At 39.3% G+C, this 72,089-nt stretch overlaps 2 protein-coding genes across 3 annotated transcripts; both read right to left on the reverse strand.

The window, feature by feature from the left end:
• Positions 1-16,746: 16,746 nt before the first annotated feature.
• LOC131233574 (ATP phosphoribosyltransferase 2, chloroplastic-like) lies at positions 16,747-35,315 on the reverse strand. 2 transcript variants are annotated; one of them, XR_009165283.1, is made up of 11 exons: positions 35,051-35,315; positions 34,549-34,662; positions 28,328-28,393; positions 28,113-28,220; positions 27,897-27,980; positions 25,815-25,916; positions 25,551-25,664; positions 25,100-25,180; positions 24,112-24,228; positions 23,225-23,403; positions 16,747-17,017 (listed from the first exon to the last, which is right to left on the reverse strand). XR_009165283.1 is itself a non-coding variant. In XM_058230343.1 (10 exons), the coding sequence occupies exons 3-10, from the start codon at positions 28,331-28,333 to the stop codon at positions 23,308-23,310; spliced, it is 708 nt and encodes a 235-aa protein (XP_058086326.1). In that variant the 5' UTR covers positions 28,334-28,393; positions 34,549-34,662; positions 35,051-35,315; the 3' UTR covers positions 23,087-23,307. The 2 variants fall into 2 exon arrangements, 1 of the variants encoding a protein (XP_058086326.1); XM_058230343.1 differs by lacking the exon at positions 16,747-17,017 and having other exon boundaries at positions 23,087-23,403.
• Positions 33,056-52,171, reverse strand: LOC131232326 (ATP phosphoribosyltransferase, chloroplastic-like). The gene is made up of 4 exons (XM_058228562.1): positions 51,853-52,171; positions 51,678-51,737; positions 34,549-34,662; positions 33,056-33,127 (listed from the first exon to the last, which is right to left on the reverse strand). Exons 1-4 carry the CDS (start codon positions 52,087-52,089, stop codon positions 33,056-33,058), a joined length of 483 nt encoding a protein of 160 aa, XP_058084545.1. The 5' UTR covers positions 52,090-52,171.
• Positions 52,172-72,089: the final 19,918 nt, after the last annotated feature.

Below are 72,089 nucleotides of genomic sequence, written 5' to 3' on the forward strand. Positions count from 1 at the left end.
TCGTGCCTCACACTTTGGATTGTGTACTCTCATACTCAAGTTATGGTCTATAACTCATACATGAACTGTATATAAATTCATTAATAATAAGATTATTAAGATGTACAATTATATATATTTTAGATTGTCATCACATTAATATTCACACACTTAACCATTTCACTCCATTTAATAATGCTTCATTCATAACATTCTCATTCATAAAATAAATTCTAAAAAAACAATCTAAGTCTATTCATTTGGAACTTTTTTTTAACTAAAATAATCAATCATTATCTAACAATGTTATAATAATAAACATTTTCAAAATTAATCGAGTTAGTAGTAGTTGGAATAAATGGAAATTGGAACTCCAAGAATAAATCTCAAAGTCAATTCAGTCATCTAATGTAGTGATGTATAGCGGGTCGCGGACAGTTTCATGGCTAAGATGGATCAGAAAAGGCCTGGTCGATGACAGAAGTGATCCGGACCATTGGACCTTAGATCGGGCGTATCTCATAATCCGAAATGAGTTATCGGGCGTAAAATATATGATTTTGGGGTAGAACGAGCTACTTTAGCCAACCAACCCTACTATACTGGGTTTTGCAAGCCGGATTTGTGAAATACCCCTGGATTGACGGTCGTTTCCCTGTTTTAATTTCATTTTTACTATAAATAGTAAGTTTTAGTTTGATTATAACTCTTCGTCCATCGGGCTTTAGGAGTTGCATCCAACGTGAAAAGAGCTTAGAATAATTAGGAGAACGGTTTGGTGAAGCCAAATAAGACACTTACTTTTTTTGGCCGAAAACCTTGCACACTAGTAAACATCACGACCGTCTATAAATAGTAAGTTTACTATTTATAGTAAGTCGTGAATTCTAGGAGTTTTAGTTGTAGTTTGCTTTTGATTTATCTCCCATTGTTTGTATCCCTATTTAAAGGGTTGTGAACTCGTTTATTGGAATTCATTAAATTAATTTTGAATTTATTAGAATTTATTTCTCTTTTTTGCTTTCTTTCCTCGTGGATTCGAGAAGTCTCTGTGAGGAGTCAAGAGAAGCTCCGTGGATTCGGAGTAGTTATCCTCTTGAGGAAGACGGTGATCAACCTCATCATGTTCATCCCTGCGTCAATTGGTATCAGAGCGAAGATTCCCCTTGGGCCGATGATAAACAATAAAGGTATGAATCAAAATCCTGTGAACGGTGATTCAGGGATTCGTTATCTTTCGAAAAGAATAGAAGCTTTCCACCGGGAGAGTTAGTTGACCATGCAAGGGTTACAGGTAACCTTCGATTGTCTTGCGGATGCACTACTTTCGCCCCGAGCCCTAGGCGGTGCTCCACCACCCGTGGTTATTGTACGACACAACCCCGATTTTTGTAGAGCACTACCAGTGGCAAACCATAGGGTTACACCAGATGATTTAAGTTCTGGCGACGAGGACCTTAATGAGAGTTTTGCCCGACGACCAATCCATGAAGGCGATCATCCGGATCGTGCTGAAAGAGACTATCAAGGTAAGGCTGAACTCCCTAGTTTTAATGGTTTATTATGTATAAAAGATTTTCTCGATTGGCTAGTTGAAGCGAAGAGATATTTTGATTATATGGACATGCTAGATCATAAAAGGGTAAAATTGGTAGTGTTTAAATTAAAATCTGGTGCTTGTGTATGGTGGGAACAATTACAACTCTCACGAGCCCACCAAAACAAGGCGCCCATCTCATCATGGCCACGGATGAGACGTCTTCTTCGATCACGATTTCTCCCCAGTGATTATGATTAGATATTATTCCAACAATACCAAAATTACCGATAAGGAAATCAAACCGTCACAGATTACATTGAATAATTCCAGCGGTTGGCTACATGAAACGATCTGTCAGAATCTGAGTCACAGAAGGTAGCACGATTTATAGGTGGGTTGCGACCGACAATTTAAGACCGAGTTCAGATGTACCCGGTTGGGATTGTGGATGAAGTGGTTCAATTGGCGGGTAGGGCAGAAACACAACTTGTAAGAGCTCCTGCTCATCCCTATCCTTCAACTCGACCCCCCATGACGGGTCCCACGCAGGATCCAATGCTGGCACGAGGAAAAGATCCAGTAGGAGAACGTCCTCAACCTCCTACAACTGCAAACTGTGATACGGGGAGCAGCTCATCCAGACCTAAACGTGCAGCACCCACAACAGCGGGCCCGAGTAGGATTTTAAATCCTTATGCTTGGTTAAGGTCGAACAATTGTTACCACTGTAGCCAACCAGGCCACTTATCAAACACTTGTCCTCAACGTCTCCCAACACACTTGGCTATAAACGAAGGGGGCACTGAAGATGAGGCCACAAAAGAAGACCATGGATTTGATGAACATGAACAAACCACTGAAGAAATAGTAGGTGGTGATGAAGTGACGGGAGAGGATCATGGAGAATCTCTAGTTGTGAGGCGATTACTATATACCCCACGAAAGGAATTACATCCACAGCGACACAATATATTTCGTACTCAGTGCATTGTCAATGGAAAGGTCAGTGATGTGATCATAGACAGTGGTAGTAGCGAGAACATCATCTCAAGAGTGATGTTGAACAAGTTGCAGCTACTGACGATGAAACATCCTTCCCCGTACTCAATTGGTTGGATAAAAAAGGTGAATGAGACCAAGGTAATTGAACAATGCACTATCTCATTTTCAATTGACAAAAATTATAATGATCAGAATTTTGTAACGTAGTCGACATGGAAGCTTGTCATATGTTACTCGGTCAATCCTGGCAGTCGGACCGTGATGCGACCCATCGGGGATGAGACAATGTCTAAATATTCGTAAAGGATAGTCGAAAAATAATCCTTACCCTTATGACACCAGAGAACCACCCCGAAGCTTCTAAAGTGGAGGGGAGTTTCCTATTAACCATTTGAGATTTCATGGAGGAATCCAAGAAAACCGGCGAGGTATATGTCGTAGTGGTGAAAGACGAGGAAGACGAACCCTCAAACATCCTTCCAAGTTTAAAACTGTTGCTAAACAAATTCAAAGAAGTCTGGCCTAAAGATTTACCTGATGGATTGCCCCCCATGAGGGACATCCAACATCACATAGACCTCATCCCTGGGGCTAGCCTGCCCAACCGCCCTCATTATCGGATGAGTCCGAAGGAGTGTGAAATACTTCAGGGGCAAGTGGAGGAATTGATCCGTAGGGGTCTCTTGAGAGAGAGCATGAGCCCATGTGCCGTACTAGCATTATTAACGCCAAAAAAAGATGGAAGTTGGTGCATGTGTGTCGACAGCCGGGCAATTAACAAAATGACCATCAAATATCGATTCCCAATACCACGGTTGGACGACATGCTCGATATACTAGAAGCGACTAAGGTGTTCTCTAAACTAGATCGAAGGAGCGAGTACCATCAGATTCGTATCCGACCTGGTGATGAGTGGAAAATGACATTCAAGACCAAAGAAGGGTTGTATGAGTGGCTGGTCATGCCCTTCGGCCTATCAAACGCACCAAGTACTTTTATGCGTTTGATGAATCAAGTTCTAAAACCGTTCATTTGTCGATTTGTGGTAGTATATTTTGATGACATATTATATATAACCAGAATGAGGCGGAGCACAGGAAACATCTCAGGCAGGTGCTGCAGGTCTTACAAATTAACAAGTTGTACCTCAATTTGAAGATGTGTAGTTTTTTAACTGACAACCTGTTGTTTCTAGGATTTGTTGTAAGGTCCACAGGCATCCATATGGACGATGAAAAAGTGCGAGCCATTAGGGAATGACCGATCCCGACAAACATTCATGAGATGAGGAGTTTTCACGGGTTGACGACTTTCTATCATCGATTTATGCAAGATTTTAGCACTATAGTCGCGCCTATAAAAGATTGCACGAAAAAAGGATTGTTTCAGTGGACCGATAAAGCTGACAAGAATTTTCATGAGATCAAGCATCGTTTGTCTACAACATCGGTCTTGGTACTTCCTAATTTCGACAAATTGTTTGAGGTTGAGTGTGACGCTTGATACGTCAGAATTAGAGTATTATCACAGGAAGGTAGGCCGGCAGCCTTCTATAGCGAGAAGCTCAGCGAAGCCCAAAAGAAGTGGTCGACTTATGAGCTTGAGTTGTACGTAGTTATTCAAGCGCTGCGACATTGGCGGCATCATCTAATTCAAAGAGAGTTTGTTCTATACACTGACCATCAAGCATTAAAGTTTATTAATAGTTAAACTAACGTGAATCGTGTGCATGCTAGATGGGTTACATTTCTATAGGAATTCACGTTCGTTCTAAAGCATAAGTCAAGGTAGCAGAACAAGGTGACTGATGTACTTAGCCGTCGTGCATCACTACTTGTTATGATGAGTAACGAGGTGGTCGGCTTCAACTGTCTCAAGGAGCTGTATGCCGAGGATGAAGACTTGCCAAGAAGGTCACCCCAGTGACCTTTATATACAGGACGATTTTCTCTTCAAAGGGAATCGATTATGCATCCCCTAATGTTCTCTGAGGGAGCAGCTTATTCAGGAGCTACATAGAGGTGACCTCGGTGGACATCTTGGGCGAGACAAGACGTGAGCTCTTGTGGAAAAGCGGTATTACTAGCCACAATTAGTACGTGATGTGGGAAAAGCTATACAACATTATCATGTTTGTCAGACCTCCAAGGAAAAATCTCAGAATACGGGCCTCTACACCCCGTTATCTATGCCTAACGGTCCTTGGGAGGATTTATCAATGGACTTCGTGTTTGGTCTCCCATGAACACAATGCGGTATGTATTCGATGGTCGTGGTGGTAGATCGTTTCTCTAAGATGACGCACTTTATCCCATGCAAGAAGACCCTCGATGCAACACACGTGGCGAATCTATTCTTCAAAGAGGTTGTACGGTTACACGAGGTCCCCAAGACCATTACTTCTAATCGTAACACAAAGTTCATTAGCCATTTTTGGCGAACTTTGTGGACTCAATTCGATACACGACTTGAATTCAGCAGTGCTTACCACCCATAGACTGATGGGCAGACCGAAGTTGTGAATTGCACGTTAGAAAACCTCCTTCGCTGTATTTCAGAAGAAAAATCAGAGCAGTGGGATTTAACCTTGTCTCAAGCAGAGTTTGCATTCAACAACATGGTGAACCGCTCGATAGAAAAATCACCGTTCCAAATTATCTACGGACGAGTGCCTCGCCACACACTTGACTTGGTCTCTCTGCCCAAGCACCTAGACACGAGCATTGCAGTAGAACATATGATAGACAAGATCATGGGCATCTATGCGGAAGTGCAGATCAAGCTGCATGCCTCAAACCCGAAGTACAAGGAACAAGCGAACAAGCACTGGCGACAAAAAGTGTTCGAGGTGGGCGATCGCGTTATTGTCCATCTGCGCAAAGAGAGATTTCTGACCGGGACTTATAACAAGTTGAAAAATAAGAAAATTGGACCTGTTCCAATCATTCGAAAGATCAATGACAACGCTTATGTTGTTGATCTTCCAGATGATATGGCGATCTCACGGACTTTCAACGTCGCGGACCTGACCGAGTGTCATGAACCAGAGTAGGATGAGAACTCGAGGATGAGTTCTTTTGAAGTGGAGGGGACTGATGTATAGCGGGTTGCAAACAGTTTCATGGCCAAGATGGATTAGAAAAGGCCCGGTCGACGACAGAAGTGATCTGGACCGTCAGACCTTAGATCGGGCGTATCTCACAATCCAGAATGAGTTATCGGGCATAAAATATATGATTTTGGGGTATAACGAGCTGCTTTAGCCAACCAACCCCGCTACGCCAGGTTGCGCAAGCCGGATATGCGAAATACCCATGGATCGACGGTCATTTTCCTATTTTAATTTCGTTTTTACTATAAATAGTAAGTTTTAGTTTGATTATAACTCTTCGTCCGTCGGGCTTTAGGAGTTGCGTCCAACGTGAAAAGAGCTTAGAATAATTAGGGGAACAGTTTGGTGAAGCCAAATAGGACACTTACTATTTTTTGTCGAAAACCTTGCGCACTAGTAGACATCACGACCGTCTATAAATAGTAAGTTTACTATTTATAGTAAGTCGTGAATTCTAGGAGTTTTAGTTGTAGTTTGCTTCTGATTTCTCTCCCATTGTTTGGTATCCCTATTTAAAGGGTTGTGAACTCATTTATTGGAATTCATTAAATTAATTTCAAATTTATTAGAATTTATTTCTATTTTCTGCTTTCTTTTCTCGTGGATTCGAGAAGTCTCTGTGAGGAGTCTAGAGAAGCTCCGTGGATTCGGAGTAGTTATCCTCTTGAGGAAGACGGTGATCGACCTTATCACATTCATCCCTGCGTCATGTAGCAAGCTCGTTTTCCGCCAAATACGACCAATGGTCTTAAGTTTCATCCACCAACCCGGCCTCATTTTTCGGCACTTAACTAAGTCATTCTACATTGTCCATCTTTATACGGTTGTTAATCCACAATGTTAGTTGACCAAGCTAGCGAGTGAACTCAGCATAGTTCATACATAGCATAATATAAGATAGCGTAACCAAAACATATGATGTATATGCAGCATGGGCATGGATGTGATGATGTCATGAGATGTATATCAAGTGGGATGGTCATCCACTTGCTTAATTGGATATCCATCAACCTGAATTTGTACCCATCAAATATTTACCTAGGTAGGCATGAGTAACTTGTACCTTATAAACATCCACCTAGGTAGGTATGAGTAATCTATACATCTACTCCATGAGTAAGCTTCCACTATCGTGGCTTCTAGCAATGAATATGTAGGACATAACTGATGTAGAGCGGGTCGCGGACAGTTTCATGGCCAAGATGGATCAGAAAAGGCCCGGTCGATGACAGAAGTGATTCGGACCGTCGGACCTTAGATCGGGCGTATCTCGCAATCCGGAATGAGTTACCTGACGTAAAATATATGATTTTGGGGTAGAACGAGCTACTTTAGCCAACCAACCCTGCTATGCCGGGTTGCGCAGCCCGAAATTATGAAAAATCCTTGGATCGACGGTCGTTTCCCTGCTTTAATTTCGTTTTTAACTATAAATAGTAAGTTTTAGTTTGATTATAACTCTTCATCTATCGGGCTTTAGGAGTTGGTCCAACGTGAAAAGAGCTTAGAATAATTAGGGGAACGGTTTGGTGAAGCCAAATAGGACACTTACTATTTTTGGCTGAAAACCTTGCGCACTAGTAGACATCACGATCGTCTATGAATAGTAAGTTTACTATTTATAGTAAGTCGCGGATTCTAAGAGTTATAGTTGTAGTTTGATTTTGATTTCTTTCCCATTGCTTGGTACCTCTATTTAAAGGGTTGTGAACTCATTTTTAGTCATCAATTAATCAATTTCGAATTTCTTAGAATTTATTTCTATTTTCTACTTTCTTTCCTTGTGGATTCGAGAAGTCTCTGTGAGGAGTCCAAAGAAGCTCCGTGGATTCGGAGTAGTTATCCTCATCACGTTCATCCCTGCATCAATAACCCTCTAAGAAGATCCCCCAAGAACTCAAAGCACGAGGTTTGCATGCACTCTCAAAGGATGCATGTAATGTATGCTCAATGTCTATGTTTCAATATATACAGTCAACCAGATACATCTCTCGTAAATTCACGATATCAATGATTTATATATGTGCATGTTTAGCATTCATCAAAATCTTCTAAGACAATATAAAGTAACGATAATGGTAATCCAATGTTTCAACGTTCATACAACAACCATATCAATCAGAACAATCTCAACCATCCAATCATCTATTTTAATCATGTAGATATAAGACACGTTAGGATTTACTGACCTATTCGAGGTAGGGTTGAGTCCTTCAATCGATCGAACACTTTGTAGAATTATATTTTGAATCCCTATTAAGATGATTTAGCATTCTCCTATTAAATCATATTATTCCAACAAGTGATGTCCACCTTTGAGTCAAGCAAGATGACCCAAGATAATTTCTTAAATTTAGTTTTTGACAAACACATGGACTATTGATCAATGTAGTCAATCCAGCGAGCCAGATAAGGGACTTCAATTGATCTTTCGATTGATCGACCATGGATCAATGAGAATTCGATTTTAATTCTTTAAGTCTCTTGACACTTTTGGTCACCTTCGATTGATTGAACCATGCTCGTCCATCGATCGAGCATGGTCAGATTAAATAAATTTATTCGATGGACTAATTTGGTTGTCCTTGATCAAATGAGTTCGATCAATTTGGATCACTCGAGGATCCCCTCAATTGATTGAACATCGAGTTCGATTAGTCGAACTAATTTACGAATTTTAATGTTTGGTCGCTGGACAAAAATCGACTTACTTCGATCGATTAATCGAAGTCGGATAGGTTCAGTTACATACTTTGATTTTCTAAAATTTTTAGAGTTTTTCTCATTCCTCCTTGGTTTTGATGGATTCCATTGATCATGGAAGCGGGTCCAACATATCCAATGGTTTTTCTCACAGACGAATTTGGAGAAATCAAAGGTTTGCTTAGATCCAAATATTTGGCATCTACAATTGATATTTGAAAAATATTTTCGACAAAAGTTCTTATAGATTATATAACTTCACTGATCACTGTGGGAATTCCTCAGTCAGATCACTTTAGAATTCGAGGTCCTAACATGATTCGACTTTAGGATCATTTGATTTAAATCTCCTAGGCTGATATGATCAGATTTCTCAAAGTCGAACTTCCTAATATGCAGAAATATTGTGAAATTTTAGGAGCTTTAATGCAAAAGCTTCTCCATAAATCAAAACAATTGACGTAGGGTTAAGCCGCCACATCCATTAGTTAGGTTTAGGATTTTTTAGATAGAAATTTATAAAAAAATAAGAATAAGAAGTTGAAAACTTACCAACGGAGGCTCTCATGTTACATTGTTTCTCTCTATTCCGATTGTTTTTAGGTTCAAGGTTTTCTGCAGGAATTTACTGCATATCTCCCCTTTAAATAGAGTGAGAGCCTTGATTCTAAAAGATTCCACTAAGGTTTTAGTGAATTTGGCATATATATATATATATAATTCCTACGGTGTGGAAAGTTAATTTGTCAACTCATCCCTCTACCGAGAGTGCTTTTATTAACTGGGCTAAGTGCTTTTATTAATAAAGAAAAATCAAATATTAATATGTTTTAGTCAAGATCTCAAGTGAGTCACGAAAATCAGGGCCGGGCTCTACCCAATCATTGGTAAAGTGTAATGATGTTAGTTTTCCACCACATTATTGTGATATTTAGTGATCTAAATAGGCCCTTAGAATAGGGGATCCAAACTTGTGCTAAAATTTGGGTTCAGGTCAATGGTTCTGGCCGGGCCGTCAGGAGATTGGGTTGGATTACATTGGAAAACTACAAATCAGGTTGGGTTTGTATTTTGTGCGTTAGGTATAGTCAGGGCGAGTACATAGGAAATCTCGAGTTGGAATTTAGGTTGGCTCAGGCTATGGGTTGAGTTCTCTTGAGATTAGGTCAAGCTTACAGAATCCTCAATGGTCAGACCTCAAGTTTTTTCTTAAAATAAAAATAATAAAAGAAAAAAGCCCGGCCAAACTTTCTAGCGTCCCAGCACGGTTGAATTAGTCAACGGTCTCCATCACATGGGGTCGATTTGGGTTGAAGTTTCAGCTCAATTCAACCCAACTTCAATAGGACCAAACTAATACCATGAAATTCCAATCCAAGGCGTCCATCCGAACCCAATAAGAGGTACTTTATTCTCAACCCAACCAACCCACCAGATCAGAGCCAACCCAGCTCAAATACATGTTATTATTTTCAACCCAAATCAAGGGAGTCTAGCTACTCATGGCTCCGTAGTAGACTCCGTGAGTTTCAATAGTGATGATATAGGATGTGGCATAGATACATTCCTAGTATAATTGGGTTAAAATAATGTAAACCGTAAATTGGTCATAACTTTTAATCCGGGTATTATTATGGAGTGCACAACCTATTAATCTTTATAGTAACAGGTCACCCGGGGTGAACTGACCCAGAAAATGAGTTGCGTCTATTCATTTTGCCATAAAATGCACGCTTTCAATTCAAAAATAAAATTTTAGAGAAAAATTACTATTTTGAGTAAATTTGATTTTTATATTATTCCTTTACTTTTAGAGTTTTAATTTAATTTAATTTTTTTATTTTAGAAATAACTTGTAATCATATCAGGTTCTTCTAGCAAAAGTTTATTTTAAATTTTTTTTTTTTGAAATTAATATTTAAAAGAATTTTAGTAAAATTAGGACTTTTATTAGAGTTAGAATTTTATTATTTTTGATAATTACGAATTTTGGTTAACTTTTTTCTTTATTACTGATGTAATTGAGACGCATACACATTAAATAATTATTGATTAATGAAATTTTAAAATTTATTTTTTAGTAGAATCAAGAAAACACCCTTATAAATTTAGGAATTCGGTGGTCTTTCTCGTTACGCTGGATGTTCTTCCCTATCAACTGAGGTCATAGATTTGAATGACCATATGCTATGTAAAAATAAATAAATTCGAATTCAATCCCGTTGACATTTTCGACCCCAACTTGGGTAAGGTCGATCGGGTTCCGGTATTTCACCCTGCCATTTCTTGATTCTCGGTCTATCTATCCACACGGCACCTTATATGGTCCTCTGATCTAAGGATGTGACACTTAGGCTTTTAGTTTATAGCAAGTGGGGACCTCACCATCGATGGAACATGACGAAAATGTCACCCATATTGGAAGATCCTAACCAGAAATCTTGGGTCTTATTGCAGTTAAATGTGGACCATTAATTTCTTCACCTTCACGCCACAGATCTAAGGTTTAGAATAATTCCGTTCTCAAGTTCTTTTAGGCATGGCCCATCCAAAGTGGAGATAGGCAAACCAACGGTGTGGATCACTGAAAAATGGTGCCCCACTTCTACAAATTTAAAACCAGAGTCTTCATTGCAAGTCCTCTGGCTAGAGATAATAAAATGCCTCCTGTCTGGTAACGCAGAAGGGAATCAGTGGATACTCCGCGGTGTATGATACTTGATACGCAGGCACTTAGAAAATTTATACATGACATTCATCAACTCAAATTAACCAATAAAATTGTGGAACTCATATTGCTTAAGTAATAGTCCCAATAATAGATTGGCTGAGTAATCGTAACCTCTGATTCATGGACACTTTTTTGTCGAAATAGGACCATTGGATGCTTTTCATCTTGATCTGTCCAATAAATGTTCACCAATTGGACGGTCAGATAATCAGATAAAGATAGTTTTTGATTCATGAAATTTGTAAACAGGACCCATGCTCAATTCTAATGACTATATAGCATATCAACCTCAGCATATCTGGAAAAAATTAGCACTGTAGGCTGTCCATATGATGCCTTTTCTTTTTCTACGCCCAAAAACTTCTGCTACTAAATGAGTTTTTTAGTGCAAGGAAATATGGCTGTGGACAAAAATATTGTTAATTTTTAAGGCAAAGTAGCTAGAAAAAGTAGGAGTAATTTTGTTTTCATAGGTTCGTTCATACCGGTAGAGATTTAGGTTGGTTTAGTAAGTTTTGCTGGGGTCGAGTAAGAAAAGGTAGGTGGTGTATGCTAAAAACGTACCCGCGTGGCAGGGATGAAAAATGCTTCGGTGTTCTCATAACACTACAAGTTACAGTGCTCCCAGTTGCATTGGAATACTTACAAAGTCCAATCCACTGTTCCATTTGATAGGCTACCACGAGAACATTACACCAATCCAGCGGATATTAACCATCTATTAATGGAATTTAAATGGATGGTCAAGATTGTAATCTTACGCCAAAAAGCCCTATTAACCATTTGATCCATTTATTTGTTAGGGCTCATTATGGATGGCTTATAATGGTAAAGAAAATCACTTTTATCAAGATTTGGAAAAGTTATGGCTATAGAAAATAAGGCGAAATCAAGGATGGATTGGATCATCCGATCATTGTGATTTTAGCATAGAAGTTCTTGAAATGTGTCTTGGACTTAACAGACGGTTCAGATCAACCGATTGGACTGTCCAAGTAAACCGATGCAGCTAGGAGAACTATAGCTTAAGGTGCTCCGAGAGCACTGGAATCGACCATTTTATCAAGAGATTTTCATTTTTTGCGGGACTCCCATGTCACTGCCGGACGCGCCTACCCCGGCCCGTCCCTAGCCATGAACGGGAAGATCTGTGAGCGGGCCCACCGTGATGTATCTGTTTATCCACGCCATCCATCGCTTGTCTCGGATCATTTTAAGTTACGTGCACAAATGAGGCAGATCCGACGCTCGAGTGGACCACACCACAGATGAATCTTGCATTTAATACTATTGAATTTAATGCAACCCAAGTTTATTATTTGGTGTGGTCAAATTGAGCGTTGGATCTGCCTCGTTTTTATGAAAATACCTTAAAATGATCTGAAAGAAGGGATGAACGTCGTGGATAAACAGATACATCACAGTGGACCTGCCCACAGAACTGCCCGTTCGTGGCCAGAGACTGTCGGGTAGGGCGCAATCCGCGTCCATCACTGCCGTGAACGGATTGGGTGAGACCCCGGCCTTACCTAAGACAGTGCGGCCCTTACCGTGGGGCCCACCTTGATATATGTATTCTGTATCTATTCCGTCCATCCGTTTTAAAAGATCATTTTAGGGCATTATCCAAAAATTAAGAAGATCCAATTAACAGGTGGACCACACCATAAGAAACAGTGGTGACTGACCATTAATGGGCCACAAAAGTTTTGAATCAAGCTGATATTTGTTTCTTCAATTCATCCAGGATTATTTGACCTTATCAACGGATTGGATGGAAAATAAACTCTACCAAAACATTGAAGTGCTCCCTAAGAATTTTTTAATGGTAGGGCGTTCAATCACCACTGTTTCCTATGATATGGTCAACCTAATAAATATGATTCATTTATTTGGGGATAATTTTATAAAATGATCTATAGAAACGGATGGACGGTGTGGATACAGAATACATAGGTCAATGTGGGCCGCACCGTCTTGGGTATGTCTGGGTCTCACCTAATCCGCTCCCGTGACAGTCCCGGTCTCAAACAGAGTGGCAATTTCGTAATTCCATAGACGCCAAGGGGCAGCCAATTCAACTTGAAAAATAAAAATCAGTGGTGGGAAATCCCTTCTCAAAAAATGAGTTTCAATAAACTAATATCGTTTACTCCTTTATGTGGTGATTAGAGGCCCGCATTGCACGGCCATTTAATATAATATACACTTTTATTCGGTGTATGTGCTTTAGGGACTTCTTTTTTGTTTTTTTATGACCCTCCAAGCACATACACCGAATAAAAGTGTATAGTTAATTATTCTAATGGTCACTTTAAAAAACATACAAAAGCAATGAAGCAACGTTCTCAACATCATGCCTTTTGAGAATATATATTTTACTGCCTTGACTGAATGAAGCTTCCATTCTCCCATACCCCACTTAAACTAATGAAGAGTTATGTGATCGTGGCTGCATCTTTGTGTGGTACACACGCTTCTTCAATGTTGGTAAGTGGGGCCCATGTTTACGTAATCCAGACCGTTGATCTATTGATTCCCATAGCTGATGGGCTATTCGTCAAACAGATCTTATATTCGTCAATCTTAACCTTTCAATTTGTAGACCATGGATGGATGGGTAAGAAGAGAACTGCAACAGCGGTCCATATTCAATCGAAAAAGGTCCCTAGATTGGTTGCTGGGACCTTCCAATCTGTGTGATTTTGGGCATTCTCTGCCACGGCGGGGCTCAAGATACTCACCGACGGTTTGGATAACTTAAATCATGGGCCACAATCATTGAAATTGGAAAGCGGGTGTGTTGCACAAACATGTGGGGCCCACATTATATGATTCCTCTAAGCCAACAATCAATTGCCATCTTTTTTGTGATCTAGGGAAGGCTCTTTCTCTAAGTGCATGATTCCTTCCCTCTTCATTGGGATTTTTCACATGTTCTTGCCAAAGCACTTGATTAACTAACATAATCACAGAATACTTAGCACCTAAGTTTCTGGGCACCTCCCCCTCCCCCTCTAGATTCCCATGCTCATTGAAGGCTGCATTGGGAAGCGTGCCGATGCCGTGCCGGGAAGCGGGCCATCTTAGCCGTCTGATCGTGGTACTAGGACTTAATACGGATTGGTGGTTTTGTTGGGTTGACCAATGATTTTATTTTAATTTAAAAAGAACATGGAACTGAAGAGAAACATGCACAACTCACATGGGGTGCTCAGGATGATTATTGAGAATGAGTGCTGCGGTCCACCCGATGGACGGATCGACCCGATCTTTCATGCTTTGCAGTTCTTGAGGTGAGTCCCACCTTCTGGACGGCTTGGATGTGATACACATGTTAAATGTTGGTCATAATTGTCTAACCACTCAGTGTCAAGCCTAACTGACATACTCAAAATCCATACTTTGTGAGAGAGTGAACCTTTAAGTCATTTAAGGTAGCGTTTGGATGGACCCTCTAAAGCAAATAAATCTCAATTTGAGATTGGGTCAATGCAGAAGCAGAAATTGCATTGTGTGGCTTCTATTTTATGGCATTTCCAAATCGCATGGAATATATCAAACATGAATTTGGTTCTACTAAAGTATGTTGGCCATGGCACTAGGACCTTCCAAACATAAATCTTCTATTAATGCCCGACACAGATCATTAGAATTTCAAGCACAAGTGCAATACTTTTTCATGAATAACGAATGAGCCCACCCATCCATCATGACGCGCAGCATTATGTGAATGGGCACTGGATTGATGTGATTGCGACGTGTCGTCTGTTCATTTTTTCTTCTACAGTTAGTCAACTGCTTTTTGAATCAATGCTGCCCATTCATTGGATTGGAGGCAGAACAGTCAATGTAGAAGTGGGCCATTGTATAGTTTCAGCCATGGTTTTTTATTCAATGGGCCAGCAGACTACACGTGAGATAAAAAAAGGGAGGGTGAAGGGGGCCGAAAGAAGCTTTGATGTGTATGGTTTCAATAGTGTATGATGTTCTTCTTCTATTCAATTTCAGGACAAAAATCTTGTGGAGGTTCTCTTCAAGATGCTTCAATGATGAAATTGATTAAGGGGTGGCCCACCCACTACACTCACCTATTTTTGCACTAGGGCTTTTAGAGAGTTGAATCAATGCAAAGGCCTAGGCTACCGTGTGCGTTTTCCATGGTTTCTTAAATGGTGATGATCCGTTTGCTGAACTCATGCATGCATGTAGAACAATTCATACCATCCAAATCGAGGGCCACTGCGAACTGAAAATATACTGAAAATCGGCAGATCAGATGCTCTTAACAATCTGATATCTGCAGTTAAATGAGGGGCCTGATCATTTCTCTCAACCATTAATTTGAAGGCCACCAATTGGGTGGCTAAGACAATCTGATAAGCCTAATTTCTGGATATGTTCCATCCACCATAGGGCCAAAAATTTGGGCGCGACTTACATTGATATACATGGATGCCACATCTAGGTGGATTGATCACCACCATTTAAGAAATCGGTGAAAAACACACAGTTGTTCTACCCTATAAACAGCTCAACTCACCAAACAAAAGATAGTACAACTTCATTAGATGAATTTTTAAGATGATTCTCTTATTAACAATTCAAGAAAAAAAAGAAAAGAAAAGGTTGGGTTTTATTCCTTGTCTCATCAAAAGAGGGTCATGACAAAATTTCAATACAAAGGCCATTGACGACATAGAACTCATTGATTTATGTAGCAAGAACCTTACCATCCCTTAGTTGAATAGGATTTCTCATCAGATATCCAACTTTTCAGTTTCAAGGAATCATCATGAGTTTTAAGAGCATTATAAGAAGCTTTAATCATGATAAAAATGCCCTCCTCCCCTTTTAAAATAATACTACTAACTCGCATGCTTTCGGTCATTGCATATGAAAAATTAATGGCAACTTTCTACACAATGAAAGCCAGGAACATGAATGGAGAAAAGGAGGACGGTCGCCAGAACATTCTACTCTATTGCTCAGCATGGGCCACGTCACATTTTCAAAAAAGTGAAAGAAAAAAGAAAGCTTGTATATGAAGGCATATAGATTAAAGTGCCACAGGCTTTGCAATGATGGGCAGTGCACTCAATTGCTGGCCATAATTTTGAACTTGCAACAATCTCAACCACCCATTTGTTGGGGTTGGTGGGGATGTCTTGTTTCTTCTCTTTTGAGCTTCTTTTGCCCCCCACCCCCTATTGTAGCAGCTTCCTTGGATGATTGTTTTAGGGCTTGGTACTCCACATGCTATGAGGAAATTGCACCTAGGAATGTCTTGTACTAATCAAATGAAGTCCACATATGGATATCATTGGCTGTAGAACTAAGTTTATGATCTAAATATTAAAATATCATTTGATATTTTCCTTGATTTCAATCAACCATGTAATAGACTATTACATAGTGCCTGTGGGAATTTTGTGTTCTCATTACTGCTCCAAGCATGGATAAAAGAGGAAGGTTGCATCAAGTTGGAAGCCAGCACAAAACATTTGCAATAAATCTCATCATGAATCCTGACAATAAGACAGAAGACTTGATGACCTATGGTCTAACTGAAGTTTTGGTCCTTGATAGAGTGAGATCGTGGAACAAGATTCATGTAGCCAACCCTAATTAGTTGGGAGAGGGCTTAGATGACGATGATGATTGTGATGATGGTGGTAGCGGTGGTGATTTGATATTAACCATACATAACTATGGAGAAATGTGTATATTGTGGGTACCGTATGGTATATCATCTAATACATATCATCCAATGCCGAGATCTTGAATAATGAACCAGCTTCCGAGATATATAAGAACATGTAATACATTTAAGGTCAAATCATCCTCCAATGATGTAAGATTGAACAGATTGGAGCATATTTTTGGAATTGAGCTCCATGAGATGACATTTCAAAAGCCTTCGGCACCATCGAATGTGGGAATCCATGTCTGTCATTATTTAAAAAATGGCATAAATGGAACCTATCAGTGTCAATCGAAAAGGTCAGAACTAGTCTCGAAACAGATGGGAAGTATCATATCTAAGAGGCTGATGTTGAAAACAGGTTAGCTATAATGATGTGGAAGGGCACTGAAACATAGCCAAAATTACAATGCTGAGGACATCATTTCTATAAAAGCCAAAAGCATGGCAAGCCACTAAACTTCCCATTGAGGTGAGATGTCAGCTCATACTGGAATCTTGAGCATGTGCACCCTCGTTTCTTTAATATTGGTTTATACAAATCACAAGGGACCAGATCTTTATTTTGTGGAAAGACATGGCAAGACAACCACGATTTGTACAATCCATAAGTTAAACCTTTGGAGTTAACATATTTTGCTTCCTATAGTCCAAACACAGTTTAAAAGTTGATTCTTTGTAAAATTAATATGGGCTGTGTATCCCAATCAATGGAGATAGGTCACTGTTGAAGCATTGGAATGAAGTTTAGTATCATGTCATGGATAGATATGTTTGTAATTTTGGTTATTATTATTATTATTGTTGTTGTAGTAGTAGTATTTGATAGGTTTTGGAGAAAACCAAGAAAAATCACCACATATAACAGAAATCCGGATTGGTGAGGTTTGCCTTATGCAAAACCCTCAAAGAAAGCAGGAATATATATCAACCATAGAAAGAGAACAATATACAAGAATACCCCTATATAGACATAGCTATCTAACATGGCCCAAGGGATAAAAGAAGAAAAATATATTACAAGCAATAATACAAACATAATATAAATGGGTGAGGGAACAGACCTCTCCACCATAGCCATCTAGCCATATGGCCCAGCTACATGTGTCACGCGTGACATGAGAAATCATATATGTCTAACAGTATTTTGCATATAATCCCTCCCTCTTTGTTATTCTAGAAGCAAGCCCCTCTCTTTTTTGTATTTGTGCAAACTCCATGGCTCCTTGGGGTTAAATTCTGTCACAATATGCCAATGGAACGTGAAGATGCTGTCACATTTAAAATTTTAACATTAGGAGAAAACCATTTTTTAATATGCCGATGTAATGCGAAAATGCCCTCATATTTAAAATTTTAACATTAGGAGATAACCATTTGTTATGATTTTATTAAACAAAGCAGGCCCAAATGGCCAAAACAATTACCAATCAGCCCAAGAAACAGATGAAAGGGAGCACTTTGCCGACGACTTTCAAATTAGAAGTCCAATCTATTACATCCAATTTTGCCTTCCTAAAACCTCGGAGGCTAACCCACTACAATTATGGAAATACCAGTTTTTCCTCTCTCCCAATAGGACCCAAAGGCCTGCCAGTCATGGTATTCCATAACAGTAATGGTGGCCCTAACAGCCACCACCGTTACCGTTATAATACGGGCTGCTATGGCCCCGTAATGCCCATTACGGACTTTTTAAAGAAAAAATGAGAAAAAAAACATGTATTGACTCTCTAATGGACCGTTATGGTGCCATTGTGGATCATTTTTTCCATTACGCCAATTACAACCTCATAACTTGTAACGGCCATTACAACATACCTTGATGCTAGTAAGGACAATATCCATAGCATCTTCCCTCTCTTCCCGGTCCTGCACACATACCTAGAAAGGAGACCCTCACTAGATTTTGACATCACCCATGACAAACCAAAAATGTTAAAAAAAACCTCTACCATAGCCCTCTCTCAAAGGAACAATGAATGAAAAGATAGTCAACCAACTCCTCATTCCGCATAACAACAGGCAAGCATTGGTAATCATCATCTTCCTCCTCTGAAGATTACCGACCATGAGCACCTTATTCCTTTCCACCAGTTATGCCAATGCTGCTACCTTGAGGTGCCATAGTGCTAAATTTAAGAAATGTGCCTTTTATCCCCTTTGAAGAAGTCCCAAGGATCAACCTGTAAAAGGAATGGATTGAAAATTGACCAAACTTTTCTTTATTTTAAACCAATGTGTCTTTAGCCCTTGAAAAAGGGGAAATACTGTCTAGCTGCTCCAACAAGTTAATTAACTCAGTCTCTTCCATTAAGCTCTTCCGGCATGGAGGCGTCAATACCACCCCATAACCTGAGAAATAGCAATGAGCAATGGTAACATCTGCGTCCATGGACAAATTAGCCAACATCGGAAAGTCTTCACCAAATGTCATGTTACCCAACCATACGTCCTTCCAAAACCTAATCTTATTTCCATATCCTAAGAAGAACCCAATACCCTCCTTGAACATGTTCCCCAATCTGGTAATTGATTTCCACAATACTGAAGTCCCATATAGAGATCAGTCTTTTGTCCACCACCCCTCTTCCTTAATGCCATACTTCCTGACTATCAATTTGCCCTCCAATTTGTAAACATGGGTTGGACTACAAATGGACCAATTTTCTTAGCTACTCATTTCAAGTACGATGGTTTCATCTGCATGCACTCTGTAATAGTATAGGTGGCATGTGTAAATTAGGTCAATCCATCTTCTTTTTTTTTTACACACTCACCCGACACACACACCCACGCACGCCATAGTAGGATTTCACCACTTATGGGTCTCGAACCCAAGACCTCATGTTGAAACTCCTTAGAGTCTACCACTGAGGTAAGGACCCGAACCCCCAGGTCAATCCATCTTAAATGCTAGAAAAATTGGCCATTCACATCATTAACTAACCATTAGTTTTTTTTTTTTTTTAATTATTATTATTATTATTTAAAGAATGGGAAGGGCTTTTTCTTTAGCCACTAAGGAGAGGGAGTTATTTTTGGTACTAGTAAGGTTGACGAGATGAGACAAACAGGATTCAAACCTTGGGTCACATACAACAGTCTCTACTAGATTATGAATTTTATTAGTATTATCAACATCATTATTATTACTACTGCAACTGCTATTGTTATTATTACTATTATTATAATTATTATTATGCTACAAACTATAAGGGTGAGTTAAACCTTTATACTTTTTATGTGTAGGATCATCTAGAGGTTACTGTATTTGCAGTCAGTGGAACCTCCATTATGCTAAAGTCAGACGCTTGCTGCAATGAGCTCACTTGCCATTCCGATTAGGTCTAATACGCTTTCTTCATTCCACTCAATCTAGGATGGGCTTCCTTGCTTATTGAACAGAAATCTACTAAAAAATTACGTCCGGCAATGGGCCGGGCCTAGGCTAGGAAAAATCAATATTTTGGTTGCATCATCCTTTCGTGTGCAAACTGCAAGTAATAGAAATGGAGAACAAATTCACATATGAAACTAAGAAAGATAAAGATGAATGCAATTATGTCAATCTGACTTTATTGAAACAGTTGTGGCAATTCAATTCAATTAACCAGTTCTTTTGTTTTCCCTTCTTTAATTCTAGTAACTTCAAATTCTATTCTGCTTCTCCTTCCTTTTAAACCACATCTTGACCTTTCACTCCTAAATCTCATTTTTCTTTTACTCTCTCAGGCTGTTGTCTGAAATTTAGTAAACCTTCACTCCTTTATTTATTACTGTTCTCTGAAATTTAGTAAAACCTTCAGTCCTTTATTTATTATTATTAATTTTCAGCTACACAGTCTGCAAAAAGAAAAAGGGCACTCTTTGTTCTGTTTGGTGAGTTTCCTACTAAAATTCTTTGTTAGGAAACCACTTTCATTATTTTTAATCTTTCACTCATTTCAACTCTATTAACCTCAAAAACTAGTTCAAAAATTAAAGGGAAACCCCACCGTGAAGCCCTTCAGATGGTTTATACCTCGGTATACCAAAAATTGTAGTTATATTCCTTTCAAGCCCAATTTGCAGGCAATGCAATTTTTGCAAATCTGCTCACTTGTATCTCATATGAATCATGGCTCATAAACCCAAAAAACACGACTCAAAAAGTCCAAAAGGTCAATTTGACTCGAAGAATTCGCCAAATACTCCTAATAATTTAAGAGCTTCAAAAGTATTATAAGATGCATAATTAAATAAAAAAAAATTATGACAAGACTAGAAGAAACTTCATGATTCTCAAAAAAGTCTATGATATGAATACTATAATGCGCATGTTCCTAAATGGGTGGCTTCCTCATGTGGCTAAATGTCTATGTGGCATCCAAACACAACAAAAAAGAAAATTAAACCTTATGGGTTAAGTCAGTAGCTGAGTTGGATACCATAGCCACAAGCTTGTGGGTTCAATCCTAGCTTGCTCACTAAAAACAGAAAGGCAGTTCGAGAAGGCAGAAGTGAACAGGCAGATCAGTGATTCATACAGCCGAAGTTATAGCGAGAAAAAAGCAGGTTGAAATCAGCCAGTTGCAGTTATTTCAACCAGCTGATTATAGAGCTAGCCAGTGCTTTTGGAACTTTGCTTACATCTTCAACCAGCTCATAGCTCCCAAGCTTCCACTCAAGAAATAGATCTGCCTCTAGTTGAACTTCGAACCAGAAAATCAACCTTTTGGTGTTGTGGAAAGTTCTGAACACCTGAGGTTGACTTAACTTGAACCCTAATCAGCAGCAATCTTCTCAAGATTGCTACAGAACGCATGTTAACTCTGTAGCAATCTTCTGAATGCCTGTTAACTCTGTAGGTATCCTATTTACGTCTTCCAATCATCATCTAAACCTCCGATTATCCTCGTAACATCAATGAAGTATTAGTTCCTGTTTGTTGCCACTTAAAAATGAGTTCATCTCACTTTATTTAATTGTAAATTCGTAATCATGTAACAGACATCTCTCTCTCTCTCTATGTATTTATTTATTTATTTGGTACGGATTAAATATAAGAAAGGTCTTCCACACAACTGGCTCTAGATGAAAAAATAAGTAACTAGCTGCATAAGGAGCTTACAGCAGTGTATGTATGACAAATAATCCATCCAACAAGGTTCCCCCTTGTGAAAATAGGATGGCCCAAAAATCATGTTGATCCAATCATATCATGTGGGCCACATGATAGAAAACAATGGACAACCACCCAAAAACATAGGATTCATGTGGTGGCCCACTTGCTGGTATGATCAACATGGTTTTTGTGGCATCCCAATTTCATTAGGGGTCAACCAATGTTAGACAGGTTGGACGCCATGCACACACCAGGGTGGGCCTCACACCCCACCAAGACGCATTTACAACTAATTGTGGGTGAGATCTTTTTTTTTTTTAGTAAGGTGAGACCTTATAACTGACAATTTATAATAAGTAAGGTCTCCGATGCATAATTATGATTAAATAAAAGGAGATAAATTCGTTTTAGAGTCCTTGGGGTGTATTTGAAAGTACCTCAGGAAATGGATTTTGTGGAATGCTATTCTGCCTTTTTCAAGTAATAGTTGAGATAAATAAATTATTATTTTCTAGGGAAGAAAAGCAGACAACTAATAACCTGCCAATTCGGTTTTTCCCCTCGTTTTTTGGTTCCACCCCAAAATGCTTGGTAAATTCTAGACAAAGTTATGACTCCATGTATTCAACTAAATTGACCAATTCCGAAGAGCCCAAGAATCTCCTTCCATACACTTTTCCCTCAGTGAGTGGGCAACCATACAGACTACAACATTCAATAATCATGAGAGGGAATAACCTAGAATGAAGGAAACTACAAATATAAAAGGAACGACCCGAGGGCTGACCAAGACCTTATGAGTCCAACACCTTTGATGTTTTCGGAAATAATGACAATTAACCCTAAAGTGTGTAGCTTTAGAGTTAGTAATGGTGGACAGTTTCATATGGACTTCCATTCATCTCGTGTGTTCATATTGGAATGCACCCTTATGGTTGTTGAATTTTCGTTTCTTTCCCCACATTTTTTACACCATCCATAGTTGAAAGAAGTGATGCTTTCAATCTAGCAAGTTGGATGGCTCAGCAAAAGACAAGGATGGTCCAAGATGCACTAATGCTGAATGGTGTTGTGAAAAAAAAAAAAAAAAAGAGGTTGACTCCCAACATGGATGTACTGAGGCTGAGAATGCCACCAGATCATGAGGGTGGAAAAAAACCTCAGCCACTAGAAAGGAGAAGGCACTATAATTATATTAGAGCAAAGCAAGAAAAGGATTGTGATTATATAGATAGATTTACTTGCAAATAGGATTCACTTTACATAATTAAATACACATTAACACTGCAAATGGATGAGTTTTTGCGCAAAGATTTCCGTAATCCAAATAAAGAAACTCGCTTACCTATTCAACACAGGCTGCTCTCCAGACTTATTTCTATAAAACAGAAAAGCTCCTAAAAAGCATTGAAGACAGCATCTAGACAATTACAGTCCAAGTTGCATGAGAAGATTGTGCCATCTTGGAGGCTCTTCATCAAAAATGTATGCCAATGGAGAAATCAAAACACCACAGCCACCAATCTGCAAATACAACAAATTTCACAATGGGAGAAAAGAAACCTAAGGGCCCGTTTGGAACTCTGTCAGGACTCAGGAGAATGTATCATGAGTTTCTCAACATTTCAGGCCCTTCCCCCGTCATCTGAATAATGCTGTTTTGTGCGATGACAGAAAATATTTTTACTTGGAAATTTTCCAGTGTGGTTTTGCAGGACATCTCCTGTAAAATGACACATTTGTGACAACATAGCGGAAAGAGGTTCAATTCAGAATCTGTTGAGAAACCCAGGGTATAACCAGCTCTAAATTGACTCTGAACCTCCCAGCTTTCCAGGAAACAAAGGAAACTGTCCTGAACTTCAATGAAGTCAAAGAAAGTTGCCCAAAATATGTTGACAGCATACTGCAGGGAGAGTATTTACACCCAATCTTTTTTATACATGCACCCTTTTTTTCTGCTAAAGCTGTACCATTGTATTACCAAAAGTAGAAAAAAGGGTTTTTTCAAAAGATAGGCTGCAAATATGAATCTCTCTCTCTCTCTCTCTCTCTCTCTCTCTCTTTATATATATATATATATATATATGGAAACATGTTAGTTCAAGCTCAGGCTTATTGTCCCCAAAAACATGGATCCATGACTGACCTATGGCATTCAAGCCAATATGCCAAGCAACTAAAGGAATGGATATAGAAGGAGATTAATAGATGAGTAGAAGAGTGATTTACGGCTCGCAGCTGCTGAACTGATTTGTAGAGTGCTCTTTTGGGTACACATATGACAATTTCATAGTAGTCCGGTGTGACGCTATTGGGTTTGGAGAAGATTTCATTTATGGTAGGTCCCTGCATAAATAATAAACAGAAACCTTACGCGATAGAATAGCATTTGAAAAATGTATGGAGTTCGAGACTGTTCAAGACAACAATGAGACTCCCTTGAATTTACTATAATGATCTGAATACTGATAAGCTTTCAAAATTGCAACATAGATCTGATCTATTAGGCTTTCATAAAAATAAAAAAAAATAAAAAAAAAAAGAAAAAACAGACAAATTTGGTTGAAGCATGAAAAGATTCTTTATTTTGATGTTTAGACCCCATTCATGGTCAAAACCATTTCCAAATTGGATGCAGACCATGTGGTCATGTTCTGATGTTATGATTTTGAAATAATGTTTTAACGCAATTTATCGACGATGGAATCTCGAGTAACCAAATAGTGCACTTCAAAGAACAAAAAATAAAAATAAAGCTTTCCTTGATCTTTTCAATTTCAGTTTCAAAAGGTCTTAATGGGATTTGGACAAAAGGAGGAGGAACAGATAGTACAACAGGTTGTCGACTGCCCTCCAACAAAAGAGAGAAGGAAGGTGACATTTAAATCTGACAATGTATCACCTTTCAGAAATGATTTTATATTGAGAAAAGCACCCATTTGAAGTAGTTAGTACAACATAGAGAAAAGACTGACAACTAATATAAGTGCACATACCTTACAGGAACATGGTATAGTGGATTAATATAAATAAATTTTAGGAGAATGATAAGCACAACCACATTTAGCATTCTTATTTTAAAACAGAAAGAAAAATGTATTATCACACTTAACCAGTGAACTACCAGAATATTATGTAAAAGAATAACATACTCTGAGCATTTAATGGTCAATATCAAGATTCCAACACTCTTTTAAGCTCCTTGTCAAAAGCTCACCTGCAACCCAGATAATTGTGGCTGGCTTAGAATTCTTTCAGACACTTCCTCTACACTGCTCCCCTTCATGTTGGCAGTCACCTGCAACCAGTATGTTCAAAAAGACAATTCATGGAAATAAGAAGTTCGTAGATAGCAATAAAAAAAAACAATTAGGGTCCATTTGGGGCTAGATACCCACTCACTCCCATCTCTTTTGGTTCTAGAAGCATGTGGGACCCACCAAACAACAAACTCAGCAGTAGGCTGTCATGTAGCAGGAGCCACCTCTCATTTCAAGAAGGTGGATTTCTAAACAGGTAGGAATGCCCACATTCTAGGAACAAGAGGGTACTACCACTAGACAAGTACTGCTGAGTTGTCATCAGCGGATGTCCACTTGCTTCTTGGAACAAAAAGAAACAGGAACAAGAAGACTCAGCCCAAACACGCCCTTAAACTATAACAATACCATGGATTGATCAAGTGCCCTAAGATGCGCTTCAAGTCTTTCAAGAATCTCATGGGTAGTATCAAGGGCACCATTCTGCTGGATGATGGATTTCTTTCTTGCAACAAGTACAGCCTGTGGAAAAATAGAGCACCGGTTGGTTTGGTGAACTCAGAAAGAGATGAAGCAGCTGCCCTATTTGGTACTGAAATCTAGTACCTTGCTTAGGCTAATGCATGGTTAGACAGAGAATCCCACAGGTATGGTGTAGGGCTAAGGAATTACCTGGCTTTCTAAGACAACTCCACCTTCAATTTCTTTTAAATTATTTTCACGTAATGTTGTTCCAGTACTTACAATATCAATAATAGCATCTGCAGTTCCCATCTAAGGCAACACAAACATAGAGATCAGTATAACAAGAAAAAAAGCACACATAACCTTGATATAGAGATGAAGTCATATTAAAAGTGTACATAGCAGTGTACATATTGAAAAAGAAGAATAAGAAACACCATCATCGTCATAGCCTTGTCTCAGCTATTTTGGGTTCAGTTTACAGAACCTGTTTTGTCAATCAAGAAGAAGGAAAGAATCATAGCCTTGTCTCAGCTATATGAATGGGATTTTATTCAAAACGCAGCAAGAAGAAATGACAACCAAAGTGATACGACAAGTAAACAATACAATTTCTTCACTGATGTTGAACTCTTTTTAAAGACCTAGTCCATGAGATTACACTACTTTTCACTCTATCAGTAACTTTATTGACACTGGGAGGTACATTCATGATTGTTTTGTGATTGCTTTTATCATATATTGACCAAATCTTCTTTAAGAATGAGAGAGACCATATATAAGATCCTCCTTTGTCCCCATTGGCAGATAAATCGATTCCAGGATCATCTAATCCACTCTGAACTGCTTCATGCACCAAAACTGAATTGGAGCCAAAAAGGATCAGTGGTTTGGGAGATAGTTTGCCCTTTCAAAATTCATTAGAAAAAATACAACCATGATGATGCAGAACACTACACAGACCATTTGGATCAGCCCAAGAAGATCAGATGACCAGGATTATTGTGCAATCTGGATCACTGTGGTCCACAAGACAGACCCAAACTGAGCATGTGGATTATTGCCTCAGTTCAGGATGGACGCATTGCAGAGTGGGCCTGCTGGAGATGATGGGGAAGTTGCTACATGAGACTTCTCCTAAACCTAGGCCATCTCCAAAAGTCCAGCCAACCTACACCTCTTCCCTTCTTTCTGGTTTTGCTGTTTTCTTGAATTGGATGTGTTTTTAGTTGCAATCTCCATTACCAAGGGTATTTTAGTTACTAGGTAGCTTGTGATTTGTAGATAGAGTCCATTGGTGTTAGGATATTTGACTAGGATGAGAAGCAAGGATTGTACTTCATTCTATAAGCCCTTGATTACATGTTCAACAAAAGGGAGTGATTGTTTGAAGTTGCAAAAGCTTGAGTTTCTCTTGCCATTTTCTAGCACAATAGCTAATGGCTTATGGTCGAATCCAGCTGATTTAATTCATGGAAACCATTGTTCCCAATGTTGTCATAATTGTTATTGTTGTTATCATATTGCGAATTATAATCAGTCTAATCATACCATTTTTTTACTCCGATTTTCTTTATAAAAAAAATTGGAAAAAAGCTAAAAATTTTATAAATAAATCAAAAAATAAATAAAAAAGAAAAATCATCAATCATTCACTTTTTGTGAATATGCATCAAGAAAAGCAGTACTAATCATGGTATTATCAATTGAATAATTGTGAACGGTATAGTTGTAAGTTAATAAATCCATCATTGTGTCGAGTTCAAAACAATCAACCCATTGCACATTTACATATATTCATCTATAAATGTAGAATGCAAAAAGGAAGCAAAATATCTAAAAAGTATCTGCACAAATGTGTGCGTGAACAAGCACATCTTTTTCGTTTTTCAGAAAGCAGCTAGATAAAATCCGCAAGAATCATCACAACACAATGCCATGGACGCAAACACACACACACACACACACACACACACACATCTAATATATATATATATATATATATATATATATATTAAAATAGAAAACAACTGCATAAAATTCCCAAGAACCATCACAATAAGATTCTGCGACATAGGAAGGAAAATGAAATTAATTAGCAAAAAACATGCGTGTATAGCAATGCAGAATCTACAACATCTCCCTGCCAAAATATATGACACATGAAACAGCATAACATCGATAGTGTTCCAGGACAAAACATAAAAAGGCAACTACATGTGATTCTTATATGGAGCAATGAAGGTGAATTTTTTTAATCAGCTGTAATATCCAAGAGAAAGCTCTCACCGCAGGAGCTGCCTCCAGTGCTCCATCAGCAGTTGAGAAAGTGACATGCTTTAATCCCTTCTCTTTCAAAAACTTGGAACTCAGCTGTGCAGAAAGAGAATATAAATTCACTTCGTAGTCCATATGTACCATCTGACACTAGAAACAAACAAAAAGAAATGTTCTACAGGTGAAAAATAAAGCATTAATGGATCATAGTCAGAAAATGTAACCTACATAGGTATATCCAGTTGCAACTCGTAGAGGCTTCTCACTGTTCCATTGAGGCATTTTGGCTAGCTTGCTAATGGAATTAATATTTTCAAAAATCCCATACCAAGGAACCTGATTAGTTCATAAAATTATGATTATACCACTTGAATGTAAGAGCCAAAAAAATGGTTCGCTGCTATCTTTTAGCAGACCACTATATGAAAGCTTATAAGGCTTACTGCCATGGATAAACGGCAATGTCCATACTCCAGTGCATCATGAACTATGATCAAATCCTCATCACCCTGCCAAAGAAAGAAAGAAAACAAACATATTGCCTTCTTTTCATCCATTATTAAAATATATTTCTATAAACATTTCAAAACACAAAAAATGGGATAAAATAGCTCCAGAACCAACACCATAGAAATGATGACATTGAAAGTTCATCAATCAACATAATATTGTAGTTTTAGCAATACTTGTTTGTTACAATAGCAGCACAATCTAAACAAAACCTAGCTAGTGGCAAGTTACAGGTCTTGAATCTATGAGACTACACCACCATGATCATACCCTTGTCCCAGCAATCTGAGACAAGCTTTACAAATTCCATCTCACTAATCATTCCTAAGGCCCTATCCTTGGCAAGTAAACAAAAATTTCACAGCCCTTCACACCACCTCATCAAGGTACTTTATGACTTTCTATCATCCTCCTTGTAGGCCTTCAACCTGATCAAAATTTTCTTATTATTAGGGCCATCTCCGATTTTCGTAGTGCATTGCTGAACCATCTCAATCTGCTACATTTTTTTTTTTCTTTCTGTGCTACTGGTACTTCTCTCTTCTTAGGCTGCTTTAGATGACCTCATTCTTGACTCTATCCTCCCTGGTCTTCCTACACATCCATCTCAACATCATCATCTTTGCAATGCCCATCCTCTGCTCACGTTTTCTTGTAATTAGCTTGCACTCTGCCCCATGCAGCATAGCCAATGGATTAGCAGTGCTATAAAATTTTCCTTTTTGACTTTCATTGCATGGAACAAGACAGCGCTTTGAGGAACATTTCTACTTCTTCCACCTAGTTCTATTTCTATTAGGACATCCTCACAATCTATTCATCCCTTTGAATTACAGAGCCAAGGCAATGAAACACATGGCTTGAGAAACCTCTGGGCCCTCAATTTTAACTAAAGCCTCATCTCTACCCCCATTCCTACTCAGTTGCTTCTTAAATATCTTGTCTACTCCAAATCTCTAATTTAGCATTCACCTCTAACACTATATGAAGTGTATTTTTTCGTTGTTAAAAAACAATTGTGCTACAAATACATGATATAATAAAATATATAATATATTACTATGCATCTACATGTATGTTCACACATGCACATGCACACATGGGTCCTTACTCTTACTCCGGTGTTAGACTCTTAGGAGTTTCAACACCTGGTTGAGGGTTCGAGTACCCATAGGTGGTGAAATCCCACTATGGCATGAGTGTGTGGGGGGTGTGTGTGCGTGTGTTAAAAAAAAAAAAAAAAAACATGCACATGCACATGCACACACACAACTATATGCATGTTTTCATTGTTTAACAGCCATCTAGAAGGGTTCTGCTGACGTCCCCACCTTCATGGGGACACAAGAAATGTCCCTAAACCTTTCTAATGACATGTGGGACACCCAATTATTAATTTGAACCATTAAATCTTTCATGCAAGAAGGAACAAGCTGTGGTGCAAAAATCATACATATCGAATGATCCTAAGCATCAGATCAATAACATGGAAGATGGACAGTCGAGCGTATAAAGAGAATAGGTCCAATCGTCATCCTGAGCCATCTATCTTATAGATACTACTTCGTTATGCTTATGATTCCAAGGTAGCACTTTGGTTTGATGATTATAACCATGTGATCTATGGCTTGTAAAAAATAGATGGCTGTTACAAATTGGCCTCATTCATAGGGATAGGATCATCTGATCGGTGTGATTCTTGCACAATGGCTTGCTCCCAATGGAACCATTGAATGAATAGTTCCAATTGATGATTAGGCATCCCACAGGCCATTACAAAGGCTTGGGGACATTGCTAACATCCCCATGAAGGTGGGGACATTAGTAAAACCCACATATACAGTGTTTGGAGAAGTAACAAAGAAATGTCTTAAAATAGGTTAAAAAGATACATAAAAGGAGAGAATGAGTTCCTAATGCATCGCAAAGATCTTAGAACAACTACTATGGCCAATTACATCAATCCAAACATTTGCCTCTCTACCTGATCAGGAATGAAATGTTTAGCTAAGAGGAAAGAAAGATTTCATTATAAAAAATAATAATAAAAAAATAAAACAAAAATGAAAGGTAACTTCCAAGACTGAGAATGATCACTTTGAACCCAACTGTTAACATCAGGAGAATCCTCTTCCACAATAATCAGACAGGAGTAAGAATTGGAGACTCCACAATTCCCCTCCTAAGGGAAAATGGCCCACTCTCAGTGAAACCCGTACTCCAGCTACTTATAGAATAGTAATGATGCATCTGGCCACAAATCACCATTAGACAGGTCCTTGATGATCCCATAATATGGCAGACCAAGTGTCAAACCTAGTGGTGGCAATGGGTTGGGTTAGCCCATTTAAGTTGGTTTTGGGCCAAGCTAAATAGGTATTCAGTAGTGGGTCGGACTCGGCTTGGGTTGAACTTTACCCAACCTGACCCAAAATCTGAAACAAAACAATATATTTATGTACGTGCATATCCATTGTTTAGGCTAGTTTGTGCATAGCCTTAGTGTGTCATATTCCATTCTTAAACTTGGTTTAGGTCAAGGGAGGTTGGTTTGGGTGAGTTGAGCTCAGTCCATTTACAATTAAATGGGTCATTGGGTCTGGTTGGGCTTGATGAATTTTTAAGTGGGCCGGGTCAGGTCATGGGGTAATGGGTTGTTGATCAGGTCTGAGCAATAATTCTTGGCCCGTTTAGTAAACGGGTCGGGCTTGGGCTGACCCCAAACCTGACCCATTGCCACCCCTATTCAAGCTATCAAAATGCAAATCAAGCCCTGAACCCATCCTACAATCTAGATCAAAGATTGAGGGCTGTCCATATTTGAGATCTAGAACACTCCACCCAGATTGTAGATCTGGACCACATCAAGTTTGCATAAATCTGATGAAAGATCAGGACCATTTCAATTGTCTTGACTGATCAAGACCAACAATCTGATTGATCCAAGGGACCCATAAGATAAAATGGATCACATGTACCAATCTGGTGGTATTTACTGGTTCCAGATATCAAACAGTTGTTATCTAATGACATGTTGCAATCATAGAGCTTATGCAGCTGAATGGTTGCACACAAGCAGGATTTGGGAATTTCCACATGACCAGCAGAATCAATCTGATGGTCCGGTTGAACCCCACATGTCATCACATTGTCGGTTGAGGACCCGGATTGATATAAAATTGATGCCCAGATTGATGATCAGGTGAACTGTGGGGCCCATGAGTCCAATCCTATGTGAATCCCATTTTCAATTATTTCCAACAACAGTGGGCATTAGCAGGAATTTTCTATTTCCTGCAGGATATACATGCTTGTCAGAAATATTTTAGTAACTATTCACAGTCATGTGGACCTTGGATCCCATGCAGGCATGCAGAGAATCCAAGATTTGGAAATAAATCCTCTTTATCAGCCTCTCTTTTACAAGTTAGTTTCCTTGGTTAGAATGGATCTTAATACAAGTGTGGTTGGTTAATGCTTGAAATAGGTAAGTATATAGAGAGAGTTTTGGGGATTATTGTGGAAGCTTTCTATGCAGCTTCTAAGACTGCAATTCATATGTATGGATAGTTTTATGATAGATATTACAGTAAATTGGAGTTCATCTACAATCCTTTTGTTTACTGCATCTTGAAAGGATTTGTGGAGGATTTAAATCTAGATCTGCTGCAACCACTTGCAGGTCCAGGTTTCCAGCTTCTTTATTCTTCTGCTGCGCAACATGGTTTTAAGATTGGTCCATATTGGCCATTTGGCATCTTCTAGCATAGGCCCACGGCCTACCGTGGGGCTGATCATCTGCTAAAGATACAGAATTTTTTTCGCTCAACTTCTCGCACTACTATTTTCAGAAGATTATAGTTGCTGACCTTTTGTTGGTTCTATGATGATTTTGGGGTTCATTTATGGATTCTCTGATTATTTTGGGGGATGATTTTCTGGATCTATGCATGCTATTTTAAGCCATTACAATTTAAGTAAATCTATATAGATACAGATGATGCTACTCAGCATCCTGTTTCGAAGTAGATTGGTTATGAATCATAGGGATTTAGGGGTGTCCATAATATCATAAAAATGATTATTCTAGAATTTCAAAGGGACTAAACATTTCTGAGTTTTTGTTAGGTACTTGTAACTAGCGCAGAGATATCAATTTCAGCAAGTTGTTTATCCCTCTCTATAGTCTACTCCAATATTCTGCTGTTGTGTGTTTACTTCATTAATTCTAGTGATTCTGGAATTACATTCCCATTGATTCTATAACAACATCGCATCAGCTTCTCACTATCATCATATTGTTCCCCTTAGATGAATATCAACTCCCAAAGATTTCTTTTCTTTCTTTCTTTCTTTCTTATTTCTTCTTCTTCTTCTTCTTCTTCTTCTTCTTTTTTTGTAAAAGATAATAATTGTATTAATGGGAGCCAAAGCAAAAGGGAAAAAAGAAAAAGAAAAAAAGAAACAAAATATAAAAAGGGAAATGAGTTCCCAACATGCATGGATGAGTTCGGATAAGAAATCCAATATAACTTTGGCCTCTCTAGCAACATGGTAAATGAAATGTTTAGCCTTGAGGCAATGGAAAATGTCAAAAAATGAAGGTTAGCTTCCACTATTCACCATCAACCTTCAGGGTGATCACATTCATAGAACACCCTTCAGCAATTATGAGACCCAAGAACTAAGACGCAGAGAGGCAAAGCCCCCGGTTCCAGGCCAAAGTGCAGGACCTGACAACAAGATAGCAAATCAAACCAGTTTCATGTCTAATTACTCCGCCCAATTCGACTTTGACTGGGATTACCAAGAGAGGAGCCATCAAAAATAATTTCCACCAACCGGAAGGGGGCTCCTTCAAATGGGGACAATTACATTAACCATCTTTTTACTGCATTTTGAAGTATATTACAATACCAATTGCCTTGTGGATAGAGGTGCTCAGCTACTGCATTTTGTGCATTCCTCAGCTCTTCGATTGACTCTTGCAATTCTCATAAACAATGAAATGTTTTCAGAATCCAATATAAAGGATAATTATTTTCCATGTTTTCCAATTAAAGTAGGTCATTGTTTCCTCCATTTCCTCATAGAACTTGGAGTTTATCATACTTGGCCAATTCTTCACAGGGATGAAAACACTGTTGTGATGATTGTAATGAATCTCATTATGTCTTGAATTGGAATGACAAAGCTCCTTCATAGAGTTCTCTCTTATATATCATATGAGCAAAGATCATCCAATTCGTAATAACTAGAAGTCTATGATTTGATCGTCATAGGTTCACGGTAAGATTTTGACGTTCATTGAACTGTGCCTTTGCAACATTGATATTGTAAGGTAACTGTTCATGCACTGGAGTAATAGTTTACCTCCCCTCTTTCCCATAACTTGCTTTCTTCTTTTATTTATAATAATGATATTGTAACAGGGCTTGGTGTAAAAGGAAAAAATAGGAATTTCTGCTCATTTATGTTTTTTATTCCATCTATTCCATGGATAATAGATCTTTCATGCTCACAAGGGTAAGTATGTCACCTCACCATTAATTATGCTTTAAATACTTTGAAATTGCTGTAAGGAATCAAAATTAAAGCCCCTATCTGGTCCCCATTGTCTCCCCCCTTCTTCTCTTCAGCATTTCTGCCTCACACAGTCATATCAATCACTTACAACGTACCGGAGCAGAACAACTAAAAGCTTAGGCAGCATGCAATTTTCTCTCCCTTCAAGCTGAGGTATTTCTCCCATCATTTGTTTTTCTCTCAAACTTGATTTCCATCTCCTATTTTCCTTTCTTTGAAATTCATCACATCTTCATCATCCATTTATTTCACAACATTACTCTTCTGCCCCAATCTCTTTCTTCTTGTTTGCTTTATACAAGCAGCGACAACATCATGGTTGTCGCCAATAGAACTAATTAAACCATATCAACTTCAAAGTGAAAAAAAACAAAGTATGGATCTATATCAAGAAGCCTATTATGCAAACAGAAAAGTTCATACTCTTTGAGAAGTCAATAAGAAAGTAAATTGTTACCACAACTAATCATGCATACGAAAATATATCAAAGGATGCTAGAATTAAAAGATAAAAAGAACAGAAACTCTAGAAGCTATATCAAACTTATTTGGTACCCTAAACGCACACCTGTCCATATTCACAGAATGTGTCAAAACCTACAATCCCAATGTCTACATCTCCTGAAAGCAATCTGCGGACAATATCTTTCGGCCGTTGAAACCATACTTCTAAATTTGAGATCTGCATTCAAATAAATAAATTAATTAAAAAACTTTTCGTATCCTTTTCTCACAAGAAGATACTCTCTTTGAAATGCAGGAGCATTAGTAACAAGATATATAGCATTAAGCATATAATGAAAAGTATTGCAGTAAAGAAAAAAAAGAAGAAGATATGTTTGAACATAAGCACATCAAGGCAACTACAAGTAGAGAAGGGTGTAACCAAAATGCAGACATAGGACTCTAGATTTATGGACATGATCCTAAACAACATAAATGTTATGATAATGGTACAATCTTTGACAGATCATTTGCAGCACCATGTATCTGGAATATTGTATCAACTATATTACGAGTACACATGGAACAAAAGAAACCCATGTGGCAAGAAGAACAGAATAGCCTACAGCTTTTGGAGGAAGACCAAGGCCAGCCCCATGCTATGTTTCTGAAAGGCAGTCTGGAATAGTGGGCCCACAAGATCCGATGGTCTACACTATTTGGAACTTTTACAAAAGCCTAAGATGAATGGTGTACGCCTAGTAGCCTGCCTAACTACTATGGGGGAGGAGAGGTCTAATCACCCCTCTGATTCTATGGTTAAGATGACCCCATATTACGATCTATGGCTTGGATCGTATAAAGAATGGGCCAGATGGATGCAAATTCACTATCATCTTTTCTTTCTCTTTGGGATCTCTCGGATTCTGAATTACTTAATCTCATTGAGGGATATTTTTCAGTATTTATAGAACGAGGGATCAAGAGATGAAGATGAGTTTGGATGGGATGAGGATTATCCCTCTATCTAATCCTACCTCTTCCATATCTCTCCCTCGTCCAAAAATAAAATTCAAATTTACTTTGAATTTCAAAGTTCGAAGCAAAGTCCTGAAAGAGAGAATTAGCAGATATGTGGGACTCACTCACTAGTGGTTGCCCACAAGCGGGCCACATAGGCCCATATATAACATCTCCCACTCAAGCACATTGTGGGATGGGCACATCATAGATTGTCCATCTAGCTCGTCTCATAATAGTCAAAACCAAAAAAATCGTAATAAAAAGAATTAGAGACGTGGGACCAACTGGAACACTGTTATCTTCTTATAGGTATTTGATCAGTACTACATGACCACCTAATTAGTACTCAATAACCTAAGATTTGCAATATTTGTCCTAGTCCGCATGACCACACCGGATGGAGTTAACTCCCGATTTAGAATACTCAGCCCATATACTCACTTATCCAACTTATCGAGTTATTTTGAAAACTCAGGTTTTCACAAATATCAATTTGAATCATTTTAAAGTAATAATATAATATATATAATTCTGAAAAGAATATTGTTCGAAAAAATCCATATAAAAAAAAATTCAATACCATCGGCGGATAAGTATTCAACTACGTATTAATAATTCTAAAAACTCGATGCAGTTGTTATGGGATATTCCCCATGTAAATGTGTAATTTGAAATCAATTAAGCCACTTTCCTAATGTAACTGAGTCTGACTAATTAAGGGTCCTTCGTTATTGTATACTAAAGTAGCGACACTCAATCGTATTCTCTTGTACACAAGAGGATGGTGTCTAAGGACACAAAGAGTCACCTACAGGACTACTTACTTGCATGTTGCAATGATTGGATTTAATCAAAGTATTTTATAGATAAAAGGTCCCTGCACGTGACTACAATATACACCATAAAGTAAACAATACTAAGCATATGTTGGGTATACAATACGCAGGTCGCCTCACATGAGGTGTAACTCATCTCATATCCTCACGACCTGACTTTTATTCAGGTCATAACATTAATCACAAGAAGAGTAATGGAGCGATAATGTTATTTAACTTGATTAGTCTCATTTTCAATCTTTTAGGATTGAAGGCATATACGAGTCACTCGTATCATCATCCTCCATTATTCATAATAAAGGGTGGTTCACACCTTAACATATGAACACCCCAATTGTGCCTCTCTTGTACATTCAAAGTTAGTCAACCCATGCGAGTAGGTGACCAGCCTGCCGACGAAGGTAGAGATCCTACATAATCTTAAGGTAAATGCTGATGATTTACATACCTAGTCAATATTAGTGCTCGATATTAAATAAAAGAATGCATTATTCATTGAAGAAAGATTAAAGATACATGATACAATCATATCATTCAAGCTCTCATCAATCCCATATGCCTGACGTGAACTTGGAATAAATCTCTAGCTATAGGCTTTGTCATGGGATCAATGAACATCTCCTTGGTAGGAATGTAGCTGAGAGCGACATTCTTATCTCTCACTTGATCACAAATGTAATGATATTTGATCTCAATATGCTCGAACTTCTAGTAGTGTTTGGGGTCCTTCACTAATTCAATGGCAGATCTGTTCTCTATTCTCAATGATAGAGGCTCACGAATGCCCAATACAAAGCCCAAACTTTGTAAGAATTTATGAACCTATACACAATCCTGAACTATAGCACAACATGCTATGTACTTGGCCTCCATAGATGAGAGGGTTATGGATATTTGTTTCTTGTTTGACCATGAGATAGCTCTCCCTTTGAGCAAAGAAAACATATCCTGAAGTTAACTTTCCCTCATCAGCGTCATTACCCCAAGCGCCATCTAAATATCCTTTGAGCATGAGATTCATGCCTTGATAACACATTATCAAGTCTTTGGTTCCTCAGATAGAAAAATATGCATTTGACAACTTGCCAATGAGACTGTCATGGGTTACTCAATAACGCCTAACTATGCCAACTGTATAACTAATAGCCAGTCCGGTGTAAAGAATGACATACATTAAGCTACTTACTACACTTACACAAGGTACTGAGGACATAGCTGATTTCTCAGCTTCAGTCCGAGGACAAGATTTCCTATCCAGCCTCATAGTTTTTTCCATAGGGATTTCAATAGCTTTTGAATTTGTCATCCTGAACCACTCTAAGATCTTATATATGTAGGTGACTTGAGACAAGTCTAAAAATCTCTTAGGACGGTTGCCGCTGCCACGACTTGCCTCTTTCAAATTCTCCTAATCCTTCCCTCATAAAAAGGAGAAGGAATCCCTCATAAAATGCATTCCAAAAAACTAGAGACTTCAGAGAGAAAATAGAGAGGGATAGATAAAATACCATTGTCCATCTAGCCTACCCCAAAGACGATCTAAGTCATTGATCGTTATCTGGGGGCCATCTTAACCATAGAATAAGATGGGTGATTAGATCCTCTCTACTCCAATAGTAGTTGGGGAAACCACTTGACGTAGACCGTCTATCTTCGGCCCTATGAAAGTCCTAAGATTGTGTAGACCGTCAAATCCTGCGAGCCTACCTATCTAGCTTCCAATCCAACACTCTTGGACATGGCTCATAAATTTCTTTACATAAACTTAGTAGATTTTTAAGTTCATTATTATCTTAGACCATACTTGTGTCCAAAAATGGCACACCTGTCACTGTCCAAGTTCCACAGTTCCTATACTGTATAAATGATTATTAATTATAATCAATATTTGAGTGTTCTTAATTACAACACTTAATTAGATAAATTGCAAATGATAGATTTCTTGCAAATCAAAGGCAGTATTGCAGTAATGTTCAACTCAATTCTCCTAGGTCTTTGACCTCCAAACTTGGTGTCAAGGCTTATGGGAATTAGAAATACTTGGTTGATTGTCATTTTCTTTTCTATAAAGGATTTCATTCTATATTTTAGCCCGATATCCACGATTCATCACAAATGCCTCCAGAAATAAAATATCAGTAATTACAATCACAAATACAGTGAGTGCAAAATAATGAACAATACCAAGTAACTCTATGTCTGGATCCCAACTTTCATCTTATATTACAATGGGGTGAAACGAAAATGACAAAGAATGCACATGGACAAAACATTTCCAATTTCCACATAATACTACCACTACATTTGAATGCACAAGTGAAATAGTTCTAGACATATAGTTACATCAAAAGCATGGTATGCCATATGTTGTGCAACACGCCAATAACTCAGTGAGCCTAGATCCAATCTCAGGCCTCACCCACAAACGATAAACAAGAAGAGATATAAACTAGAAACAAATCAAAGCAATCCAAACAAACCACAAGACAAGATATACGTGGAAAAACCCCAAACTAGGGTAAAAAACCACGGATGCAAACTTCCATTATGAAGAACGAAGATTCAAAGGCAATATACTAACGTCTCCCTTGGAAGTACAGAGAAAATCCCTTGCCCACACCTTAGAAATATATCCCAATATTCACCTTCACCCTAGAATAGCCCTAGAGACTCCAATTTATAGTTTTGGCAACTTCCCTTTCGCATCCTTGCGAAAGGCAACACAAAAATCTACAGTCTGCATCAGATTCGGAAATGAATCTGCGTAACCACGACCGGTTGAGTGGACCCCACGACCGGTCGTGCATGGCCCACGACCAGTCGAGCACCTCGGACCCAAAAAACTGATGCTCGCTGGAGTTCGAGTCGTGCCAGTCCACGACTGGTCACGACCGGTCGAGCGGGCTCCACGACCGGTCGAGCAGGGGCCACAACCGGTCGTGCGCGGCCCTAGATGTGGCTCCACTTCTCAATAATCTCCCACTTAGAGACACATCGCCATAAACCTTTGTCTTCTTCATCCGGAGTGCACCACCTCCCTGTCTTCAAGCCTGAAGACCAATTAAAGCTGAACAAAGCTTTAGCTTGTCTCGTGTGACCGCCTTGGTCAACATGTCTGCAGGATTCTCACTTGTATGAATCTTTTCCAGAGCAATCGATCCATCTTTTAGTAACGAACGTATGAAGTGATATCTGACGGCAATATGTTTGGTCCTTGAATAAAAGGCTGAATTCTTAGCCAAGTGTATTGCACTCTGACTGTCACTGTACAACTTGCAATCTGCTTGCTTCTTACCCAACTTTTTCATGAAACCTTGCATACATACCATCTCCTTGCACGCTTCCGTAGCCGCAACATATTCTGATTTTGTCGTACTGATAGATACTATCTTCTGTAATTGAGAGACTTAACTGACTGCAGCACTACCTAGAGTGAAGACATAACCTGTAGTGCTTCTTCTGTTGTCGATGTCTCCTGCCAAATCTGAACCACGTAGCCTTGTAGCGTGATTTTCGAACCACATCCTTAGTGCCTACCAGGTATCTAAGGATCCACTTCACAGCTTCCCAATGTTCCTTCCCGGGGTTATTCATGAACCTGCTAACAACTCCCACTGCTTGAGCAATGTTTGGCCTCGTGCTCACCATAGTATATATAAGACTCCCAATAGCTGACGCATATGGGACTTTAGCCATGTAGTCCCGTTCCTCCTGCGTCTTTGCTCCTTGCTCCTTAGATAGCTTGAAGTGGTTGGCTAATGGAGTGCTAACCGGCTTAGCACCTCCCATATTGAATCGATCAAGTACCTTTGCAATGTACTCTGCCTGTGACAAAACTAATTTCTTATTTTCCCTGTCACACTTTATCCTCATGCCTAGGATTTGTTTTGCAGCTCCTAAATCCTTCATGGCAAATTCTCTAGACAATTGTCTTTTGAGATCTAAGATGCCCTTCATGCTTGAACCGACCACAAGCATATCATCAACGTACAGAAGAAGGATGATGTACGACGTATCAAACTTCTTCAAGTAACAACAGTGGTCTGCATGACATCTCCTGAAACCGTTTCCCGACATGAAACTGTCGAACTTCTTGTACCACTGCCTCGGGGCCTGCTTCAGACCATATAAGCTCTTCTTCAGTCTGCACACTTTGTTCTCCTTTCCTGGTGCCATGTATCCTGTCAGCTGATGCATGTATATTTCTTCTTCAAGGTCCCCATGAAGAAAGACTGTTTTAACATCTAACTGCTCTAGATGTAAGTCCTCTGTAGCCATTATACCCAAGACCATGCAAATCATAGACATTTTCACCACAGGTGAAAATATTTCAGTGAAATCGATACCTGCCTTTTGTTGAAACCCTTTCACAACCAATCTGACCTTGTACCGTTTCGAACCATTGTGCTCCTCCTTCAGTCCGTAAACCCACTTGTTATGAAGAGCTTTCTTACCCTTGGGTAGAGTGACTAGCTCCCATGTACGATTAGACTCAAGAGAGTCCATCTCCTCATCCATGGCCTGCTCCCACTTAACCCGTGTATCCGACTGTAATGCCTCTTCAAAACACTCTGGTTCACCATTATCTATCAGCAGTAGATAATGTAAGGAGGGTGAGTATCGGACCGTGGATCTTCTCTCCCGAGTAGACCTCCTCACACCCAATGTATGCGGCTCTGCCTCATAATGCTCCTGTGCATGATCATCCTGTGGTGTTGTAATACTCATGTCCGGTAACTCTTCCAACTCTACGAATTCCTTTTCTTCGGGCTTATTTCCTCGCACACTGTCCTTATGCATCACTTTTTCATTGAAGACTACGTCCTTGCTTTTGATGATTTTCCTATTTTCTGCATCCCAAAACCTGTAACTAAAATCATGCTGCCCGTAGCCTATAAACGTGCACCTCCTGGATTTCGCATCCAGCTTGTTTCTGTGCTCTGCATCAATGTGAACATATGAAGTGCAACCGAACACTCTGAGATGTGCAAGGTTCACTTCTTTCCCAGTCCACGTTTCTTCTGGTAGCCCACCATCCAATGGTGTTGAGGGACTTCTATTGATGAGATATGCGACAGTATTCACAACATCTACCCAAAAGGTCTTGGGCAACCCTGCATGTAACCTCATGGTCCTGGCGTGCTCAAGGATGGTCCTGTTGATACGCTCAGTCACACCATTCTGTTGTGGTGTCCCTGAAATCATTTTCTGATGTTTGATTCCATTTGCTGCACAATACTTCTCAAATCTCTTATCACAGTACTCTCCCCCATTGTCAGATCTGAGACACTTTACTGTTTTACCTGTCTCATTTTCTACCATAACTTTCTACTTCTTAAATACATCAAATACATCAGATTTATGTTTTAAGAAATAGACCCACAGTTTCCTACTAGCATCATCAATAAAAGAAACAAAATAATGTGAGCCACCAAGAGATAATACCTGTGCCGGTCCCCACACATCTGTGTGTACAAGCTCCAATAGATGCGTCTTTGGAGCACGTCCCGTCTTCTTGAAACTTACCCTTTTCTGCTTGCCATACACGTAGTCCTTGCAGAATTTCAAGTCAATAGACTTCAGCCTTGGTAGCTTCCCTTTTGACAATAGCACTTTCATCCATTTCTCACTCATATGTCCCAACCTCTGATGCCATAACTGCCCATTCACTCCAGTTGATGCGACTGCGAGTGAACTATACGATCCTGAAGTCACGTACAAAGTATCTTCCTTTTTGCCTCGAAATATCACCAAGGCACCTTTTGTGATCTTCCAGAAATCACTGGTGAATGTCGTCACATAATCGGTATCGACCAACTGCCCCACTGAGATTAGATTCCTTCTCATACTCGGTACATGTCTGACATCCTTTAATTTCAACGTCATTCTGTCTTTCTGATTCATATGAACGTCTCCCTTTCCAACAATACTGCACGGCTCATCATCACCCAGGTAGACTCTCTCGAAGTCACCTGATACATAGTTACGCAGAACTTCCTTACATGAAGTGGCATGAAACGAAGCACCTGATTCTATAACCTAAGACTCATTCCTCGCATCAAGAGACAAGATCAACGCCTCTGTGTCACTTTCCTTAGATAGATTCATTGAATCCTTCCTGCCTTGAGAGCTTCCTTCTTGTTTCTTGAGTGCCCTGCAATTACGTTTCATGTGCCCCTTCTTGCCGCAATGCCAACACCCATCTCTGTCTTTCGGTCCCTTGGACTTCTTCCTTGACTTAGAATACCTGTGTTTATTGCCTCCTTTGTTTAGCGATCTTCCTCTTCCTTCAATGTTTAGAGCATTCCTCGAATCCCCTAAAACTCCTGATGCCTTTCTTCTAAATTCTTCGCTGAGAATTAGACCGACCACATCATCAAATTTCAACTTTTGTCGACCCTGAAGAATTACTCACAGCAATCACCAAACCATCCCAACTGTCTAGCAAACTGGATAAGATTAATAACGCCCTGTCCTCATCCTAAAAAACAATACCAACGGATTCCAACTGGCTCGTGACTGTATTGAACTTGTTTAGATGTTCAGCCACGCTCCCACCATCTGACATCTTCATGTTGAATATCTGTTTCATAAGATGAACCTTGTTGAACGCAAAGGGTTTTTCATACATGGTGGCTAGGGTTCCATTAATTCTTTTGTAGTTTTCACCTTGGATATATTGAAGGCGACGCTCTTAGATAAAGAGAGTCGGATTGTTCCTGAAGCCTTTCTATCCAGTAAAAACCATTCATCATCTGTCATCTTTTCTGGTTTCTTCTCTTTTCCTCCTAGAGGAATATAGAGGTCCTTCTGATATAGATAATCCTCCATCTGCATCTTCTAGAAGGCAAAGTTTGAACCATCAAACTTCTCAATTCTAGTTTTCCCTTCTTTCGTCATCGCTCCCAATAAAACTAAACCAATAGCTCTGATAACAGTTGTTGCGCAGCACGCCAACAACGCAGTGAGCCTAGATCCAATCTCAGGCCTCACCCACAAATGATAAATAAGAAGAAATATAAACTAGAAACAGATCAAAGCAATCTAAACAAACCACAAGATAAGATATACGTGGAAAAACCCCAAACTAGGGTAAAAAACCACGGATGCAAACTTTCACTATGAAAACCGAATATTACAAGGCAATATACTAACCTCCCTTGGAAGTATAGAGAAAATCCCTTGCTCAGACCTTAGAAATATATTCCAATATTCACCTTTACCCTAGAATAGCCCTACGGACCCCAATTTATAGTTTTGACAACTTTCTTTCGCACCCTTGCGAAAGGCGACACAGAAATCCATAGTCCACATTAGATTCAGAAACGAATCTGCGTAACCACGACCGGTCGAGCAGACTGCACGACCGGTCGAGCGGACCCCACGACCGGTCGAGCACCTTAGACCCAAAAAACTGATGCTCGCTGGAGTTCGAGTCGTGCCAATCCATGACTGGTCACGACTAGTCAAGCGGGCTCCACGACCGGTCGAGCAGGGACCACGACCGGTCGTGCGCGGCCTCAGATGTGGCTCCACTTCTCAACACCGTAATGGTCATTATGCCTTGTAATGGCCACTACATAATGGTATCAAGGGTACCCTTAAAAAAGTTAGCTCCATAACGGTTGTTACCTTCCATGACGGTCATATGTGTGACGGTACAAAAAAAAAGAAGAAAAAAGATGGTCGATATTGTTTTTCTTTTTTTATAAAACTGGCACTATGAGCTTAAAAAAAAATAAAAAATAAAAAATAAAATCCATCTTTCTTCCATTTCTTTTCACATTTCTAGCTTTCAGGAGTAATCCTAAGCCAATTTCAACACACTGTATTTTTTGTGAATTAAAACACGAGATTGAAGCAATTTGGATGAATAAAAGATCTGGTGGGCCATTTTGCAGAAAGATGAAAAAAGAAGTCTTCAATTTCTTTTAATATTTCTCACTGGAAATAATTATTTTAAAGAGGACAACACTAAATTGACCTTATCTTGCTAGATATACGGTCAATTTGGTGTTGTTTTTATAATTTTTTATTATGTTGCTGTTTTTTATATAAAAAGTCAGAAAATTTTGTTATTTATTTTATTTTGAGTGTGGATGGTTGGAATACATGTAGAATGATTAGATCTACAAATGCATAACTTAGATCAATCTTTCTGACATCATTTGATGTTTTAAAATTTTTTAATTTTGGGGAAATTTCAAATGAATAGTGACAGTTAACAAAAGATTAGCAAAAGCTGTTTTATTCTTTTATTTTATTTTGAGTGTGGATGGATAGTTGGAATACATGTAAAATGTTTAATACACAAATGCAAAACTTAGATCACTCTTTCTAACGTCATTTGAGAGTTTTTTCTTCTTCTTTTTTTTTTTTTCCGGATGAATAGTGACAGTTAACAAAATTCAGCTAAATTTGTTTTGTTTTTTTATTTTTTATTTAGTCTAGATGGTTCGAATACATGTAGAATGATTAAATCTACAAATGCATGCCTTAGATCACCCTTTGTAATGTCATTTTGTATTTTTTGTATTTTTGTTTAAATTTTGAGTGGTTAAAAAAATCAGCAATTTTTTCTAATTTTTATGTTATTTTGAGTGTGGATGGTTGGAATACATGTAGAATGATTAGATCTACAAAGAGATCCTTAGATCACTCTTTCTAATGTAATTTTCTATTTTAACTATTCTAACTTCAGATAAATATCAGTTAACAAAAAATCAGTAAAAAAATGTTGTTGTTTTTTTTTAATTTTTTTTTTTTTTTAAAATCTTGAATGTGGATGGTTGGAATACATGTAGAATGATTAGATCTACCAATGCATGCCCTAGATTATTCTTTCTATTGTTTCTTTTTAAAAAAAATAAATAAATTCAGATGAATAGTGACAGACTAATGGTTAATGAAAAATCAGTAAAAATTGTTTTTTTTTTTTTTTTTGGTTATCTTGAGTGTGGATGGTTGGAATACATGTAGAGTGATTAGTTCTACAAAGGCATGCATTAGATGAAATCTGTTAACATCATTTTCTATATTTCATTTTTATTTTCAGGTAAATAAGGAGTGAATCGTTACAATTAGTAAAAATCAGCAAATAATGGTATTTTTTTCCCCTTAAAAGCCTTTTAAGTGTGGATGGCTGGAATACTTGGAATTTAATTTTAAATTTCTGATTTACCAGGTGAGCAGCTTGATTCATTTTAACTTTAGAACAGTTTGGGGATTGGGGTTGTAGTTAGACTTTTGGAGTCGGTGTTCATTTGTAACTCCTGAACAAAAGAAAATGACTGCCCAACCGAAAAGTAAAATTATTAGATAACAGCATTGTGAGAGGGTAGGCATACCATGAAATGCAATTATTTGAGCAAAGTAATATCAAAAGCGGCATAAATTACGAGGGAGGCAGATTGCCTAGGTGGGCCCACTTACTATTTGTGACGAATCCACCCCATCTGGGCCAAAAATGAGGCAAATTGAAAGCTCGAGTGGGCCAACACTAAATAGTGGATATTGAATGGCCACCGTTATTTATTTATTTTTTTACACACGCACACATACCCCCGCACACTCGCGCCGTAGTGGGATTTCACCACCTATATATGGGTACTCGAACCCCACCGAGCAACCCACCATGATGTTTGTGAAATGTCCACCGGTCCACTAATTTTGCCATATCATTTTAAGTGGTGGGCTCAAAGATGAGGTAGATCCAAAGTTCAAATGGGCCGTATGGAAGCAAAAAGGTGACGGTTGAATGCCCACTGTTGAAACACTACGGGCCAATAATGATGTTTGTGACAAATCCACCCCGTCCACTAGTTTTGCCAATCATTTTAGGGCATGGATCAAAAAATAGGCAAATTCAACATTCTAATGGGTCATATAGCATGAAATGGTTGTATTGAACACCGGCGGTCGAAGTCACCTCTCTCTCTCTCTCCCCCTCTCAAGTCTTATCGGGAAAGAGTGCACATCGTTGAAAATAGCATGGGGCCACTATGATATTTGTGACAAATCTACTCTATCCACTAGTTTTGTTAGATGATTTTAGGTGGTGTGCTCAAAGATAAGGCAAATTCCAAAGCTCAAGCGGGCCACACGAAAGGAAAGTGTGGACCTCGAACAGCCACCATTGAAACACCTGGGCCCCACTATGATGTTTGTAATAAATTTAACCCGCCCATCGATTTAGCCATATCATTTTAGGCTTTGGGTCCAAAGATGAGGTGGATCCAAAGCTCAAAGTGAGTCACATGGAAGCAAACAATGAAGGTTGAAAGGCCAACATTGAAACATCCAAGGCCCACAATGATGTTCTTGACAAATCCAGACCAGTTTTGTCTGATCATATTAGGTGGTGAGACTAAACATGAGGCAGATCCAAAGCTCTAGTGGGCCACATGGAAGAAAACAATGAGTATTCAACGGCCATTGTTGAGGTCATCTAGCTTTGTATGGGAAAAAATGCATTTTAAAAGCACACCGTTGACAAGATTGTAGGGCCCAGCATTATGTTTTTGAAAAATCCACTCCGTCCACCAATTTCTCCAAATCATTTTAGGTCATGAGCCCAAAAAATGAGGTATATCCAAAACTCAAGTAGGCCACTCCTTAGAAAAAGCAGGATATTAAACGCCCATTGTTCAAACAGTCACGGGTCCATCATAAACTTTGTAATAAATCCAGCCCATCCATTAATTTTTCCAGATCATTTTAGGGTGTGAACCCAAAAATGAGATGTATCCAACAATTAAGTGGGCCACATGACAAAAAACAATTAATATTGAACACCCACCGTTAATCGTACTCATAAGGCCATAGAAGTTTTTTGCATCAGACTGTTAGTTTTATGTTTTTAACTCATCAGAGTGGAAATGGCATTATGAATGGTTTGAACGTATTCCTTTTCCTTGCTCCAGAGTCGACTACGAGTAGAAGATGGTAATTAACCTAAGAGAAGGTGGCCCTTTTTCTCAAGAGCTAGTCTCGATGGGTGAGGTTCTCCTGTAACTATCTAACTGCCCTAGAGTCCCAAAAGTATACATGAGAAAGAGAGATTTTCTTCATGATTTCTCTCCCACATCCCAAAGAAAGGAAAAGATTTGATGCATGCACTTCTAGACTATCCCAGAGGGAGTACTTCTAGACTATCCCAGAGGGACTACTTCTAGCTCTACCCAATCCTAATTGAGTGAATGGATCCATCTCTATTGTTTCTTATGTTGTGCATAGCTGTCATACGTTAGGTGCATAAGTAACCTTTGAGTGAATAAAAAATGCAGCAAAAAAGTGAAAAAAAATTGAGTAATCACATGATACACCGATTTTAGGTGAAAAACTCTTGCGGAAAAAAACCACAACACCAGCAACAACAAATTTACTATAATCGACACCACATGTTCCATTTCATATAATATGCTCAATAGTGTCTAGAGAGTCAACTCATAAACTAGGAAATTCAGGATTTTCTCAATCTGATCAAAGTTGTGTCGATCAATCGAAAATCCTGTATTTGCATCAGATTAATTAAAGCATTCGATCAACACCTTATTTGCTCGAAGCCCGAAAGAGTTGATTCTCTACTACTTTCCCCAGCTACCGAGAAGAAAGAAATGAACCTTATGAACGCTTTGGATGGCATATAAACATATGGACCCTGGAAAGGTTTCGTGGTAGACATTTTCTCCCACTGTTTCCTTCTATGCAGCCCACTTGACCTATGGATCCACCTCATTTTTAGGCCCACCAACTAATCGATTTGGCCAAACTGGTGAGCCAGGTGAATTCATCACAAACATTATAAAGGTGGGCCCCACCTAGCTTTTGTGATGGCATGAAAAGACATTAAAAAATAATGGGTATTGAATGCCAACTGTTCAAACAATTGTGGGCTTATGATGTTTTTGAGAAATCCACCCCATCCATCCGTTTTGCCAACTCATGTTAAGACATGAGTGCAAAAATGAGGTAGATCCAAACTCAAGTGGCGCCCATTGTTGAAACACTCATAAGGCTCACCATGATGATTGTGAGACATCTACCTTGTCCATCAGTTTCACCAAATCATTTAAGGTGTGAGCCCAAAAACGAAGTTGATCCAAAACTCAAGTGGGCGACACAATTAAGAAACATGTATAGAATGCCCACAGTTGAATATCTCTCTCCTTGAAATACTCACAGGCCGCACATGATGTTTGACAATTCCACCCTGTATACCAATGTCTCCCTATCATTATAGGGTGTGGACCAGGAAGAAGGTAGATCTAAAGCTCAAGTGAGTAATAGGTATTTAACACCAATTATAAGAGCCACGGAAGTTTTAAACTGGACTTTTATTTTTATGTTTTTAGTTCCTCTAAGTCGGAATGACCTTAGGGCCCGTTTGGCCGGGCGGATTTGAAGGGATAGGAAGCGAATGTAAGGGATTGGAAGATAAAACCCAGGGATTGGGCGGACGTGCTAAACAGACTCGGTGAACCTCTCCCGGGTTATAGCAATCCCATGGATCTTAACCAATTCACTGGCATCACCATCATTACCTTAAAATCTATCCAATCCCTCTTAATCTGTTCAATTTTGCCTGGGACGTGTTTGGTTGGACTGATTGGAAGGGATTTGAAGGTAAAATCCTGGGATTGGCCCGGCGTGACAAACAGACTCAGTGCACTTGTCCCAGGATATAGCAATCCCATGGCTTTGCTGACAATCCATTAACACTGCAATCATTCCCTTAAAACATGTCCAATCCTTTGTAAAACCATTCAATACCATTCAATCCGCCCGGCCAAACGGGCCCTTACGAACATCACAGATGTCTTTGGAAAGGTTCATTTCGACTATACTCATTTCAATCTCCCACCTTTTCCTACATGCGTCCCGCTTGAGCTTTGGCTCCGGCTCATTTTCAGGCCACCACTTAAAATGATTTGGCCAAATCGACATATTAAAAGGTGATATTTTCATCAATACGGAAATATGCTAGCCTGTATCGACACTGACGGTGCGTGGACTATATATGGTGAAAAAAGTAGTGGATCTGACGGTAGGTGGACTATGATGAAAGAAGTAGTTGATCTGACAGTACATGGACTATGATGAAAAAATTAGTTAATCTTATGAAAGTAGTTTAAAAGTAAAATATTTTTAATCCATGGATCGAAATCACAACAAACCTATCAAAAATTCCCTTAAATAGAGAAAAGATGAGGAGTCTTTCTTAACCCTCATTTTTAAAAATTACAAGTAATGATGGACCAACCATTGATGGATTACTACGGGAAAGATACATTGAAAGTCAGAATCTAGCAGGCCAGCTGGTGGACGTACAATGCACTATAAACTCCAGAGCACAGCATAGTTGTAAGATTAGGTGCGGCCTTTACCGCGGAGTTCACCTTGTATGTATTCTATATACATACCGTGCATCTATTTCTTCGGGTCATTTTTAGTCAGGAGCTTAAAATAAAATAGATCCAGGTCTAAGGTTGACTATGCTACAGGAAACAATAATGATTGACCATTAAAAATTTCTTGGGGGCCACAAGTTTTGGATATGCTTCATTTTCCGGATTATGCCCTAAAATGATCTCAAAAAATAGATAGACTTACATGCATCAAGGTGCCCTACGGTGAGGGCCGCACTGTCTTGAGTGAGGCCGGGCGCACCTAATCCAATCCCTCATCCAAACATGTGAGGCCTAATCCAATCCCTCATCCAAACATGTGAGGCCTTGACTGTGGGCCCACCTTGGTGTATGTATTGTATATCCACACTGTCCATCCATTTTTACAGCTTATTCTAGGGCATGAGCCTAAAAAGGAAGCAGATCCAAATCTTACAAGAACCACACCATTGGAAACAGTGGTGGTTGAACATCCACCATTAAAAACATTCTTGGCCCTAACTTAATGCCCACTGTAATGTTTATTTTCCATCCAACCTGTTAATAAGGTCACACAGACCTGGATAATTTTATTTTATTTTTTTAATTGCTTGATACAAAACTATTGTGGCCTACAAGAAGTTTTTAATGATCAATCACCACTGTTTCATGTGGTGCAGTCCATGTACTTCTTTGTTTGTTTTTTTTAAAAAAAAGTCTAAAGCCTTAAAATGAGTTGGCAAAAAGGATGGACAGCGCCGATATATAATATATACATCAAGGTGGGCCCTACGGTCAGGGCACACTTAATCCGCTCCTAAGTCTGATGTGACCCAGACCGGAATAAAAAGTCCAAATTCAACAACAAACGTCCATCAAGCAGAGATCAAAATTGACTAATGAATCTGATATTGAGGATCTGGCCAATGTACAGTCTGTCCCACTATTTGGGCGGTTCTGATAAGTCCCCAGCAACATATATACTAGTGGCATAACATCTTGCAGCCCATTTAGCAATCGGTTTCTAATTTTAAACTCTAGGGGTAGACTCTGTGTGGGGGTGTGTGCGCGTGTGTAAAAAAAAAAAACCTCTAGTTGTCTGTCCACATTATTTCTATTGTTTTCATTTCAAGTTATACTCAACAAATAAAATTACTATTTGGTTAGCTTATTCCGTGGAGCAACGCAGACTTCATTGCAACTATGGCTATTCCGCTTTTTTTTTTTCTTTTTTTTTTTTTATTTTGTGAAATCAGATTATTCTGACCGATATCAGATGTACATTCAAACGCAGCCTACTAGGGCTGTATATGAGCCAAGCCAGCTTGGATCACTCTTAGCTCAGCTTGAATGATGACTCGAGATGAGCCAAGCTTCACATGACTCACATCTTTTTAAAAACAATCCGAGTTTGATCACAGTGGATCTTGGCTCTACTCGTCTCGAACTCGGCTAGGCTCAAAGCTTGAGCTCGACCAGATCTTAAACCCTATCCTAACCTGTCCGTCCTTTTCTTACCCATTTCCTTCCTTGACCTGCCGCGCGCTCGAGCTCTCCTCTCTCTGTCTCTCTCTCTTTCAACCAACAATATATATATATATATATATATATATATATATATATATATATATATAAAAAATTGAATATTTGATTTTGGAGTTGAGTGTAGTGCGGGTTGAGTCAATTGGGTCAAGTGGCTGGGTTGAGTCGGGTGTGGGTTAAGTGCTGGGTTAGGTCAGGTTGAGAGCATGCTCAACTCGACTCGACTTGAGGTAAGCTCGCCTTGACTCGATCCAATAGTTTTTCTCGAGCTTGATTTGAAAGGTTTGACAAACAAGTCAAACTCCAATGGTAAGCTTGAGGTGCTGATTTTAAGCTCGAGGAGAGCATGAACGAGTAAAGCCAATGTTGGCCCACCTCGACTCGACTGGGCTCCATGTACAGCCTTACAGCCTATCATTTGAGAACTGTAAATAAAGAAACAGATAGAAGAGAAGGAGAGCTCGAACCTCTGGAATGTGCGCAACATACTGTTCTGGGTTCAGCTGCCTGACGGACAACTGGCAATTCTATATAAAAAATGGGGAAAAAAAAGAAAGAAAAGAAGGAAAATTCAAGTAATTTAAATCGATGAAAGAAGGCAGCATATGAAAGAGAGAAGAATTCAGTTTTCTGAAAAACTACCGTGAGGAGGTCGAGGGTTCCGGTGCCGAGTCGACCTTTGCTGGGTAAGCCGAGACGGACCGTGCTCCTATCAGATTCGCTTCTCTCAATGTTTCCAGTTAAGAGAGTGAGAGGAGTTGCGGCAGAGCGGCAAGAGATTACAGCTGGTTTGGGGGAAATGCGAGAAGATGAGTAAGATATGGAGGAGGAGGGAGCGGAGAAATGGTAGTTTTGTGCGAGAGCTTGTGAATACGCCATGGTGCTGGGGGCAGTTTGGGACTCGTATGAAGGAGAGGGAGAGATGCAACTGCAGATCGCCGCTGTGCAGCAGTTCACATGTGTAATTCGAATGCTATGGCCATTCGCGCGAATCGCATACTTCTTTAAATTTCCCGTACTCTTTTCAAAACGTGGTCTTAGAGAAATTCAGGACTGTGGACCCCACCTTTTATCCAGCTTTTTTTAATGAAAGAAGGCAAACCTTGTTTTGCAACTTAGACCTCCACGTGCGGAGACCCAATTTCAGGACGAAAATACCCCTCCTTTCACGGAAACGCATTGGGTACTCCCCCTGCCACCAGCCAATGGTGGATGTTCGGTGGTCTTTGAGCCCCGCCATGATGTATGCTTTTCATCCATGCCGTCCATATTTTTTCCACATCATTTTATGGTGTGAGACAAAAAAGAGGTATATGCAAATCTCAAGTGTACGACATTATAGGAAATAGTGTTGAATGAGCATCGACCATTAAAAACTTTTAGGGGGCCCACTGTGATGTTTGTGAGAAATCCTCCCCGTCTAAGTTCATTCATAGGGTCACAAAGACCTGGATGAAGAGGAAAAACAAATTTCATAATGATCCAAAACTTCTGTAACCCCTAAAAGGGTTTCAATAGTAGACGCTCAATTCCCCACTGTCTTTTACAGTGTGGTCCACTTCATAGTTAGATCTATATTTTTCGTCTCAACCCTTAAAATGAGCTCACAAAATATATGGACGGTTTGGATATAACACAAATCTCATGATGGGACCCACAAAGGCAACACAACATATATTTTTAAAAAAAAAAAAAAAAACAACACATATTGCCCGGTACTGCTGCTGTGCAGTGTGCTACGGTTACCACTACGGTTATAATCCGTAGCCATAGGGTATCGAAAATTTCAGAATTTTTTAGGCAAACTCGCTGGATAGTTCTGGACTTTTTCGATATAATTGAAAGAGCTCTGATACCTATAGCTACGGATTATCACCGTAGCTATAACTGTGGTTTGCACCAATCTATATGATTTTTTTTTTAAATTTTTTTATTTATTATTTTTATTTTTATTTTACATGGAGAACTTTATTCTACCTACAATATTTTCTAATAAATATTTATATAAATATGTATATATAAGCATATAATTGTTTTTCTCTCTCTTTGTTTCATTTCTTTTTTTTATTCATTTAACAATAATATCTTCTAAACCAAAATTAGTTATTTGACGTACCCTATATGATTTTGGGGTAGGAGAAGCTACTTTAGCCAACCAACCTGGTTATTTTTCAAGATTTCATCAAGTCGATGGTCGATGGTTGAAAATCCATTTCATTCACTTCGCGGTCAATTTCATTCATTTCATTTACTTAGCGATCAATTCCATGCATTTCACGGTCAATCTCAGCGATTCCCTTTCACTTCACGGTCAATTCCATGCATTTCATGGTCAATTCCCTTCACTTCACGGTCAATTCCGTGCATTTCACAGTCAATTCCCTTCATTTCACGATCAAACAGAAATTGAGCGGGGCAAACTTGAAATTGAGTGAGGCAAACTGAAAATTGAGTGGGGCAAACATGAAATTGAGTGGGGCAAACTGAAAATTGAGTGGGGCAAACATGAAATTGAGTAGGGCAAATATGAAATTGAGCGGGGCAAAAATGAAATTGAGCGGGGTAAGCTGAAAATTAAGCGGGGCAAACTGAAAATTATTTTAGTGTATGAGCCAAAAGACCAGTCAATCCAAAACTCAATTGGAACACACCAAGAAATGCAACCGTGACAATGACCCCACTGTTAAAATCTTCATAGGGTTGACCATGATGTTTATTTGCCATCTTACCAGTTCATAAGGTCACACAGCCCTGAAGAAGGGAAAATACAAATATCAATTTGATAAAGAACTTCCAACTCTCAGGAAGTTTTTAATGTTGGACATTTAATCCTCGTTGTGTGATCTACTTAAACCTTGGATCTGCCTCAATTTTAGGTTCATGCTCTAAAATGATCGGACAAAATGGATGCTCAGTGTAGATAAAACCCATACATCATGGTGGGCCTTACAAAGCCCTCTCTAAGTTGAAGAGTCTATTAATTTCCATTCTTGCAGTGGGGGAAGAGAACATTAAACAAGAGAGAAGCATTTAATAGAGAGAGAAGAGACGAAAATGATTCTTTCCAAAGAAAATGGGATGATTAAAAAATTGTACACATGTGATGTATTTCGATGAAGTGCCACGTATGTAAAAAAAATCTGATATGTTAATTAGGTAAGGTCTATTGTAAGCAAGTGAATACAATTATTTTATTTTATTTTTGCGATAAAAAATATGATATTTTTCTAAAAACATTTAGGCCATTAGAAATCCATTCCAATGGTCCATATTTAACTTACATGTATGGCTGTAGATACGAGAATCATTTACTAATTTTTAGTAGATAAAATTTAATCAATGGACTCAATTTGATGAACAGATTGGATCTTTAACACACAATTTTCATCACACTTATATAAGACTTGAGGTCACACATCCTCACGTGATACATTCCATCCATTTCATGTTTGCCCTGCTCAATTTCATGTTCGCCCCGCTCAATTTCTAGTTTGCCCCGCTCAATTTTCAGTTTGCCCCGCTCAATTTCATGCTTGCCCCGCTCATTTTATAATTTGCCCCGCTCAATTTCATGGTTGCCCTACTGAATTTCTAATTTACCCTGCTGAATTTCATGCTTGCCCCGCTAATTTTCTAGTTAGCCCTGCTCAATTTCCTAGTTTGCCCCGCTCAATTTCTAGTTTGCCCCGCTCAATTTTTAGTTTGCCCCGCTCAATTTCATGCTTGCCCCGCTCATTTTATAGTTTGCCCTGCTCAATTTCATGTTTGCCCCGCTCAATTTCATGCTTGCCCCGCTGAATTCCTAGTTTGCCCCGCTGAATTTCATGCTTGCCCCGCTAATTTCCTAGTTTGCCCCGCTCAATTTCATGTTTGCCCCGCTCAATTTCATGCTTGCCCCGCTCATTTCATAGTTTGCCCCACTCAATTTCATAGTTTGCCTCGCTCAATTTCATGCTTGCCCCGCTCTTAAGAGCAAAAATGCAGTTAATTCAGGATGAGCATTGGGTTTGAATGATGTTTATGCCTTCTTAAGATATTTCTCTCTCTTTGTGATGTCTAGGAGTTCAGTTCGGGGGATCCTATGACGCTAGGTGGTAGCCCAGATGACATGTTCTTCAAGGACTTGAATCCTTGCTTGACTCCTTGTTATTCCAAGATGAAATCCAAGGTAAAGAAATACTTCCTTTACTTGTGAAACTAACAACAATAACTAGTACACTGCAATAAGAACTAGATCGATTTGGAAAGAAAATAGCATATTTATAATTTCCAACAACATTCTCCAAATCCTCGATGTAAGTCGCAATGACAACATGGATATCTCCCGAGATTTGCTCATTCTCTCTGTATTTTAGTGAGAAATAATGCATGGAACAAATATGTTTTAAAAGAACAAATTGCCCAAGGAATACTTTTTAGGTTATTCACCTGGAACAAGTGGATGACAACATGTTAAAGCAATATGGAAAAACTACATCGGATTTATACAGAACATGTAAATTTTTAAGAAAGACTTGTGCATATTTAGAATTTCCAATAACAATTTCCAAATTCTACATTTCATTAGCGTTGACAAGTGAGCTTTCAAATACGGTTAATCAAGAGGAATTCCACAGAGAATCATTTGGATCAACTCTTCACATCACCTTTGCAGATAACAAATAACCGTTACATACAAGCAGTAAAAGCAAACATGGGAGATCGTCAATGTATATAAAATAATCCTCTACGGTCGATGCCACAACCAATTCACTACACAAATAACAAAGATATGGTCACAGATTTAGCGGGTTGAACCAATAGGGTTGGTTCATAAAGGAGTATCCCTAATTTTTCTGATTTTGCCATCCGTAAGGATTTGAATCATAAAAGGTTGGATGTTTGGTGCTGCTGTGGTTGACGCAATCAACGGCACCACATGAAACGGGCCATTTATACATCTTCGCAGTGACAACATGGATATCTCCAAAGTGTAGTCCAGGAGCCTTGTATACTAATATATTTCCCGAGATTTGCCCATTGTCTTTGTATTTTAGTGAGAAATAAAGCATGGAAATGTTGAGTAGGTAACAAATGCAAACATATCACATTACTCTAAAACAATCAGAGGAATCACATAAACAGAGTAATATAGCAACAAAATTACATACAGAATAACACAAACTTCATTAGCTTTTGGCATTCCAGTCGGTTCTACAGTTCCCAGCAAATAGTAGCACTCACTAGCATGAAGCCTTTCTCCCTTAAGACTTTTCAATTCTTCTCTCATTAGCACTGACAAATGCGCTTTCAATTAGGGTTCATCGAAAAAAATTCCACAGAGAATCATTCTCAACACAAGAAAATCATCCATGTCTCCGTTATCTGAAAACCAATACAATGACACGTTATCAGTGAATCGTAAATCAATAGAACCTTACCATATGACCCAACTCAATTAAATAATGAAGGACCAACAGCTCAGTTTCTGTTATAGATGAGCATGATAAAGTCTTATTTAGGTACGTTTTCCTTGGCTGGTTGCTAAAAAAATACAAGCAGTAAAAGCAAACAAGGTACTGTACTATTATTCACACAGCAAATTCAAAAACACGTAACCCCAAGTTCTCACACAAATGCAAATTTTCAAATACTCCCAACAAGGATGGAATTTGATCATTTCTTCACATGTACACTCCCGAAAAGGACATTATATGGACTAGATTAGAAGGATCAGTCATCCTAAATTAGGATGCATTTTTTGTCTCAAATATTCACTTGTAGCATACCATATCTCAACGGATTGCCGTAACTTTTTGTTACTGTGTGTACATTCCCATAGTGATGGTGCTTTTCTAAAATCAAACTTCGTTGTTCAACATCTATTTCATAACCATTTTCGCTAGGGACCACATGTTCTTCACCTACCTTTGCTTCACATTTTGTCACTCGAAGCACGAAGGAGAAGAAGTCTACAAGCAGAAGTAGAGAGCAGCCACAACTCTACTTTCATTTGACAATGATGGTAAGGAAAGAGGGGAGGGGGGATTATGTGTCTCTTCAATCTATCCCCTTGCTACAGGGCTCCTACTTGCCTCGATCCTTAGTTAATGGGATCAGGGCAATTTAAGTGAGTACACGACGATCATGTAAAACTCCAGAGGCATATCTGCATTTCTTCCACCTCGCCCGAATTCTATGGGCAACATCCCTCTCTATCTTTCCACTCTCATGAATTGTCAATCCAAGTAAGCAATCTTTACTAATTCCTAGTTCTCACTCTTATTATTACTAAAATTGCACTCCATATACTCTATTTTACTCTAACTAATTTTAAATTCTTCAGATTCTAAAGCATCTGTTTATATGTCTAGCTTTGTGTTTACACTCTCCCTTGTCATGTCAATCAACATGAAATTGAGTGGGGCAAATTATAAATTCAGTGGGGCAAACCAAAAATTTAGCGGGGTAAACATGTACATTAAACAAATACCTTTTTTCTCTTCTTTTTTTTTTTTGGTTTTTATGTTACTTAAAATGTGTTTGATAAAACACATGTAAAACCATTGTATTTGTTTGTAAAACAATGGGTTTTTGAAGTTGCAGTTCAGGTGTTTGTAAAAATGCCTCATGGTAAGGGCTGCATCACTCTGGGTGAGGTTGGGGTGCACCTAACATACTCTTGAAAATTGGGTGGCTTTTCACTTATAGGACAAGACGTAGCAAATCGTTTGCATTCTCTCTGCTTGTGCAATCGTTTGCATTCAGCGGGGCAAACTGCCATTAGTAACAAGGAATGGATGTTTAATTGACCTATAAGTGAGGGAATAGAAACTTTACAGACATCATTTTCCGATAGTCGATGGAAGAACCAATTTTATGAACTAAACATCCCTCTTACGTTGAAAAATTATCAAGTGTGAGATAAACAAATTGTTTCCTTTTAGTGTTCAAATTGAAGGGAAAAAGTGAAATAGCATGGAGCTATAAGAAATCAAAGCAATAATAAAGAAACCTGAATTAACAAAGAGGAGAGGGAGACCCTCAGGGCCACCTGTAAGGTCTCGACCTCGGCACAGGTTGTCGCAGCCACTTCCAGCTCCGTAGCTTGGGCCTGGATCTACTTCATTTTTTGAAGCATGCCTTAAAATGAGCCATCAATTTCATTTTAGCGGGGCAAACATGAGCCATCAATTTGAAGCATGCCCCGCTCAATTTCATTTTTCCCCCGCTCAATTTCTAGTTTGCCCCGCTCAATTTCATGTTTGCTCTGCTCAATTTTTAGTTTGCCCTGTTCAATTTCATATTTGCTCTGCTCAATTTCATGTTTGCCCCGCTCATTTTGTAGTTTGCCCCGCTCAATTTTATATTTGCCCCTCTCAATTTCATGTTTGCCACGCTCAATTTTATGTTTACCCCGCTCAATTTCTAGTTTGACCCACTGAATTTCTAGTTTGCCCTACCCAATTTCTGTTTGACCATGAAATGAAGGGAATTGACTGTGAAATGCACGAAACTGACTGTGAAGTGAAGGGAATTAACCGTGAAATGCATGGAATTGACCATGAAGTGAAGGGGAATCGCCGGTATTGATCGTGATCGAAATGCATGGAATTGATCGTGAAGTAAATGAAATAAATGAAATTGATCGCGAAGTGAATGAAATGGATTTTCGACCATTGACCTAATGAAATCTTGAAAAATAACCAGGTTGGTTGGCTAAAGTAGCTTCTCCTACCCCAAAATCATATAGGGTACGTCAAGTAACTAATTTTGGTTTAGAAGATATTCTTGTTAAATGAATAAAGAAAGAAATGAAAAAAAGAGAGAAATTTTTTTTATATGCTTATATATACATATTTATATAAATATATATTAGAGAAAATTGTAGGTAGAATAAAGTTCTCCATGTAAAAAAAATAATAAAAAAAATAAGATAAAAAATTTAAAAAAAAATGTATTGAGTATTATGGCTACGGTTATAATCCGTAGCTATAGGTACAAATCACCCTCTCTGCATTATTGAAAACATCCGGAACTGTCCAGCAAGTTAGTTTAAAAAGGCTTGTAATTTTCAATACACTATAGCTACAGATTATAACCGTAGCAGATTGCCGCCGGAGAGCTCACCACAACCGTCTTTTTTTTTTTTTTTTTTTTTTGCTGTTTTGCTTTTGTGGATCCCATCATGAGGTCTATATTATATCCAAACCGTCCATATATTTGGCGAGATCATATTAAGGCTTAAGAAGAAAAAAAGATAGATCTAACTATCAAGTGGACCACACTGTAAAAGGCAGTGGGGAATTGAACGTCTACCATTGAAACCCTTTTAGGGGTTAGCAGAAGTTTTGGATCATTACGAAATTTGTTTTTCCTCTTCATCCAGGTCTTTGTGACCTTATGAATGAACTTAGACGGGGAGGATTTCTCACAAAAATCACAGTGGGCCCCCTAAAAGTTTTTAATGGTCAACGCTCATTCAACACTGTTTCTGTAATGTGGTACATTTGAGATGTGGATATACCTCTTTTTAGTCTCATACCATAAAATGATATGGAAAAATACGTCGGCATGGATGAAAAGCATACATCATGGTGGGGCCCACGGACCACCGACCATCCGTCATTGGCCGGTGCCAGGCGGAGTACCCAGTCCGTTTCCGTGAAAGGAGGGGTATTTTCGTCCTGAAATTCGGTCTCCGCACGTGGAGGTCTAACTTGCAAAACAAGATTCGTCTTCTATCATGAAATAGGATTGTGTACTGAGTTACTCAGTACGCTCTTATCGTACTGAGTAAAATCAGTTGGGCCCACCGCGAATGCATGTGGTTTATCCACGCCGTCCATTCACTTTTCCAGATCATTTTATGGGTTCAACCCAAAATTGATGCATATAAAAATCTCAAGTGGGCCATACCACTGGAAAAAGTGGAAGTATTGATTTCAACCGTTGAAAATTTTCTAAGGCCCTCAGTGATGTTTATTTGTCATCCAACCTGTTCATAAGATAAGAAGGACATGGATGAAGGGAAAACACAAATATCAGCCTGATCTAAAACCTCTGTTGTCCCCAAGAATTTTTCAATGGTAGATGTTTAATTCATACAGTTTCCTGTGGTGTGGTCCATTCGACGATTGGATATACTCCATTTTTGGGAAAAAGCCCTAAAATTATGTGTTAAAGGAGATGGAAGGAGTGGATAAAATGCATGAATGACACAGGGGCCCACGGAGTTTACTCAGTACGCATACCGTACTGAGTTACTCAGTACGCAATCCGCTTCCGGAGCTGGAAACAGCTGGAGAAAAGGTGGGGACCACAGTCCTAAATTTCTCGTGGTCTTACATCAAACTGCATCCTGCGAATGGTGGCTAATCAGGAAGCGGATTGGCTGGTGTACCGCACATCAGCGATATGGCTGGTGTGGGTACCTGTCGTTCGAGGACGAGCGTTGCAGCTCCTCGACCTCCGAGTTGTACGAACGTTCAAAGTAAATCAAGGTTAAATGGGCACCAAAATGATGTATTTATCATATCCACGCCGTTCATTTATTTTGTGAGATCATTTTATATCATGTTACCAAAAATGATTCATATCCAAAGCTTAAGTGGACTACACCAGAAATAGCAGTGGGACAATCATTCTCACTGTTAAAACATTCATAGAGCCCACTATAGCTTTTATTTTCTATCCAATCTTTTCGTAAGGGCAAAACAAATATCATATCGATTCAAAATTTCTGTAACCCTAAGGGGGTTTCAACGGTAGACCTTGAATCCTGCACAAGTTTTTGAAGTGTGGACAATTTTATATTTGGATATATCTTATTTTTAGGTAAAGCATTTAGACAAGCCAGTTAAACGAAAGGACGGTTGGAATATAACATGTACCTCATGAATGGACCCACATAACTTGGTGACGTCAGCACATCAGCCATGTTGCTGGTGTGCGGTACACCAGCTAATCCGCTTCTGGCTTATCACAGCCTCCGAAGGACGCGCGGAGCGGATCAAGTGAGACCTTGGACTCACCCAAGATAGTGCGGCACTCACCGTAGGCCACCTTGATGTATGAATTCTGTATCCATGCCGTCCATATGTTTTTCCGGTTCATTTTAACACATTATCCCAAGAATAATGTAGAGATAATTATCAGGTGGACCATATCATAAGAAATAGTGATGATTGAAGCTCTATCGTTGAAAACTTTTTTTAGGGTGCTACCTAATGTTTACACAGCGTTTATTTTCCATCCAATCTGTTTATAAGGTCATATAAGCATGTATGAAAAAAGAAAAAACAAATATCAGCTTAATCCAAAACTTTTACACACTAATGACGTTTAATTACCACTGTTCTCTATGATTTGGTCCACCTGATCATTTGAATTGTGTTTATATATATATATATAATGACTTAAAATAATCTGCCTAGATAAAAAAAATAAATAAATACATCAAAGTGGGCCCACAGTAAACGTCGCACCCTCTTGGGTGAGTCCGGGTCTCACCTAATCCGCATCCGTCCTCCGAATATGAACAAGACATGTAGCTAAGCTATGTTCGCGCACTGCGTTGTACGTGTTTCATCCACGCCATTCATCCGTTCTGCCAGCTCATTTTATAGCCCAAGTCCAGATATAAAGGTCAAGTGGACCACACCACGGTAAACAATGGGTATTGAATGCCCATCATTAAAAAATTCTTAACACTACAAAGGTGTTGGATCAAGCCTTGGTACCAGTGTTTTCTCTTCATTGCTACTGTTACCTGTGGTGTGGTCCACTTGAGCGTTGGATATCTGCCTTATTTTTAAAATCATGCCCTAAGTGGTCCGGTGAAATAGGCGGACCGCACCGCCTGGATAAAACACCAAAACATCACAGTGGGCCCAGATCTAGCGGTATTCCTTGTGGGAGGTGCTTCGGCAATCCGCCTCTGGCCCCCATTTTTTTTAAAAAAAAATCATGCCCGACAATGAGAATTTAAAACGGATGGACGGCGTGGATGTTAGACACGCACATAAAGGTGGGCCCCACAATCAGGGATCATCCACCCAAGTTGTGTAGTCCACCTCAGCCTCTACAGCAACTGAAAGGACGTGGACTGGGTACTGCCCCGCCTGGACGGAGCTCCCTTCGTAAATGTAAAAATCCACTCCGTCCATCGGGATTTATTTTCCATGGTGAGGCTTGAGAAAAAAAAAAAAACCAGCTAGATCAACGGCTCAAAGACAGATAGAAAAATTACCTGATAAAAAGCTCATGCCGGCCATGCCCCATGGGTTTGAATGTGGCAGCAATTTTTACATTGTTACCGTTGGTGGCCAAACGAGTCCGTTAATCGGACATTTCTTTTGTGCTTAGGGTTCAGATAATGGTTCACACAAAATGAATGGAGTGGATTTTACATATATAACATGGTGGACCGCGGCAAGAAGGAAACCTCCAGGCCCAGGCCCGGTCCGTTGATAGCCCTATTTTCTGACCATGAAAGGAGGAGAAAACCTCCAATTGTGTACTCTGATTTTCAGTTCGTACAAATGGGGCTACGATTAAGTGACGGGTCAAATTTCAGCCATGAAAGCTAAATTTCAGCCAAAAATAAGACTTAGATGGGCCCTAAAATAGGTTATGGTGTAAAATCATGCCTGAAAATATAAATTCACATGTTATGTTGCACATGAGCATTTGAATGTACTGATTTCCGGGGAGTTCTTTAGTCCTGGTGTGGGGCGTCAGATGAGTGGATTGGATGGAAAATACACAAATGATATACCCATTGATGATCTGAACGAGTTTAATGGTGGTATCTTTCATCTCAACTATTCTCCGTGTTGTATTTACTTAGTGTTGAATCTACCTGATTTTTGGGTCTCCATCCAAACACAGTGTGGCGCACTTGATAGACGGTATAGATCTTACCTGCATGAACTCATCACAGATTCCCCACGCTATAGTAAATATGAGGGCCACAAGTGAGGTAGGCCGTGAATTCATTTTTCCAGATCATGCCAAGGTATGACCCCAAAATGAATCTCAAGTGGACCACACACAGTAAAAAGGAAGGGATAATGACATCCACCGTTGAAACCCTCCTACGGCCCACAGTAATGGGCCGTATGAAAGTCATGCAACTCGTGGATACAATACGGTGGATTACACGTGGCATGATACCCTGGTATCGTCCCATCCCAATCACATCTGTCCAACGGATTGGCTACTCCCCCTGACACCAGCCAACGGCTGATGGTCGGTGCTATGTGGGCCCCACAATTATGTGTGTTTCATCCATGCCGTACATATATTTTTACAGATCATTTTACGGCATGAGTCCAAAAATGAGGTATATCCAAATCTCAAGTGGCCCACGTTACAGGAAACAGTGTTGAATGAGGGTCGACCATTAAAAAGATTTGGGGGCCATAAAAGTTTTGGATCAAGATGATATTTGCTTTTTCTCTACATCTTAGGCCTGCATGACCTACTCAACAGATTGGATGTCAAATAAACAATATAGTGGGCCTTAGGAGGATTTTAATGGTGAATATCCAATCACTATTGTTTTCATGCGGTGTGGCCACCTGATATTTATATCCCTCTAATTTGGATCAAGCCATATAATGATATGTGAAAAGGGATGAACGGAATAGATGAAACACATACATCATGGTGGGGTCCACAGAGCACCGACAGAGAGTACCCAATCCGTTTCCACGCAATCCACCATACCACGCATTACGCGGATCTGTGGGGCCCACCGTGATGTAAGTGTTTTATCCACGCCGTTCATCATTTTTCTCAGATCATTTTAAGTTACGGTGCATAAAACTAGACAGGTCCAAGCTTACGTGGACCACAAAATGGGAATTGAACGTCCACCATTAAAAACTTCATGGGAGCTGGTTTCAACGGTGGCTGTCATTATCACTGCAGCTTCCTTTGCTGTGGTTCATTGGAGCTGTAGACCTGCTCATTCTTTTAATGGTAACTTAAAGTGATCTGAGAAAAGCGATGAACGGAGTGGATAAAACACTTACCTCACGGTGGGCCCCACAGAGTAATCCGTCCGGGCGGTGGTAGGACGGAATCCGCGTCCTCATTACTAATGGTTCAGAAACAATACCACGTGTTAGCTCTGAAAAGGTCGCTAATTTGGGGAGAATCTTCAACTGTACATATTCCATATTTGAGGAGCGGTCTGAATTGTCCAAAATCGCATCTATAAATAGAAATAGGTAATAAAAGCCTTGTTATTCTAACACGGTTACCAATGTGGAAAGAATCTTCAACTGGAATCATTCCATATTTGGGGAGCGGTCTAGTGGTCCAAAATCACTCACGTGGATGGACCCCATCACCTAAAAATTGAACAGAAAATTAATTTTAATCATCTGATTTTGTTCTTAGAGTTTGGACCATTGATTTAATTGCCATTAATAGGTGAGGCGGGTTGCATACTGAGAGAAATAGTAGAGGAGTTTGCCCATGTTTTAAAAATCATACTAAATTGCTCCAACCGCAATGAGGCCCACCGTACGCATGTTCTGGATGGCATACACACACACACAAGCACGTGTTAGTCCTCTCACATGGGGATTTATTTCATACTCAGGCAAAGTATTACATTTGATACATCGGCATCAGGAAATTGAATATGTACAATATATTAACTTAATCTAAAACAATTGTGGGGCCCACCTTTTCTTAGGAAGGTAATTTTATTTTTTGAGGGAGGCTTTTTTTTAGGGAATGCGGCTTTTTTTTTTTTGGTGGACCCAACTTTACTAAGTCACAGCTTAAAAAATAGATTAGTATTACAATCATAACCTCTAATTTATTTGAATTTTCTTTATTTAAATTCGTTAAAAAAAATTGTATATTTTATTTTTCATAAAAAGAATTAAGAAAGTTATTTATTGTTAGTCAATTATATACTTTCTCAAAATAACATAAAAACAGACCCTTAGGGCCTGTTTGGCGGGATGGATCCCATGGGATTAGGAGGAATGGGATGGATTTTAAGGTAATGATGGTGGGTGTCATTGGATTGGTTTAAGATCCATGGGATTGCTCTATCCCGGGACAAGTTCACCGAGTCTATTTGGCATGCCCGGCATATCCCGAAATTTTTCCTTCCAATCCTTTCCAATCCATCCAACCAAACACGCCCCAGGCACGATTGAACATGATTAAGAGGGATGGGATCAATTTTAAGGTAAGGATGGTGATGTCAGTGGATTGATTTAAGATCCATGGGTTTGATATATCCTGGAATAAGTTCATCGGCCTGTTTGGCTTGTTTGGCATATCCCAGGATTTTACCATCCCATCCCTCCTAATTCCTCTTAATCCGCCCAGCCAAATAGGCCCTTAATGTGAATTATTATTATTATTATTATTATTATTTAACATGATATGACAATCTGATCTATGTTTATTTTAAACATTTGTCCTCCATTTTAGAAAGAATTACGCACGCTGAGTAGTGATCCTTAGTACAAGGGCTTGGGCCGACTTCCAATTATCAAGTGGGCCATTATTATACGATAAGAATGGACGGTTTAAAGGCTCCCGTACGCGGGACATTCTCACCTCTTGTTTACGGGGATTATTGGATCAGGTCGTATGTCCACTGTCTAAACGTATATATGATGGGACTCTCCAAAGATGAAGGGTACCAAGAAAAGAAAGAGAATTGTTTATTGCTAATAATGTTTAACAACCCTATCAAAGTATATCCAGGTTTTAAATTTCATTTCAGGCCAACCAAAATCCTCTTCAACACACGTTGTGATGAGTACCAAATCCAACTGTTTTTATTTCACACGTGGATATAATAATTCGTTTTAAACATTTGCTATCCATGCAAGAAAGAGCTAAATATACGTTTAGGGGTGACGATGGATGGATCGGGTGGCTTGACCCTGTAGTACAAGGGCTTGGCCCCTAAACTTGGCCTAGTGCTTAGGACAGGTTAGGCTAGGGCTAATGATAAATGGCTCAGCCAACCCTTGGTGCAGTCCAATTATCAAGTGGGCCACTGTTATACAATAAGAATGGATGGTTTAAAGGCTCTTGTGGGATATTCCCAACTCATGCCTCTGGTAATAGTTGGATTAGGGTAGTGTTTCTATGATCAAAACTATTTATATGATAGAACTCTAAAATTGGAATGTACCACCAAAGATGAAAAAGAACTTTTTATTACTAATAATGTTTTTGGCAACCCTATTAAAGTATATCATAGTTTTAAAATTCATTTATGGCAAACCAGAATCCTCTGCAACATGTTGTGATGAGTATGCAATCCGAGCTCTATGAGGTAATCAGTGTTTCCAACATCAGGTGCTGACGCCTGATGCTCCTCCCTCAGTACAAGGGCTTGGCCCCTAAACTTGGCCCAAGGTTTGGCTCAGTGCTTAAGACTGACTAGGCCAAGGCTAATGATGAATGGCCCTAGCTGGCCCTTGGCACAATCCAATTATCAAGTGGGCCATCAATACATAATAACAATGGATGGTTTAAAGGCTCTTGTGGGCTATCCCCATCTCGTGCCTGTGGCAATTATTGGATTGGGGTTGTGTGTTTATGATATAAACTATTTATAAGATGGGACTCGATAAAGATAGAGAATGTTGTATTTAATGTATTTAATCAAGTTTTATGTTTCCTTTTCTGTTTAGGATTCTTCCTAGTTTCCTTTTTGGTTTAGGATGAAATTCTTGCTAGTTTCTTTTTCCGTTTAGAATTCTTCCCAAGACTATATATATGGGTGTAAACATGATTAGAAAATATTCATAGGGGTTTTCAAGTTCATCCAAGGGGCTCAAAGGGTGTAGCAAGGATGAGATTCGAGGCTGTTTGAATCGGAAAAGCTCTTTTTCTTTGTAATTTTCTTTTATAGTGTGTTCATTTGTCACTTTGTGTCATGGTTTTTTGCCACAAGGGTTTTTCAACTTTAAAATATCCGTGTACTTCTCCCTTTTACTTGGTTTCATTGAGTTGCCATCTTAGATCCGCCTCTATGTGCTTTTGCGGTCTCCCAACAGAGAATACCTAAAAATGAAAAATAAAAAATAAAATAAAATAAAATAAAATAAAAATAAATTTGATTGTTAATACTGTTTTGGCCATCCCTATCAAATTATATCAAGCTCTTCATATTCATTTCTGGCCGAGATACAAAACCTGAGGTATTTTCATTTTATACGTTAATATAATAATCAGATCATTTATGCAAGAAAGAGCTAAATAGACATTTAGGAGTGAAGATGGGTGGGGTGGCTTGGCCTAGCTAGTAGTAAGGGCTTGGGCCTCTAAACTTGTTCAAGGGTTTGGCTCGGTCCCTAGGATGGACTTGGCCAGGGCCAATGATGAATGGCCCTAGCTGTCCTTGTGTTGAGGGTTAAATATTACATATTAGACCCCAGTTATTGCTTGAATTTATGAACATGATACCGTTTAATGGCCCGCTTTAATCATGTTTGTGATGCAGAGTGTATTTATGAGCATGGACTGAAAAGGAAGCTTAAAACATGGATTTAACGCTCTGATGGCACTAAAGGCAAGGGACGGACTCTAAGGGACCAAGATCGATGGAATTACACGCCAGGGATCCGCGAAAATCGAGAAACTGAAGCTCAAGCGGCCTGAAAGTCAGCTAGAATGCAAGATCACTGGGTTTCCATCATCTGTTCGGCTCGAAACTTTATACATGACTCGAGGATCAAAAACTAACCGTACACGTCAAATTTCAGCCATTGGATCCCTCTGGAAGTGGCCCAACGGACAAATCAGCCCATAAATCAGTGATTTGGGGCCCGCCTGGTATCTGAAAATGTTTAAATGTTGTTCTCAACGCTTTAAATGGAGTGACACATCAAATGGACGGAGCAGATGTCTCACGAACATCACAGTGGACCCTACATGTACAGTGCGTGTACATAGTGTACACGCACCGGCCGTGCACTAGACGGTCAGCCCGGTCAAAAACGGGCTGACCCGTCTTCTTCTTACGCAGGGACAGCGAACGGACGCTATCCGTCCGTTTTTGGCTAGTGGGTCCCACCTATATCATATTTTGATGATCTGGACCGTTTAACGTGCCCAGAAGGGGGGCGTGACCATCACTAGCTTTCCTTTTTGGCCCATGCACATGTACACATGTGAATCTTCAGAAAACGCAGATTGGATGGCAAAGAAGAAAACTATGTGGGCCACACCGAAATCAATTCAATACTGCCATTCCCAGATGGGTTTTTGTCGTGAATGTAATAAACGGAGTGGATTTCTCTTTTGATAAAGATCAGGGTTCCACCAAACATCATAGCATCGGCGTATGGCCTGTTTCCAGCGTCCGTGTAACAGACGGACTCTGTCCATCTTGCGGAAGTTAGTGGGCCCCATACATCACCTGTACGACTGATCCAAGCCGTCCATCTTGTAGAGAGCCTCGAACACTTCAAAACCATGTTGATACTTTTCACCCATGCGTACATACGTGTGCGATACAGAGGCCACAAGCAGACTGCCCTGCAATGTTCAAAAGTAGTTTTATTGTGATTTCTCCTCTGGGCCGCATCAACGGACGTTCAAAACCATCCACTTCTGACTAAAATTTCATCCTGAATCTAATAGACGGGGTGGATTACTCTGAAAACACCTCTGTGGGGCCCACCGATCACGACAGAGCTGGACGTGCGAAAGGTTACGCACGTCCGCGAAATTCGGGTTTCCAGGCGGTTCTAGCCCACCATCTTTGATCATATGTAAGATCTGAACCGTCCATTGTGTAGGCCAACAAAAATACTTCCAAGAGACGTTGATTTTACAGAAATAATGCATGAAACGCGAGAGTTATGAAGCCCCGAACTTGACTGCGAAAAAGCTTTCGCTGCGCGTGCGATAGCTTTCCAAATCCGATTTCTACCACTCCAGCAGCTATAAAAAGAGTTTCAAAACATGGAGAAGGGAATCCAAGCTTGGCTTGGGCTGGACATGGAGCACAGAGACAGAAAGGGAGTTGTTTTTTTATTTATTTATTTTTCTTTTTGTTTATGTTATTTTTGGAATTAGCCTAATCATGTGGTTAGGCTAAACCTCTTAGCTAGGGCTAAGAGGTGAAACTTGTAGCGTGGTTAGGATGTTTGCTTTGCTTTGATTCTTATTTATTGAATTCTCCTGGATTCTAGCTTGATTATTAAGAAATACTTTTAGTTTTTAATGGTTTATTGTGACTCAAATTACAGTAGATCTGCAATAGCTTTGAGTATGTTCTTTTCATTGTGAGATTGTGAATTTAGGAGGCCCTGTTGTCCACCATTGTCTCCTGGGTATAGTTGGGTGATGGAACCCTTCTTAACTTTTACAATTCTCTTAGTATTGGCTGTGAGATTGGTAAATCGTTGTTGTTTGTCATTGTCTCCTGGGCATGGTTAGGTGACGGGATCACTTCCAAATCTTCACCAATCTTATCTATTGATGATTAGATTCACGAGAAGTTCAGAGATCTGACAAATCTCTTCTTACCAGTTGTGTTCTTGAATTAATGCAAGGTAGCTTCCCTTATCTCTACAAGTGGACCCTCTGAATCCCTAGTTTCATATCTCTGATTTCTCTTAAGTTTTAGATTAATCTCTCACCATTATTCATCACTTTATATTGGATTTAGATTTCATTTTAGGCTAGTTCTATTTCTACCTAGTTTCAGGTAACGTACAAGTATCAGTCCCTTGGGATTCGACCTCGGTCTCACCGAGTTTATTACTACATCACAACCCTATACTTGGGGAGTGAACACCTTGCCACTGTCCAATTATCAAGTGGGCCACCATTATACAATAAGAATGGATGGTTTAAAGGTTCTTGTGGGCCATTCTCATTTGGTGTGTATGGTAATTATTGGATCGGGGTCGTGTGTATATGATCTAGCCCGTTCATATCATGGGACTCACCAAAGATGGAGGTAAAAAAAGAGATTCTTTAATTGCTAATAGTATTTTTGGCAAGGCTATCAAAGTATATCAAGGTTATAAAATTCACTTCAGGCCAACTGGAATCCTCTACAACATGTTGTGATGAGTGCCAAATCCAAGTCCCATGGGGCCTCAAACTTAGGCAGGCCACAGTACGAGAAACAATGTAAAATCATGCCTAAAAATTTGAAGTTAATATGTTGTAGGTCCCTTAAGTTTTTTATTGGTTGATTTTGTTAGCCTCTACCCTTGGTGGTGTTGGAAAGAATATAGACACCATTGTGGTCCCCACACAAACCCATCGTCAGCGACCAATCTCCACGAGTGGATTGCGTCCTGCCCCAGCTGGATGGACTCATTCCAGGCAGGGGTTCTGTGGTGCCACCATGGTTTATGAATTTTATCCATGTGGTCCATCCATTTGTCAGATCATTTTAGGGTTTGATTGCAAAAAGGAAGCAGATCCATGGTTCAAGTAAACGGCACAGTGGGAATTGAACACTCAACATTAAAAACTTCTCGGGAGGTGTGGAGCTTTTGATCAAGTTGATATTTGTGTTTTCCCTTTATTTAAGTCCATTCGGCATTATGTACAGGTTGGATAGCAAATAAACATGGGCAGGTTTGAACATTGGGCGTTATTACCTGCTTCTCTGGTGTGGTCCACTTGAGCTTTGGATTTGCCTCATTTTTGGGCTCAAACCATAAAATGATATGAAAAAATGGATGGACAGCATGGATAAAATGCATGCAATACGGTGGACCCCGTAGAGCCCATGCCGGCACAAGTCCATAAGGGGGAAGGGGAGCGGATTAGGTTAGACCCGGGATCCACCTAGGTTTGTGGGACCTTGACTGTGGGGCTCACAGTGATGCATGTGCCTTAAATCCACACCATCCAATCATGTTGAAAGATCATGCCATTTTCAAAGCTCATTTTAAGGCATGGTCCCAAAAATGAAGCACGCCCAAATCTTAAATAGACCACATAATATGAAAGAGTCGAATCCCCACCATTAAAAACTTCATGGAGTCCATTGGAATATTTATTAGCGATCCAATCTATGGATAAATTCACAAAGACCTATATGAAGAGACCACGCAAATATCATCATGATCCAAAGTTTTTTTGGCCCACAAGAAGTTTTTAATGGCCAATCACTGTTGTTTCATGTACTACGATGCATATAAGATTTGAATATGCTGGGACATATAAATATTAGATTGATCCAAAACTTGTAGCCCACAAATTTTTTTTTAAAGTCAATCACCACTGTTTCATAATGTGTGATTCACCTTGGATTTGGATCTTCTGCCCTTTTAGAATATGCCCTAAAATGAGCCATCAAAATGGATGGACGGCCTGAATATAACGCACATACATCACGGTGGGCCCCACAGCCAGGGATCCAGTCACCTCCTGATCACCTCCGTTGATCCGGGATTCCACCCAAGCCGTGCCGATCTTTTCCGACAAATACTCCATGAACATTGGGACGATTGTAATGCTGGGACTTCCCATGTCAACCGTTCCCCATGTGCAGCCCACCTGAATTTTGAACGGGCCTGATTTTTGGGCTCTGGTCCAAACACAAGATGCCATACTTAACGGACGGGGTGGATCTCATCAACATCAATTACTTCATCCACGTCAGCGAATAGTCATGACCTGTATGGCTACGCATATCTATGCGAGCATATTCCTTTCCTAATTTTTATAAACAGGGCAAAAATGTGGTCCCACCACGTTTCTCACGTTTCCTGCAACACTAGCCGCATGCAGCTTAAAATAACGTCATACCATTATTACACTTTGAGGATTGTAAAGGTTGGAGAGTAGAATGGTGTATTTTATTCGGTGGTCCCGTGTACTCCCATAATTTTTATAGGAAATAAAAAAAAATAAAAAATAAATAAATATCT

Source organism: Magnolia sinica, chromosome 18 (genome assembly GCF_029962835.1).
Source record: "Magnolia sinica isolate HGM2019 chromosome 18, MsV1, whole genome shotgun sequence".
NCBI classification, from domain to species: Eukaryota; Viridiplantae; Streptophyta; class Magnoliopsida; order Magnoliales; family Magnoliaceae; genus Magnolia; species Magnolia sinica.

Excerpts from the sequence above, each read along its gene's own strand:
- LOC131233574 (XM_058230343.1), bottom strand. Across the intron at positions 25,665-25,814 it reads GAGTTGTCTTAGAAAGCCAG|GCTGTACTTGTTGCAAGAAA; the intron begins GTAATTCCTTAG and ends ATTTTTCCACAG. Across the intron at positions 25,181-25,550 it reads GGGCACTTGATCAATCCATG|GTGACTGCCAACATGAAGGG; the intron begins GTATTGTTATAG and ends TACTGGTTGCAG.
- LOC131232326 (XM_058228562.1), bottom strand. The coding sequence starts at position 52,089 with ATGGCGTATTCACAAGCTCTCGCACAAAACTACCATTTCTCCGCTCCC. Across the intron at positions 34,663-51,677 it reads ATGTTGCGCACATTCCAGAG|ATCTCAAATTTAGAAGTATG; the intron begins GTTCGAGCTCTC and ends ATTTGAATGCAG. Across the intron at positions 33,128-34,548 it reads CATTCTGTGAATATGGACAG|GTCCTGCACTTTGGCCTGGA; the intron begins GTGTGCGTTTAG and ends TCTTGTTGTCAG.